This window comes from Aquila chrysaetos, chromosome Z, assembly GCF_900496995.4.
Source record: "Aquila chrysaetos chrysaetos chromosome Z, bAquChr1.4, whole genome shotgun sequence".
Taxonomy (NCBI): Eukaryota; Metazoa; Chordata; class Aves; order Accipitriformes; family Accipitridae; genus Aquila; species Aquila chrysaetos.
The window spans coordinates 40,962,548-41,024,651 of NC_044030.1; the positions used below are offsets into that span (position 1 = coordinate 40,962,548).

Here is a 62,104-nt window from a genome sequence, read left to right on the forward strand (position 1 = left end):
CGGGGGGAGGGGGAAGTTTTAGATTGTTCTGATGGAAGTAAAAAAAGGAACGATATCTAAAGCTCTCAAGAAATTTCTGGGTTACCTTGTAAGACACCAATGCAAGAGTCTTAACTAACAAGGCTTAATTTGGCATGAACACCCCATGAGATCACCTCCGCTCTTCTTCACATTCTTCATCTCTTAATCCTCTGATCTAGTTTACACTATAATTTAAACACTAAAGATAATTAGCTTACTTTCTAAGAGCCTTACTGCTAACAAGATACAAGACACGTCTGTTTGGCCAGTTTGGATTGTGGCGTACCTTTTATTTGCTTTTTGACTGTGTCTGATCTATTTAAGTAGTGATTTCTTCAGGTGAGACACTTGTTTCCTCTTAGTTCTTTAAAGAAAGATTCAAACCAGTGGCACTTAAGAGCATCTAAACCACATCTTCACATAATTTACTATTCTTGACATATAGATGGTCATGTCTGTTTCTCATTTGCAGCAGAGTAGGGAGCTGCAAAACAGAAATAGACCAAATACAGAAAGCTCTTACTAAATGCATTAAAGGCTTTCTTATGCTTTGAGGCTATATTAACCAAAGTGTGGGCATTTCACTTAATATTGTTACATTTTGGTGCGTAGTAAAGTTTGTAGTTACTGCTCTCTCTGTAGGGTTTGTATTACGAAACTAAATATGCCAAACATAACAGGAGAATTTTTTTCTCTTCATATGTCAATATAATCACTAAACTATTAGACTAGATTTTTAATTATATTGACCTTATTTGTGTTGTGAAACAACAGTTAATCAGTATGCAACACATACTGACACTGCAACCAGACTTACAAAGCCCTTAGTTTTGTAAATAATCTCGAAAAATTTTTAGGAGTGAAAAAGCAAAGTGTAAAACTTGCCAAAGTTTTGAAACTGTAATATTGCCTCCCTCAGCAAAAAAAAAGAAAGAGAAACCACTTCAGGAGATAAGAGCATACACCAGGTAGAAAAAATGGAGATGAAGCCAGCGTTTGCAACATGATTTTTAAGGCTGCAAATTATTCCCCTTGCTGATCGGAACAATCAGTCCCATGACCCTATGCCAATGACTCTGGTGTACCCCTGGTATATCATGACACTAAGGAAACAATGAAAGGCAGCCATAAAGGAAAAAGCCTCTTACCTACAGGACAGTGCACACAGTTTAAAAAAATCCTCATTCTTAGCTAGCACTTAGCATGATGTTTTTACTCTGGAATTGTAAACACTGATTAATATAACAACCATGTTATCTCTAGCTAAATAATATTTAGATAAACAAGAACAAATACACTTGTGCTAAATAAACAATACATCTTGCAGTAAATGGATAATAACATGTTGCTTTACAAATATACACCACATACTCTAGACAGGGTTTATGCTATTGATATAGGCCACACCTCTCTTGTCAGATATTTTGTTCAGCTGTTGTAAATAAAGGAATTCAGGTTGCATAATTACAGCTGGTATTTCGTTTCACTAGTCATTTCAGAACAAATATATTATTCCACATCTGTGCGTAATTATTTTTCTTCCTCTTGAAATGGTAGGAGTCTGAATTTCCTATCCACAGCACAAAGTAACCCAACCCTTGGCTAATTAAATATTAGCTAAGTTTCTCTTTACAACTGTAAATTGCACTGCAGCAAAGAAAGTGAGTTGCATCTTGAATGTTACATCATGATTAATAATGCCAATGTACTAATTTAGTCTCCTTAAGACACTGAAAAAGACATCACTCTGATGACTATGTTTTTTTAAGTTATCAACATTTCTATATTTAAGAGCTATAAAGAAAAGAGACGAGGGGAAAAAAGGGGAAGTTTCCATAATCACAGCTCACATTGAAGGACTGTACGGTTTTAGTAGACTGCACTCTTAGACAGTACTGTCCATAAAGTCAGCAGATATGGTGTCTTTCTTCCCATCTAAGTCAGTGGAACTTAAATCTGTATTTTTGTTAAGCATATATAAATGAAAGGCTTGAAGCTTCAGCTTTCAAAAGTGACTGCTAATTTTGAGTGTTTCCTCTTTCAGAGGACGTGTCAGTGTTCAACTGCCTTCACCTCCGTTCTTTCTCCATAAAACTGGGGGTGACAGCAATTTATGTTTGTATTCTAGCAACACTTAAGAATCTCCATCAAAAATTAGAACCACACTGTTTGAGGGGCTTTAGAGAATGCTTTGGCGAATATCCTTGGAAGAAAGTTGCTATTCCTCAGCTGTATACTGCTGAAACCAGCTGTTAAGTATATGCTTCTTCAGCTAGTTTAAGGAGGCCAAATAGCATAAAAGGGTGAGGTCTGCAGGCAGTCTCGATTGGCCTAGTAGGAATGTTTACCAGCTCTCCCAGACAGGCTGGACTCCTCAAAGATTTCATCAAATCAAGTGAGAACAAGCTCTCTGGACTCCAGGCACAAGGTCAGCTATGCACAGGCTGAGCTGGGACAGCGTCCTTTGAGTTTGTGACACTACTCTGCCCAACTCTTTTCATCCGTAGGCTCATCCCTATCTGTGCTCCTGCTCAGAGGCTGTGGCAGCAGATCCCCTGTAGCGGTACGACTGCCTCTTCTGCAGGCTTTGATTTCCAGCTGCAGTGGCAAGGGCCTTGGTCCAACCTGTACTGACGACCAAGTGCTGAGCTGTGCCCCTGGGCCCTGCCCAACGCTGCCCTCAGGTTTTACTGCAGCCGTAACACAGCAAGGTTATGTGCCCAGCCTGCCCACTCCAGCCTCAAAATGAAGAGCAAAGCATGTCAAAAGTGGTCAGTTCTCCCTGCTTTGCTACAGCCTGCAGTAGTCAAGGGTAGGCGGGCCATTCCCGTCAGTACTGCTGAAGAGCCGCAGAGCAGTGCTGCACAGCCCATGTTTGGTTCATCAGCTGCCAGTTGAAGAAATCTGTCTGAGAGCATAATACATAGGTAACAGGTAAGTGAACAAAGAAGCCTGATGACAACAACAAAGGGGAATTAATACTGCCCAAATTCTTACTGAATCACAGAATAATTTAGGTGGGAAAAGACCTTTAAGATCATGCAGTCCAACTGTTATCTAGCAAAATGTAAGTTTCACAATTTTCAGAAATTCTTTAGCGATTTGAGCTCATTGCCTTTTAAATCAAAGTCATTGTGAGGGCACACTGGACTGCAAGATTAGTCCTTGAAGTACACAGCCATAGGCAAATACACAAGTGCTTTGCTAACATTCAAACACTGACATGCTAGATCAGCAAAGTATTATTATCATGATCACAGTTAACATGGCAAAGCCCCAAGCTGGATCCATATCATGACATAAACTTTCACTACTGAAACAATAGGGCTATACTAGTGGCTGGATAGTTTCACCTGTGTGTATATGCTGGAAACCTGTAAAGAGCTATCCATCAGGCATCACTTTCCCTTATGTTACTTATAGCGCAGAGCTGACTTGTCTCTGCTGTCAACATGGCACAAAGCAACTTACGTGCCCTGAAGGTCTTTTTGGCAAGAGTTTTAAAACAGAGTTGGGAGGTATCCCAACTAGAGGGCCAACTATGTTGTACCATCCTGTGTAAATGTCGTACATAGAGCTAATTTGACTTTTCAGACATTGTGACATTAGAGAGAATTTCTTTCACCAAGTATTGTAAAAGAAATGGTGGTAATGCCCTCCCTGCTAGGGAAGGTCTGGAGCAGAACAGCTGGGTGTGACAGCGGCTCTTAGGCTGAAAAGGAGTCAATAAAAACGTGCTGTTGCAAAAAGCACAACCACAATGCCAGGATGTGTAAGTGGACGTACAGATCCAAGATGTGAAGAAAACCTAATGCTTAGCTAAAATACTGTGTCTAGTTTTAGGCACTGAACTTCAGGAATGGCAGAAACCATCTAGAAAGTCCAGAGGAAACTACAAAACCTGTATTCTAGAAATTCTAGAAAACGTGACCTATGAGAAGAATCGTAAAAAAAGGGGGGGGGGGGCATTATTTAGTCTAGGAAACAGGAGTTCGAGGGCAACATAGCAATAGTCTGTGTATAGTTGAAAAGTCGATGCAGTAAGGGGATTAACCGGCTCTATGTGTTTATTCCCAGTAATATAAAAGCAATGGGCTTAACCCAAAGTACAGGGGATGTAAGTTTGAATAACATTCACATTATAGACACTGGGACAGCTTGCCAAGAGACACTTTGGAACTAACATTATCAGAGCTTCATAAAGGAGACTAACTTCTGGAGTTCCCCCAGTCCTATTCCCTCTGATACTTGTTTTTTTCTGTCCACTAAAGAAAGCGCTCTCCTCCTCATGAGCTTTCAGCTAACACAACAATCCAAGAGACTACAACACTCTTCAGCTGTCTAGCGTTCTTAAAGATCTGTTCACTCATTTCTATGTGCACTTTCTATGATACACCCACTCACATAAGCATTTGCACTGCTCAGCATCCTCTGCTATTCACCTGCCAAGGTCCCATGAAGTTCTGCTTTCACTTCAATAAGGAAACGGGGTCTGTTTTTTCTCACGCAGCAGCTTGACAGTTCCTCGAAAACAGAGCTCTCCAGCTCGCTCACACTCCCCCGAAACGCTGCGGCCCCCTGCAAAGCGAACCCTGACCTTGAGGACTGTACAGCAGCGTCACTGCTTCTGTTTGCCCCACCGCTTCTGGGAGGCCTGGCTTGATTTTGTTCCGTTTTCCCGGCACAAACTGCATCCTGGCCGCCACCGAGGCGCAGCGGTTTCGGCAGCGGACTTCCCTCTCCTCTTACCCGCAGGCCCTCAACTCACCGGCTGCCCCTCAAGCGAGCGCCGGGCCCGCCGGGCCCGCGTCCCTGCCAGGAACGGGAAGGAGCCGATGCCCTCCCGCCCAGCCCCGGCACTTCCTCGCAGCCACACAGCCCCCGAGCTTTCCTCCCCGGCTCCGCCTTTCTCTTCCTCCTCCTTCCCCGGCCGGGCAGGGCAGGCCAGGCCGGGCCGGGCCGCGCCAGGCAGAGGCGCACGGAGCCAGGGCCGGGGCCGGGGCCGGGGCCGGGGTCGGAGCCGGAGCCGGAGCCGGAACCGGGGCCGGGGCCGGGGCCGGGGCCGGAGCGGGGCCATGGCCGGGCCGCCGGCGCCCCCCATCACGCGGCAGGTCGGCCGGGCGCGGGGCTGCGGGCAGCGGCCGGAGCTGGGGGAGCTGCGGGAGGCCGCCCGCTGCCTGGTGGTGGACGCGGACGGGAGGAGCATCCCCTTCAAGGCCCTGTACGGGGAGCGAAAAGCCATCGTGGTGTTCGTGCGGGTGAGGAGGGAGCGGCTGCCCGGGAGGGGTCGGCTCGCCGGCCAGACGGCCGGCCCGGCTCCTTGCGGGCAGCCCCGGCTCGGCTGCGAGCGGGGCGGGGGAGGCGGCGCGGGGTGCTGACTCGAGCTAGGCTGGAGCCCTAGAGAGGAAAGAGAGCACGGAGCAGGTCGGGTCTGCTTCGAAGAACCCCCGTTCCTGGGTGGAATGATGCAGTAGTCACCTGGAAGGAAACAATTCTCTAACCGTGTGTTTAGGGAAACGAGTATTGTGTGCTCCCCGATTTCCTAGCTGGCAGGCCAGCCCCCACGTTGCTAAAATATCCGGAGATAAAAATACTAGCAAGGCCCCAAGCCCGGTGTCCTTGTTCAGGCTTGGATTAAACCGGGATCCTAATCCAAATTTGGTGACTGCAGAGAACTGTCACCTTCCCTCTCCCCAGCTCCCAATCACCTCCAAAACGATTTGTGCCCCAGGTCAGAGTCTGATGCTTCATTGCTATGCAATTATGTCTGTGTCTGACACGTCCAACTGGCTGTGTTGCAGAATTTTTTATGTTACACCTGTAAGGAGTATGTAGAAGACCTGGCAAAAGTCCCCGAGGCATTTTTACAAGTGAGTACTCTGCCCTCAATACGTACATGGGCTTGCTGTAGTCGGGCAGATTTGTTACGTCCCACTGCAGGCTCCCGTGAGGCTTAAACCTTCTAGGAATCAAAAAAGGGCTCAGAAGGAAGTTAGCGCTTTCATCGTTTGCTACAATAGCCTTAATGGATCTGCCTAGGAGACGCAGGAAAGGATTTATTACACTACATGCTCTGTTGCAGCAGCATTATTTCTCCCTGCCCCATTAGCTGGGTGCTGTTTTTTCTGCTGCATTCTGAACAGTTAGACAACACCTGACAGGCATTTCTTTTGGTATTAGTAGTAGCCTGGGCAGCTGTCTTCTCCCGACCACTAACTAACTACTGCCCTTTCTTCCATTATGCCTGTATGGCTGACTGATGGTTGTGCACGGAACAAGTTCAGGAAATTGATCTGGATTAAAAATAGTATCTTTTTCTACGGTTATTTGTAAGCTGCATCAGTTGTGTGACCTGTTCTCCAGGCAGCTGCACAAACAGGAGTGACATAGTGACAGAAAGGAGAAATGGAGTGGGCAGAGGTTGCTATGGATGGGTATTTGTTGGGTAGTAGGAGATACCAGAGAAAGACAATGATCCCCTGCTAAATACGGAAGGTCAATCTGTCTGTTCGAGGCTGCTGATTGAAATTCTGTCATATTTTATTCCCAACAGCAGCATAGCCGATGACAAAGACTCAGCTCCTTGCTGACAGCAAGCCTTAGATGGACTAGGAACTTGGGCAATTTCTTTGTCAGCTCCCCTTCTCAGGACAGATTTTTTCTGAGCTGCTTGATCAGTGTTACTCAGAATAACATTTTCTTAATTTGCCTGCTCAAATAAATCTATACAGAGAATCAAAACCATCCATGCTTTTCTTAGTGTGAGTATTCTGTTTTTAGGAGGGTTTCTTTTCATAACAAGCAAAATGATTCTATGTGGGAAAGGCAAGTATTTCACCTTAATATTAAAACAACCTTATATTTTATTAAGCATCTTACTGGCATCTAAAGGAACTTAATGTTTTGGTCTCTATTTTAGACTCAGGCCTAATGTTGCACCTGCAAAAGACAGCAGTACATGCGGATGCAGGTTAGATCTATTATTGAGCATCCATATATGTAAATCACAGACCTACTTGTATGTGCACCAATATTTGCATGCTGCTTCTTTAGATGCAGGTGCAACTGAGTGGAAATTTTGAATTTCCAAAATCATAGCAGGTTGCAATCAATTTAAAAGATTATGCTACAGAAAACTTAAAAGTTTACACATCTGTAACTTAAAAGGTATCTTTAAAAATAATTTTTCACTTAATAAATTAATGTAGCTGCTAACTGTGGGTGATAGACAAAGGTGCAGGCTCCAAATATGTAAGCGATGTTAATTTCAAATAATTTTAACTCAGGACAACAGACTCTGATAATGCTTTGCAGCCATGCAGAAACACCGAGCTCCTCTTTACAGTTTCAGTACCCATGTTCTGTTCTAGGAAGCAAATGTGAGGCTTATAGTTATTGGACAGTCATCTTATCATCACATCAAGGTAAGTAAAGTAGTCATTAAATGCATTGTATCCTCTGTTGTGTCTTAATGGTCTGCATTGAGGGATTTTGCTCTGAGTGAAAAGATGGTCATTTGCAACCACAAAGAGGACCATATTCTTTTTTCATGAAGCAATTCTAACAGTAGTACATGAATAAAGCAAATAACTAAAACTTTCAGTTTAAAAACCACTGGGGCTTGCTAAGGAAACATCTTTTCTTGATTTCACTGGTAGCTTTGTTTTAGTAAAAGCTTTGGAGTGAAAATTTTTTGGTCTTTAATTAACATGACAAATCTACAGGTTTCCACATCAGGGTGGGCGGGGGGGGGGGGGGGGGGCGAAGCAGGGGTAGGGGTGGTGGAGTGTCAGTATTTTTTCCACTGTCAGTAGATCCTAATTACCATCTTAACTTTAAAAATATTATTTTTCTTGTATGCATATGTTTTACAGCCCTTTTGCAGTTTAACTGGGTATACACACGAAATGTATGTAGATCCACAAAGGGAAATTTATAAAACGCTTGGCATGAAAAGAGGTGAAGGTAATAATGTATCAGGTAAGAATAATTTTCTCGTCTTGTTTGGACTTAACACAGAACAAAGCAAGAACGCTCTGATAAAATAGTGTGATCACAATGTAAATAGGAAGGGAGGTGCCCATCAGACCATCTCTCGTAGGCTATATTTTTTCAGAACACCGGCAATCAGGAAACTCTAACCTATTCATAGCAGCTGTTCAATTTTGTTGTTCTCCTTATATACTTTCGTATTTCTAGATAAAAAGTATTTTGCTGTTTTGTTTAGTGCGGAGCCCTCATGTGAAATCGAACACGCTCCTGGGAAGTATTAGGAGTATGTGGAGAGCAATGACTGGCCCAGCTTTTGATTTTCAAGGAGACCCCGCTCAGCAGGGAGGAGCTCTGATTTTAGGTCCAGGTGAGCTTCTTTGTTTTGTGTGAAAGTTACAGTCTTCTCCTTCAGCTGTTTGCTTTAATGCTACCCTCTCGGCTGCTGTCCCTGTGGATTCCAGTGAGACAGTCTTGTGTTGAAATGTGTGATTTTGCCAGCTGAAGGAACCTGTGGAAGTGTCATTGTGTAGTCTCACCTCCCACAGAGGTGGCACAAAGCTGATCACAGTCCTGCAGAAATCAATAGGAGTGCCGATGGAACAACAGCCACCAAGTTTGGAGGGGTTTTTTTTTGACATTGTGGTGTTCACCTACACTCTGCTTTCACATTTGACTCTAGGCATTTATTGCGGTTTTAGTACAGGAATAATGCATGAGGAGAAGACTTATCAGTTAGATGTTCCTTGCTTCTATAACTTAACTAAAAAAAAATCTTTGTTATTGTTTAAAATACAGCATATTGTGCATTCTATAGAGCTAGTACACATTTGTACAAGAACTAGTAGGAAATCAGAATGCTTCTTTGATTCATTTATGTCTTTGAATAAATAAATATTTTATTCAACTATTTACATGTTATTCTCATTCCATTCCAGGCAATGAAGTTCATTTTTTGCACCTTGATAAAAACAGGCTGGATCATGTTCCCATTAACACAGTTTTGCAGCTGGCAGGAGTTAAAACAGTAAATTTCACAAACAAACCCCAGATTATTGACATATGACACTGACACAATATATAATTTTTTTTATTTGTGCTCTACAAGAACAATTCTCCAGTGAATTGCCACCAGCATCAGTACTGTTGTGTCTTTATGGACATCTGAAACCTTATCGAGAAAATCAGAGCACAGAATAAACTACCTGGCAGTGAAGATGGACACGAAAGTGCTATTTCCATTGCGTATAACAAAAACAACTGAGGCTTATAGCAAAAAATCCTGTAGCTTAGTATTTCCTCATCAACCAATCTTGCTAATATATTTTAAAAATCTTTGTTCAAGACGCACTAAACTAAAAAATCTGGTTTTGCTCAGGAGGAACTTGGGATTTTTGCCTTCAGCAGATCACATTGTCTTTCAATCCAATACTTCTCAGTGATGTCTTAAAGCTTCCAGCACTGTGTGACAATCTTGTATTAAAATATACCTTGAAAAATCACAGTTTTGAACACTGGGACTTAATCTCATGCCTCCTTTTGCGTCTGCTACTGGCAGATACTATGAAATACATTTTATAGTTTTAAATAAATATTTAAAATACATCATCCATTGTCTGCAGTTCTTTTGTGTCATGCAAAAACTTGGGTCTGTAAGACCAAGGAGAGGTGTGTCTTAAACATATTTCTGATCAGATTGTCAGTTTTGGAGTAGGCCACGGTCAATTACTTGTTTTCCTATGAAGATTTGCAGCAGAATATTCTCCCTTGTGTGTATGTACTTCCTCTCAGAGCAAGAGGTCTCTGAAAAAATGTCTGTAGTTATTTCTGTCCTAGACAACTAAGGACAACAGCATTTTGGTTTGCAGTTCTGTCAGACTTCATATTACCCATTTTTCTAGCAATGTTTTTGTTCAGTATCTATTGCTTTCATTAAAGTAGATGTGCCCTCTTTCATCCATGAGCCTCTTCTTTTCAGCAATTTTAAAATAAGATTTTCTGAGATTTATGGAGGAGCATATCCTCCTCTGCAGTTTCTGATCTTTGGCCTTCACTGTAAAATGCTACTATTCATATATATCTCACCTGCAAATTCTCTCCCCTTTCAAGCTTTCGCACTAATGCAATTGTAGAACAGTATTCTGTGAAGAGGTTTGTCCCTGCATCCATTAAGGTCACTGGCAGGCCCAGAGCAAGCTCCAGAGAGCTCTACACCACTAAGAGCATGTGAAATTAAATGCAGTGTTCCCTGACAAAAAGGAAAAGGCTTGCTTAAGAAACGTAATGATACAGAGCAATGTAATTCCATTAAAGCTACTATGCCTTAGCACCTTATTAATTACATACACATTTTGATACGGTGTGTTTAGAAGGATATTATAAACGTAAAAACACCATGTTCAGTTCCCTGCTTTGACTAAACAGCAGTTGGCACAGGGCTAAAAGTAGTCATGTGCAGACTCTGAACCCGCGTGATTTCAGGGCTGGCCAGAGGCTTCCTCAGAACTTGGCATAACAGACGGGGACCAGCGGCTGAGGCTCACAGGGGAGTAAAGTCTGCTTTGCATGAACCACTGCCCCTACATTCGTAAACAGGGAGCTGCCCCCCCCCCTTCAGGGCTTCTCCAGCTCACTGGTATTTTTGAGTATGTCGGAAACTCTGGAATGCAGCTGCCTCTATGTTACTTAAACCACAGTAGAAAGCAAGCTAGAAAACTGGTCTGCTGTTTGTAAAACAAAGAGAAGACACGCAGAAAACTTAAATAACTTTCAAAGAGAAAGAATGATACCAGTTTATTTGTAGTGCTTCCACTCTGCTTCATTCACCTGATGGACACTGACTCTAGTTCCATTTTTGTTTCGCAATCACTTCACTTTCGTATTCTTGGTGCTTTTTATTTTAAAGGAAGTGTTTGGCTAGCTGTTTTTCTGCTTGTTGAGCTTTCAGTAGAATTAAAATAATACACAGTGGGACTAGTTCTATTGCCACTAATACATTAACTAAAACTAACTGTAGCTAAAAGAACCGTGGACTCTTAAAAGGGATTGGAATGAATGAAGTTGTAGTGTGGTTGTAGTTCTGTAGGTTGAAGTCATCCACCCTCACCATTTCAATACTGACAGGAACCATACCACGGCCTGTGTGTTATCCCAGCAACATCACTTCTTCAGAAAGATTCGCAACGAGCAGACATAAAGAGGGAAGAAGACAGAGGGGAGGATTCAGTAGAAGAGCAACTTTAATTAAGGCATCGGCCCTGCATTTTGCATGTGGCCACAGCTTCACTGAGTTCACTGCCACCCTGCGAGACGATGATTCCCACGTGCCTAACGAATTGGAACAATGATGGCCACACTCGTCCACGGTAGGAATGGGTTTCGAAGCGCCAGCAGAATTTTAGGTCTCTGGTGTTACTTAGAAAAAGTCTTTTAAAAAAGTTCTGCAGGCAAAGGCGGAAACCAGTGGGAGATAAACACTGCCCTCACACTCAGCAGATGGCAGAATACTTCAGCAAGGGCTTTTGTCGCGCCCAATTAGACAGAGGTGGGGAGGGAGCAGTTTTCAGAAGCTGCTTTAACTCCTAGCTTGATTTACTTCAACACCTACTTAAAATAATGGTGTGTTTTAAAGTATCCCTGTGTCTGAGAAGCAGACTCAAACCCAGCTATTTTCACTTTCCAGATAAATCCATCTAATGTTCAGACCAGAAGCCGACCGCGCGTCCCGGACCGGTTTCAGTTGGCCTTACGCAACGCCGCGTCCCCTTGGGACCCTCTTTCGGTACGCGTCGCGGGAGGCACCGGGAAGACCGCGACGCCTCCAGAAACCCAACCGAAAACACTCGCTTCCAAAGGCGGCGGCGGCGGCGGCTTTACGCCAGCGCAAGCGTTGCCGGCCCACCCGTGGGCGCGGACGCACCGCGCAGCCGGGGCCCCCGCAATCCCTCGAGCTGCGTTTCGGCCACGCCGCCACCGCCCCCACCGCCCCGGCAGCACTCCGCCAGCCGAGGCAGGGGCGAGGTGCCGAGGGCCCCGCCGGCCGCCAGCAGCCCCGAAGCGCCGCGCCCGTCCGCGCTCCCCCGGCCCACCTGTTACAGCGGCCGCTATGACATCACCGTCCCCACGGCTCCGCGCTGGTGACGCCACACCGCGCTGACCCAATCAGCGGCGGCGGGGGTGCCGGGAGGTGGCCGGGAGCCGCCGCCGGCTCGGGGCGGGCGGGGGGGGGGCCGTCGGTGCATGCCTCCCATGCGGTGGGAGGGGGCGGTGTCCGGGGAGACGCGTCAGCCGCCGCCGCCGCCGTCGTCGACGCGGGATCCCTCCCCTCGGGCGGCCCGAGCCCCGCGGGGAGCGGCGCGGCGCGGCGCGGCGGGGATGAGGCGGTCCGCCTCGCACCCACCGTAGCGGCGCGGCCGCCTCCGCCATGAAGCGGAAGAGCTGGGCCGAGGCCCGGCGCCGGGCAGCCCCGGCGCCGCCGGCTCTGAAGAGAACTCGGGGCGCGGCGTCGCGGGCGGCGGGGGGCGAGGCGGAGCGGCGGCAGCCGCCCCCCGCCGCGCCGGAGACCTGCCTGAGGATCGCCGGTGAGGGGGGCGTGCCGGGGGGGCGGGCAGGGTGGCAGCGCGGCGGGAGAGTTGAGGCGCGTGTCGGGGCCGGGCTGCCGGCGGCGAGACGGGGCGGGGGGCGGGGGGCGCGGGGGGGTCCCGTCCCCGGTCCCCGTTCCCGTCCCCGTCCCCGGTTTCCGTCCCGGTCCCGGTCCCGGCGCGTCGCGTCCCGTCCCGGCGGTGGGCGCCGCGCCGGCCCACGGGTGGGAGGTGCGGCCGCGGGGCGGGAAAACTTCCCCTCAGCGCTGGGTCCCGGCGGGACCCCGGGGCGCTCGGGCGGCGGCGGCCGCCTCTGCCGTCTGCGCGTGCCGGGGGTCAGCCCTTGCCGCGCCGGCGTCTCGCAGAGCGAAGTACTCTTTAAAACATGCATCGCTAGTCCGACCGTGCTTCCAGAAGGGTGAATACCGTGGGGGTTTTTTTAATGACTCTGGCTGCACCGAGCGATTGACTTGTGCTGTCGTCTTCTGCTTGCAAGAGGGAAAATGCACTTGAACCAGTAAAACGGGTTTCGGGGGGCGGGGGGGAAGTAAGGTATTTCTCTCTGTACTGGGGGTATATGTATCTTCCTCCTAATGTTGTGCTTGCTGGCCAGTGGGTAAAATAATGGACGCGCGTCGCACCTCTTGACACTCGAGCGCCGACGGCTTCTGCAGACAGGTTTGCTCAGTGTCCTCCGTCCTTTCGGCGGCCCTCTGGTTTGAGCCGTGCTTTGTTTTGGCACGGGAACCTGCCTCTGTGGAGAAGCGTGTTGGAACACAGCCGAAATAATTCTGGATAGGGGCTGGAGGTCCCCAGCTAAAAGACGTGCTTGAGTTTAGTTTGCCTGAAAGCAAAAAAACAAAACCAAAAAAAATTACTTTTTATGTCCTGTGTCAGAATCTCAGAATGGTAATATTTACAACTTCTCTTAAAAACCAAGAAATAAACCTCACTTACAGCTTCTCTGTGAAGGGCATGGGAAATCCTCTGTAGGCAGAGCAAGCAAAAACACAAGGAAACGTGGACGAAAGGCACCAGTCTTACCTGTGCCAAGAAACAGGGTTCCTTAAATTAACTAGTGTGTCTCCTAGGTAACAATATGTTTAGAAAACTACAAGATTTTGTTTTGAAAATTGGGTGTAGTGATGTAGGAAGAATGTAAACTCCCAAAGCATACCAGATTCCTCCGTTTAAAAAGCTCTGATACTGTCAGGAATAAAATCCTAAATACTCCAGCCTAAAATGCAGCATTTTAGGGCTCATCTACACAGAGAAACATAATAGCGTACTGATGTGCAGAACTTTAATGCTACAATAACTCCATATGTGTATTTTTCTGTAACTGCAACCATTTATATTGGAAATGATGATGGTACGGTTTTAAGGTTAAATGTAGAAACCTCTCATTTGGCAGGTGATGGCTTTTTGATATCAAAGTAATTTCACCACCTAGAATACCGTGCAGCCCTGTCCGGCTCAGATCTCTAGCAAACAGGTCTGTGTAACCATTCTCACGCAGCAGTTGCTTGGATCTGATAATTCACATCTGGCATCAGCAGGGCCCTTAAATTACTGTATTTGCTCCTCCAAAGAAATGTTCACCCATTTAAATAATACAGTAGAGCACTTAGGCTTTGACTTGTGTTTTTTCAGTGGGATTTCACTGTATGCAGCAGTACACAGTATAACAAACTTGATTAAAATGCAGTAGGTTATTTAATAATATTGCATTTTGTCTTCATCCTCTTTTCTCACTGTGCACCATGGCTGCTGGTTACAAGCTTCTAATAATGGAACAATAGTCTAATATTTATTACGCTGGTATGTCATACGTATTTTTTAAAAGAGAAACCTTAAAAGAATAAGCCCACAGGCTTACCTTTTTATTCAGCTGTTTTAGGAGTTACTTCAAGTTTTGAACTGTCAGTTCTGCCTTCTCATAATACAGTTCTGAGAAATGAATTAATAGTTCTTTACTGCAGATAGGTTAAAGCATAAGGCCTTATTCTTGCAAATGGACATACTGGTAAATATTTTAGCCTCTGTAAAGGCTGAGAGATCTGTGTTAGCTTATCTGCTTACAGAACAGTGCCAAACTCATTAAGAACATTGCAGGCTACCCTCATTTTCATCTTTGCCAAAAGACAGAGGCAGAAAACAAACCCAAATAGCTGTGAAGATTTATGGGTCTTTTCTTGTGTGATGTTACATTCATAAACAGCAAAGTTTGTGATCCATTGTTTGCATGGATTTTATGCTCAAAATACTTACAGTAATTACTGCATTTCTTTATTTCTTAATGAATTTCTTAATGTATGCATCAGCCATATGTCAGAATCATTTTAAATCAGAATAATCTAAATATTTTTGTTTACTATTAAGACTAGTTCAGAAGAGCTATTCCTGTAAAAAATTGTTTGTTTTGGTCTGTTAAGCTGCATGGTAAGACTTACCATTTTCTCTTTGTCAGCTAATGCGTGAGGCTTGCTGGTATGAATTCAATTTGCTGGAACTGAATGCATTTCTTCTGTCTATTAGAAGCATATTCCCATATCCTTGTGATCTCTGAAAGAAGTAATTTATATGATCTAAAGAAAATGTAACAATTCTGTGTAAAATGCTTGAAAGCTGTTGACTTCCTTTCTTTGGCTGCTTTTCTTTGTCATTGCTCTGATTTTATAAATCACATTTTAAAGATGTGGAATTATAATGCGTAAACCTCAGGCAAAAGGTGTGTGTTTCTCTCTCACTTCTTTTCGGTACTTAATTCTAAAATGAAGTAACTACAATAACTATACATGGAATTAAATTTTAAGTGATAGAACACTGTGGGGCATTTCTTGACATTTGTTTGTCCTCCTGCTAAGTGTATATCCAGTTTGTTTACAGTGAGGAATTAACATCTTAAAGGATGCTCTAAGCTGTACTATATATGCCTTTTTTTTCTTTATTGAGAATCGTTTTAACTTACACTGTCACTTGGAGTTTTTATCAAATAGCATTCGGTTTCATATGTTCATTGATAGGTGGGTTGTTTCTTTAGTTTTTTGTTGGTTTTTTTTTTTCAAACCATTGAGCTGTCTTTTGTTTTTCCAGTATTGCTAGCTTGTCATTATAAACTTTGTATATTATGTAGAAAACTACTTTTTTGAATGCTAAAGACACTTCTATGGAGTATCATTAAGCTTTCCAACATTTTGACTATCAACACTTCCAATTAGTACAAAAGCTGTATTTACTCTTCCATCAATATGATCTCACTTACTTGTAAGTCTTTCCTAAGTTAAGATTTTAAATACGAGTTTAAGGCTTTTAGTATCTAATCCAGCACTTGAAAGTGCATGACCATATGTAAAGTAGTCTTGTGTATCAGACAAGAGCAGCAGAGTGCAAGGACTGTATTTGAGTAAAGTAACACAGTGTTGTTGATCAGTCGAGACATGGCCCTGAAAATACTTTTTTCCACGGTTTTCTGTTAAATAAAAACTTCCTTTAGCTTTTTAGTGTGCTTTCATTTTCTTTTTCAGAGGCCAGGCTGTTGTTCAAATTGCCAACTCTATCGTCACTTAAATTTGAAATACTGTAGTAATGAGTGAATGAATCTTTTTCCAGGACAGAATAACTAAAAAGAAGATCTTGTGCAATTTTGCTTTTCGTCTTGACATTGCAACAGAATTTGTCTGTTAGGTTTTCTCATATGTCTTTGTGATATTTTGGATTCTTTTAAATCAAACACAATGAAATACCATGTACCAACTCTGAATTTAGAAATACACTCCTCTTACAGTAGTAAATAACTCTCTGGTTACATTCCTGGTAGTTCAAAATAGCTAATATTGGTTTTTGTTGTACTGTCAGTCTACTCTGAATTTCTCGTCTAAGGCGTCTTTTTAACAATAGAACTGTAGAGTTTCTCTTTTTATGAAATAATCTTCGCTGATCATATGCAGACTTGTCCTGCAGCGAGTGCCTGTTTTGTATTTAGTTGTCTGTTGAATTACTGAAATTTCTTTCTCCAAGGCCTGTGCAGCAGATCCTGAGAAGCATCAGGCTTATTGAGAGTAAAGGGAAGGAGATTATTTTGTCATCTCTATATTCACATTTAACATGATTTTGAAGTGGTAGCTCTCAGTTTTCTATATATCTATTTCCACAGAACACTGTGGATCTGAAAAAGAAGCAAAATGCTTTTCCTGCTGTATGCACACTGCAGTCAGATGTGTGATTATTATAGCTTGTGTAGACATGCTTGTGTTAGCTTTAATCTCGCTAGTTCATGTACCAGCAGTAGCAAAGCTGTGGTAACACAGTCCTCAGTTAGGGGTATGCAGGCTCATTTTGTTGTACGTTGGATGCTTACTCAAATTAATTGCCTACAGTGACGTCCATGTTTCTGTATTTTAACTGTTTGGTTACACGAGGCTAACAAAATCAAGTGTAATTTAAGTATATCTAACATACTGCAGTCATATCTCCTAATTGCAGTGCAGATGCAGCCTGTAAGGCAGTGAGCCCTACCCCCTCATTCTTCTGAGAGACGATTAGAGAGGTCTGCTCTAGTTTGATAGTTTTAGGATGGCCCTTGATCAGAAATTTGCAGGAATCTGGAAATGCTCAAGCACACTATATGTAAATGAAATACTAAAAAGCTAAAATTCACAAAGGAAGCATAAAAAGAAGCCTTGCTCCTGCAGTCCAAACCTTTGTGGAGTCCTACTGAAATCAATTCCTCAGTGCTCTGGTGTATTTTATGTATAAGCCCTCATCCTGCAATCAGATCCTTAATGAAGGAATTCTCCTTTCTCAGCATGTGTTAACTCCTATTAAAAAATCAACACCGTAATCCTTGGCTAAACAGAACTGGGAAAGTGTTTGCAAAAAAAGAGGTAAAACCAGACGTGGTCAGAATTACAGCATTTGTCTGATTATCAGACTGGTAAGCCAGCAGAAAGGTAAATACACTTATGGGAAAGGACTTCTCCATGCAGCTCATTTCTAAAATCTCCCTATAGGAAACATGTTAAAAAGGTGGAGCCTGCTGTTAGGAGCAATTGTTAGTGGTGTGCAGGAACGGACAGCTTGTCAGGATATTGGCATTTGGCACATACTGCTCATATTGTGAGGTACTTCTGTAAATTCATTAAACTAGAGTTTCTTCCAGGTGTTTTAAGAACAGCAATTCAAAAGGCCATTTACACACCTTTCACTCAGGATAGGAGTTCTTATTTTTGTTAGGCATTTTTGCAAAAGCTGCAGAAGATTTGTAGTAAAAGTAGGAGCGTTAGGAAGCAAGTGATTCTGTTACTCCAAATCCTGTTTAGGAGCAAGATGCTAAATTATTTTAGTTCTTTGACCTGTGCAAATATATTTCTTTTCATTTTGATCCTCCCTTTGTATTTGAGGATTTTGGATTACTCTTTGTGTAGTGCTTTTATACTTTCAAAAGTGATGTAAATTTATGTGAAGAAGCTGGTGTGCAAGAAGGTAGCGTGTCAGTTTGAGTATTACAGCCATTCTGCCCAGACTTTGATGCGGATGTTGTTTGTGTACACTGAGAGCTCAGTCTAAGTCAATAATTAGACCGGATCTAAAGGACAGATGCCATCGAGGGAAAAATTCTGGCTGTGTATTCCGACTGTTAACCCCCAGTGGACTGGTTCAGTGAGCTAACTCAGAAGAAAACTTTTCCTTGTAAGCAACCTGGTGGCAGCTAGCCATTAAATCAGTTTACAAGTAGTGTGAAATTATAGCTTGGAGCTGTAGTGTGACGTGTTTAATCTAGCAATGCCGGTTTCAACACATTCCCTAGATATCATATCCTCTCTGTTCTCTGTTCTGCTTCCTCCTTTGCGCTCAGTCCTCACCCCACAGACATTAGCACTCATTCTCAGGGCAGAGGGAAGTAAACCACCAAAGCAGCTTTTTTTTTCTTTTCTTTTTTTCTTTTTTAAAAGTTATTTAGTGTGCTAGGATACCTGTTACAGTTTATGATTCACACAAATCCACCTAGACACAGCACAGGGAGTAACACAGTGGTGAGGACAGATGCAGGGGAGTTGTGGGAAGCTGGGGCTCCCTCCATTCCCAAAGTGTTGGCCTGAACACTTTCCCAGGACTGCCTTTCTGTGAAGCAGTTTTCCCCATAGTGTATTTTGCATCCAGTTGGGGTGGCGTTGCACTTGCTTCTCCACACTATTTCCCTTTGTGGGCCAGTTTAGTCACTTCTTAAAAACGCACAGCATTACTCTGAATTTTATCCTTTGGCTTGTTTTCAGGAGATCCTTTGGTAAATGCTGGGAGGTACAGAATTTTCTAAGCAGGTAATGCACTTCCCAGCTAGTACTGCAGCTACTGTGCCTGCAAGATGGGACTGTTAGAAATTAAATAAGCAAGTTTGGTGCCTTGCTGCTGCTGAGAGAGTAAGGAAGTAGGTGCCTGACTTGCTTAGGAGTTACTCTACATGTCTCTGGTGGCACCTGACCTGTAAATGTTTAAGCCAAACCATTCACATCAGGCAGCTGTTCTACTGAAATGTGCATTTAGCAAATGTACACTTTTTGGTGTTGTCTGCCTCCACCCCCTGAGATATTGCTGTACATAGGTGAGCACTGAGAATGTGGGTGTTGAATAGATAGACGTGGGGACTCCTTTCATGGCATACTTTACCATGCATTTTCAAGATGCAAGTAATGATTTCTAAGTGCTAGTCATGGGGGATTTTTTTTTGAAGCATAAAGTGATCCCCCCCCCCTTGCTCTCTGGAAAAGGAGATACAATTTTTCTTTATCAGAAATTATGCCTTGAAATTACAGGTTTATATGCAGGTGATCTGTTTTGGTATTTAAGTGATATATCTGTTCCAGGCAACTAGTTTGCAAAAAATAAAATCTTTCCTTTTGAATTTTAATCCTTGTATTTTACAAGGATATTTTTTCAGCAGGAGGAAGAAAAGTATTGCTGTGGTGCTGCAAGGCCTCAATTTTTATTGACCAATTACCGCAAGCACAGCAATTTACAGCAGCCGCACAGTTGGTGTTTAAAGTTCACTGGGGCTACAGCTCCCCCGGCCATAAAAATAATTTATATCTATGTGAATACCCTTGGCATTTTTTTCCCTTCAGCTTAACAAAGAAAGCCAGGGCAAACATAAGGTGCCTCCTGCCTGCATGCACGCAGGTTTTGAGGGGGCAGCCGGGGTGGGGATGGACCTGCGGACAGGGATGTCAAGGTGGCGGCTGTGCTGGTGCTCCTGCGGACAGCAGTGGGCTGCCGCCTCGCCTCCTCACATCCCTCCAGCGTCTGTCGCCTGCAGGCTTTAATTGCACGCCACTACTGTGGAAATCATCGTTTTACGGAAAGATGGGAAGTGCCTGTGTTTCAGCGCGAGCGCGCTTCGCTGTTTGGTTTAACGTAGGTGCTATGAGGTGCTGAGGGATTTATGGCTTAGTTGCGGGGGGGAGGGTGTTGGTATTCAGAGTGCCACAGGTGGGGTCTGTTGCCAAAAGGAGGTGGGTCTCTCCTCTGTGCGTGGGTGCAAGTCAGGCTCCTGCTATATTGCAAAGTCATCAAACAGGTAGCTTTCCTGTGAACACTTTGCTTGAGAAAGAACACTAAAGAGCTGCGGATTACGGGAACACTGCTGAGCAAAAAGCCTCAATCTTTGTATGTCTTGTTGCTTAACACTGGAGAAATAATAATATCTAGTTCAGTAATACTTAAAAGAAGATTTGGTTCACTTTAAACCATTTAAAGTTGTTCTATTTACAGGTAATACTTCTGACTTTCAGCCGAAAAGTGTATGTTTATAAAAGCTTTAAATTTTCTTGCATTTCAGATCGCCTTTATTTTGCAATTCTCTGCCAAAAACCAAAGAGTGGAGCTGCAAATACCCATTATTTCTGCATAGATGATGAACTTGTATATGAGAAGTAAGTACAGACTTATTTTTTCCTGTTTTTTACAGAAATAAATTAGTCAGAACAACAGCAATGAGGAACCAGTCTAATTGACATTCTGTTTTCAAATGTAGCTGAGGGAAACATACTATTCCCATTATAGAGCTAATTACACGAGTTTGGTCCTCTCAGACTTATCTGCCATGATGATTTATATGTCTTAGAATGGTTTCCTGGCTTCCCATCAGGACTTCTTAAAAATATTTTCAAAGCAGATGCTTTCACTGTACCTATTCTTGTTAGAAGACAGTAACATGATGCAAAAATATATATTCAGAAGTGTGCACTGGACTGCTGAGCTGAAGGGGATGTCTTTGGTTGCTCACCTATTAAGTGGAATCTTAAGTCTAAACTTCCGAGAATAAGAGAAGAAGCTGGCAAAATCAATTAAAGCCTTTATGAGCTGACAATGGATATATTATTTCCGCTATAGTGAACAGTGTATGCCTTTGTATGTGATCTGGAATGCTACTAATTCTTTAAATATTTTTGACCAAGGGCGTGCTTACTGTTTTTGAAGGTACTAATCAATCTTTATTCTCTGTGTTCACTTTTCTCTGCAATATTAATTGCCTTCTTTTAAAGTAAAGCTTTTGGGTTGCTCTTAAAATAGAGTTTCTAAAATGGTGTCACAGAGTGATACAGTAGTGAGAATTTTTTGAAACCTTGAGTATTCCAGTTTGGTTTTGAATGGTGATGTGTGTGGAAAACAAAGAAAGGTTGAGTCCCTGTTTAAACGTGACAATACTGCTTCCTCCGACAAATTATGTATGTAAGAAGGCATTCTTGTTTTTAAAATGATGCACATATATCACATACATATTATTACTCCTTTCTTTGTGCATCTGATTAAAAAAAAAAAAAAGAGGCAGTTACAGAGGTCATGTACAATTTTTCCCCTTTTTCCTACCAGCTTCTATGCAGACTTTGGACCACTCAATCTGGCAATGGTCTACAGATACTGCTGCAAGCTAAATAAGAAATTAAAGGTAACACTTGGGTTTTTTATTCAATATTCTTGACTTTTTAAAGAACAAAAACAAATGTTTTTTTTTTGTTCAGGTGCTTTCCTGGGTTCCTAATCGAGCTAAGTTTTGAATATAAATGCTAAATTTTATCAAGGCAAATTTAGGGAGGAGGAGGATCAGGAGAGAAAAACCACTTACTTTTAAGATCCAGAAGATGCACCCCTGTGGCAGTAACTAATGTTAAGCTCCTAAAAGATAAGTTGCTAAATGGGTACAGACTTCTTTAAATGAAAAGCTCCCCTCCTGGAATTCAGTTTTCTTGGCAATCTGCCAGTATTGAGTGAGCTTGAGGTTGCAATGCAACACATTTTTATTTGAGATGGTTTTTGTTTGATTTGGGTTTCTCTTCTGGTCCTGACATATCTGGTAAGAAGCAACATTTGATCTTTTATAGTGTTTATGGCATTGTCCTGAAGGAGACTGCCATGCTCCTACTGCCAATTAGCTTCTCTGAGGGGTGCTTAGTAATTTGGGGGATTGGGGTCTTGATAGAGCATAGTGTCTTTAGAACAGAGAGTTCCTATATTAATTAACATGAATGACTTCAAGTTAGTGGACCTCTAACAGATGTTGGAGTATAAAACCTGTTAGGCAGATAAAAAAGCTTATTAGCATTAATGTGAATCACAGTTTGCCTCTTCAAAACTGCTTAGATCTTGAAACTGCCACTGAACTGTGAAAATTGGGAAGTATGCAGAACATTATAGTTTAACAGAGATTGGGGTTTTTTTTTCATTCCTTGATGTCTGTCACTGGTATTAGTTTGCATAATTCAGACTTCCTTTGTCCCTGTGGCACTAGAAACAGGTTCGCTGGAGACAAGATTCTCCGATTTTTGTTTACAGGATGCTCTGAAGCAACACAAGTCTATATTACAATCCCTTTGAATATCTTGGGTTTGGTATTGGAGAGGTGTGTTAGGATTGCTGAGAACATACTACTGCTAGTGATCTGGGGTTTATTTGTCTTGAGTGCATTGAATAGTATCTGAGCAAGTAACATTGCTATTTAAATAGTGACATTTTATGATAGCTTAGCAGTTGATCAAAGTATACAGTTTCAAGCACATTCAAAATTTGTTTCAAGGGCCAGTTCGGAGATAGTGTTTGGTGCCACCACAGATGTAAGTGTCCTTTCGCTTGGCAATGCCATTCCACCCCCTTTCTAAGGTAACTGGAGAAACTATATGCCAAGCCAAGGTGAAATTTTAAAGTTATTTATGATAAAGTTTAGAAATACTTTAAAAATATTTTAATCTAAGCATGTATTTTCCAGTGGTTCTGGACCTTAGAAACAACTACTAGTTGATTTATCTAGAGTCAGGTTTTCTTTAAGAATAAAAAAAGTCTAAATTCTGTTTTCAAAACTATTGTGACTTTAACATGCCTGTGATGTTTTTGAGAATGCCACTTTATATTTACTTCTGATAAATGCCTATCTGCTACATAGGGCCTGAAGTTAGAAATACTAAATGCATTTAAGGAGAAAAAGAAATATTACTGTAATTTGTATCAAAAATTATTTAGGCTGGATACTGGGAAAAATACTGGAACAATCTAGGTAGGAATGCAATAGAGTATTCCAAAGCTTTTGAGGGACTAGTCTACAGTATACTTGGTCCTCTGAATACAGGTGGCTGAAAGTAGGTGAACAGACCCTTGCATTCCTCTAATTTTATAAAAGAAAGCATGAAAAGTCTAAAATGCAAAATCATAATCTTGTTCATTTCTTGATACAGTCATTTTCATTGATAAGGAAGAAAATAATTCATTATACTGGCTTTGATCAGAAAAAACAAGCAAATGCTGCATTCCTCATAGGCTCCTACGCAGTAAGTATTTAAATTTTTACATTGCATCAGCTTGGTAAATGTGTTCATTTTTTCATACTCAATTTTTAAAACAGCAAGATAAAAACAATTCTTTTCTCTTGAATAATCTTTCTACTAATGTATTTTATAGTAAGGTACCACATACTAAGACAGTTTTTAAAATCTAGCAGGTATGTGAATGGAGCTGAATGGTTTTGGTTTTTTCCTCTCTACTGCAATCTGTGCTCCTAAGAAGTAAGAGCACCACTGAAAAAAAAAAATCTTTATGAATATTTTAATTTAGAAAAAATGACTGCTTCTTGATGTTTTTCCTTTCCCCCACCCACACATACTCTCTTTTTTCTTTCTTAAAATAGAGAAATATTATCTTGCACTAAGTACAGTATATCATTTCCCATTGCATGCACATTTAAATATACCTTTTCTTCCCCAGCTGCTTCCTTTCTAATGTAAGGTGATCTCTTCAGTTAACCTAGGAGAAGGAGTGAGATCATGTGGTAGGCTTAGAGCTAGTATAAAGCCTGGGAATATACAAGGTGGCTGGAAATGTACTGAGCCAGGTGCCTGACTGCAGAGGGAAAGATGACATCACAGCTGCATGTGTTTGGTACACAAAAGTGTAGTCAAGGAATAAAATGCTGAATGCTTCAGAATGGAAGATGTGATGTACCATATTCAGGTTCTGCTTTGACTTGTAACACACCTTGATTGTAACCATCTCTCTTGTTTACTGAGTAATAAAATGAAGTGAGAACTTATGCATTTTTTGATGTTGGAGATTTGAGGGGTCAAAGTTCATACAGCCTTAGGTCATTCCTATTTATTAGCTGCAAGGCTATACAGTACTTGCTGTGATGCTGGTAGTCTCCTTGCTACCTCTCTACGTCATGCAGGAAGTCCATTTCCTGCTCCTCAGGGTTTCTCAGTTGTCTATTTTCTACAGTACTTATTACAAATTAGAACTAGATTTCAAAATACGTCACTCTTGATATTTGAAACACAGGCGCTTAGGAATGTTGCTGTAGACCTTGCATTCTTAAACCACTTGGAAACTGGCAATATGAGTTACTAAACCTGTTTGCAGTTAAGTCATCGTGTTGACAAAACAGCTGCAGCTTTTAGGAAAACTTCTTCCTAGTGACTTGATCATAATGGAGGCCCAGAAAGTGAGAGGGGACTGGTTTCAGTTATCAGCCGTTATTTGGAAGGAACTGGGTTTTGTTTTTCCCTAAACTTTTGTTCTGAATATATGTAGTAGTGTTATGCAGCACTGCAGCTGACATTTTGAGCAGAATCCACAGTACAGAAAATTAACTAAGGGCAAAACAATCTAATATGAAAATACTGTGGTTGGCTATGTAAAAGTATACAAAAAACCTAACACAAATCTTATTTCTGATCATTCAGTAGCCTTGCCATGTTGCAATAACAACATGCAGTTGAAGAAGAATGCTTGGACAGACTTGAATAAAGCTCTAAGATTAATATGGATGGATCATGACAGTCCAAAGCGTGATAATTAAAAATGGAGGCTGTTGGACAGAGGAGTAGGCAGTTTTTGCTTCAGAGAACTGCACTGAAGGAGGTAGGAATTACAGAGTACAGAAAGAATGCTAACACAGATCCATCTGAAGTATGACATGAGATCATGACTGACTAGCCATGCATGTGGGAGGGCTAGTTGCAGACAGCTGGCATATAGCAGAAAAAGGCTAGTCCAAACCACTGCTAATTTTCAGAGTTCAGAGACTTGTGCTTAGGTTATTGCATTGTATAGATTGAATATTTCAGCAGTTTCCCTTAAGACCCATGGCAAAGTGAAGGACTATGTGAATATCAGTCCCCTCCTTGAATGGGAGCATGTCTGTCTTGCCGAATCACAAGTCGTAGGTGGTGAGGTAGCTGTAGCAAGATGCTGATTTTCTTTGCAGTGCAACAGACTTCTGCTTTGGTACTGCTTTTTCTATAAAGTAGGGTACGGTTTCTTCCCAGATTGATGTGGGAGGGATTCCAGTGAAGGAAGATCACAGAAGAAAGACTGTGCCCCTGAGGCTTACTTTTTTTCTTTGGCGCCCTTTGATGATCTTTGATGAAGAGGCAGGCTTAATTACAGCACTCACTGCTGAAGTGTTCAAACATATACATCCCACATTTCCGCTTTCTGCAGGGAGAATTGGATTGTTCTCTATGGGGTGAGCCATAGTATAAGATCTGTACAGAATGCATGATAAATATATGTCTGTAAGCATATTTCCTGATTGGAAGGAAATATATTGAGGCCTTTTTTATTTAAAACTTAAATAAAGTGGGCTTAAGCATCCACCTGCTTCTTCAGTTCAGAGTGCTTTGCTTTTTGATGAAGAAGGATCCATCCAGCTATTCGTCAAAACTTTAAGAAGCTTCTCTGTAATTTTAGTTAATCAGACCATGTCTGGTTGGTAATGCTCTTTGTTGCTTGAACTGAGTATCATCGTTTAATTTCTGATCCCATACAGTCTCAGTGGTAGATTGCCACTGTATTTCGTTTTCTGTGGGTTGAATGTGTTTTCTTGTTTGATTTTGGTTTTTTAGGTTCATGGTGGGTTCCCATTTCAACAGTTTACCTTAGGTTGAAGATGGCAGTGCGTCAGGTTGGAGGAGTTCAGGTGGGAAGAGCAAGGAAGGAGAAAGGGAAGGTAGCCTTCACAGAGTTAGTCATGAAAATAGTGCTTGTCTGCATGTGTTGTAAGGCCTCTGTTAACTTAAGCATAGTTTTGGGTGCAAGGTGCTCTGTAGATGCGGGTGTTTTAAGTTACTTCTTAGAAATAACAGTCTGCCAGGTTTTGAGGAGTAGCACAGACACAGTTAAGTGTGTGCTTTCTGCTTTTGGGTTTTTTTTTAAATGCAGTCACATTTGAACTATAAAACTATAATGAACTGTATGCAACTAGTTCTTCTCTGGAACTTGTGTGTCCTCATAAACATTCAATATTTTTATGCTTAAGCCTTTCATTTTAAGGGCTTGTTGACCTTAAATTTGTATTCTTCAACAGAGTATTACTTAACTTCTGCTTAAAGCAATTGGGATATATTAGCATGGTTTATCATTCAGCACCTTTTGTTTATATGTATGTGTGTGTGTATATATCGTGTGGGGATGTGCTCATTTTGACTAGTAAGGGAATTAGGAAAGCCTTCATTAACTGAGGTGAAGTGTAAGGGCAGCTGTTAGTGTTCTGGTTTACAAGCAAAGTCTGCTCCCAGTCTTTTCTTCACAGTTGGTGTGTTTCAGTATTTTCCCCTCTCACCTGCATCTAACTTGTCTTTCTTTCCTCTTCAGTGGAGATAGTTTCTGAACTCTCCAGGCTACACACTTCTTTCTCCCCTCTCCTGCATCTGCTGCTTCCTTCCAGGTGTACTTTGACGTGACAGCACAGCCTAACTCAAGCTACAGGGCTCTTCAGTATAAGATGGTCTTAACAGTGAAGAACAAAGTTTTCAAATACATTTATATATACGTAGCTTTAGAATAAAATATGATTTTTTAGAGTAAATTGTAACAATTTAGATCTTAATCCCTTTATTGTTCATCTTCCATCTATTTTAATTCTGTATTTTGTTTCATTTTTACAGATGATATACTGTATAATGGGAATAATACTCTTCTGTGTAGATTAGCATAGATTTGGCAAGTTCAGCCACACAAAGGGTAGCCAGAATTCCGTGTGTTGGGGTTGAATGTTTATACTTAATTTGGGTGGAGGGGGTGAGGGGAAAGAAGGGGGGGCGGGGGGGAAACTCCACCTTTGTTCTTCACTTTTTAAAGAAAAATTGCTTTTCCTTGGAAGCTATCTTCACTGTTCAGGCCTTACCACTCTACCAAAGCAGCAGTGATCTGAGTTGATATCTACAGTGGCTTCTCTTGATTTTCACCAGGACTTGGCTGTGGGTGAGGAAAGTCTGCTTCTTCCATCATTGCTCCTTCTATGTTAAGAAAGAAAATGTACCCTCTGTGCCCTATCGACCCGATTCCCAAGCTCCCCCCTCTCCCCTTGGCTGCATTAACTTAGTAACAGTGTTTTTTTTCTCAGGCCTGGCACTAATTATGTACTTGGAGGGTGACCCTCCGAGGGTACCACCCCATGAACTGCTGTAATTCAGGTCACCTTCTCCAGGACTCATCTCTGTACTTTGTCTATTTTCTCATCTTCTTTCTTCAGGGTAAGCAGCGTTTCCTTCATCTGTTCTGATCTGTAGTACTGTTTTTTTGCCTTTTCAATTTGTTAGTGTCCTTCCTACCTGTGGGCCTAATGCTGGGTAGAAGCTGGAGGTTACAAAAGCAATTAGCACCAGTCTGTGTGATGTTGAACTGCTCTGTTCTTACCATGGCATTTGTAGAATTATCTCTGGCTAAGCCGCTGAAAAGCAGGCGAACCTGTTTGTTTAGTGGTCCCGGCTGAGTGGTGGTAAATGGGTAACTGCTGCAGTGCTCAAATTACGGGTGGGTAAACTGTCTTTGCCCTCAGCTATGTTTCGGTGAGAGGTGCTTGTGCTTGACAAGCGGGTGGCAGAGGCGAGATGGTCAAAGTACTGGCCCTTCATTTAAGCAAAAGTTGCCTGGAGTCTTTTTGGCTTTCTCTGTGTTCGTGTCTCTAAAAGGCTACCTTCTCTGAACTTTATTTGGGAAATCATGATTAGTCTTCATGATGGCAGCTTTTCCAGCTGTTTGTTACTAGGTTCTTCCTCACGATGTTCTTACCAGACTGCTTGTCTCCATAGGAGAAAAGTTGCTCTTTGGGGGTCCCTCACTATAGTACTAGCTTGCTTTCTTAGCTGTCATGAAGTACTGATGTGCCCAGCCCAGCCAGTTCCCAGCTAATAGGGTTTTCTATATCTCTCCTCCGCTGTTTAAAAGCTAATTGGAGGTTTCTTGCTTTTGTTTATGATGAACAGAGTTGCCAGAGACAGGCAGTTATTTCCTCTCTGCCACTTTTATCCACGTAATGACTGTGTTTCTGCTAATGAAGGGACTGTTGGCCACATGTGCATTTCTTCAGTACACCACAAATCCATACAGGAAGCTTTTCATTCTAATATATTTCTATTTTAATTTTGCTGTATTTAACCTTTTCTTCTAAGGAATATTGCTACAAAATTTAATGTATTAACTGACTAGTATATCCAATGGAGGTTTTAATGAAATTAGGTATTTAATGCTTTTAAGCTCTAGTAAAATTCCACATGTGTGTGAGCTTGTGTTTGAGTCTGGTCACACACAGTAGTTATTTGTATTTGTTCAGAATGGGTGGGTTGTGATTATTTGCAATTTACAGCAGTTCAGGGTATTTTAGGTTAGTGACATTTTTGGAACACAGTTGTATCACATGAAATTTGCTTGTAAGCAGTTTAAAATCAATCATGTCATTATTTTCTGCTTTTAAGTCAGCATGGTGGGTAAAAAGTGTGATTTAGGTAGCAACCTTAAGTAGATTTTGCAGTTAAGGGTGAGCAGGTGGATAAAGTTGATTACACTAAGTACATCATAGATGTGAATTTAAAGTGCTATTTACAGACTTGAGTTGATAGAGTTTCTAACAGTACAGCTTATTTAAATTCCCTATTTAATTTTCCTGAAAAAGCAACAAGTTATGTCATAGATGATTATTATCAAACATGTTTTGTCTTGCAGCATTACTATTTCACTTGGCAATCCCATATATTGAAGATTAAGATGCCTTTTTAAACCAGAGCCTCCTTTCCTTTTCTACCAGGAATACTTTTAATCCTGTTGTGAATACCGTTTTCATGATCGTAACACTAATCTAGGAAACCTTTGTTTAAAAAAAAATAGGGCTGCTTTGAAAACACTAATATGAATTGGCAATAACATAGCTTGCTAATAGAACTCTCATTCTATGGTTGATTTTAAATGCTCATAAATAAACACTGGGTCACCTAGTCCTGCAAGCCCTTCTGTTTTATTCAGTGAAAGTTGTAGCAGCTGTTTGACTACACAGGGATGTTGGCAGGAGCGGTGCTTGAGTGCACCTTTCCCAGTACTCAACGCTTGGATGGTTCTTGACCATTCACGGAGCTGCCTACAGTCCCTTAATTAGAAACAGATGTCCTAAATGAAAAGGATGATTAGAGCAATGTTAATGGTTCAACTGCTAATTGCATATTTCTGGCTGTATTTTGAAATTCAGTAGGATATTTTTTTCTATGCATAAAGAAAGCAAATTTCTAAACTGTGGGTGTATAAGTGATTACATAGTATGATAAAATGGTATGTTATTTTGGCTTGAAAGATGTCAGTTCCGTATAGTAACAATTTTCCTGGAAGTAAAGTACTGAAGTAACAGATTTGTAAAGGATTTTAAGAGTTTTTCCGTGTGTGTGTGTGTGTATGTAGATGTGTATGTACACCCACCTCCACTTGTGTATGATTGTAGGAAAATTCTAAAACCAATGCAACTGTATTTGTGGATGATTTATTTCAAGTCTGCTGTAGTTTCTAAGTTTTTTTAAAAAGCTGCTTTTTTTTTTTCTTTTTTTTAATATTTTCCTGACCTGCAGGAAAGGAGACCCTTGGGAAATCAAAATTCTAATAGACTTCTCTCCATTTGCATATACAAGAATGGACAAAAACTATGCCAGAAAATGCCTGCCTCTGCTAAATAACAGTTAATATAATTGCTTGCAATTTATTTTGATATTTTTCAACTTTTTATTTGTACTTCTTGTTGGTTGCTTTATTGACATTAACTTAAGAAAACAACTTTATTTGTGAAAGTTTCTGTCATCTTAGAAAGCACAGCAGAAACATAACTTACAATTAGCATCTGGATGAACTGGTTTCAGCTGTTGTATATTTTAATTTCTGGATGTTATGTGTTTTCCTATTTTCCCTCCTTCCCCCAGTACATACCTCATGAATTTACAAATACATCTTTGTTTTGCTATTCGTCAGATCAACATTTTCATTCTCTTCTTTTCTGAAACTTCAGTTCTGCTTACTGCCTCAGAAAGTCCTTCTGTCTTTCAACACTTCTGTCTGCTACAGGTCTCTCTGATCACTTTTCCTTTCTCATTTACTGGCTTTCTTTTGCAGTTTGTTCACCCACATCATTCCAAAGAAATTGTTCATCTTTAAGGCTTTAGTGGCCTCCTCCTGGTCAGAAACAGTATTATATACAGTTATATATGTAGTTTTCTATATATAGTTGTAACAGTTTCAGTTTCTGTCAGGAGTATGTTTTTGAAGTGAATCTTTCCTTATACCCAGCTCACTGCTTTTTGGTTCACTTCACAGGGCAGTCTAGGAGCAGTCCCAACAGGTGATGGGTGTTTGGTCCACAGGACCAGATTAGGACTAGCTGTTAAGGTTAAGAGCTGCTGAAAGTGTATAGTGCAGGTGTCAGGCCTTCAGTGCTGGCTGTCAGTGTAGAGATGCATTTCTGCTGGTGCACACTACTTCCTCATGCATATGTGGCCTCTGCTGCCTTGATGTCTGTTGCTCCCCTGGGCTTTGCTGCTCCTTCCCTCACTCCTTCAGTCTTACCTGTTTCCATATCTGGAATTTGGTTCACCCATAACCTGAACCCAGGCTAACCCATGTTCAGCCTCCATCCAGCCTTGGTTGCATCCAAGATTTCCAGCTCTCTCATGGTCTTAAGCTGTGACAGAAACTGACCCTGTCTCTACTTTGACTGTCACAGCTTCTTGTGTTGTGTTACTGCCAGGATACTTTCCTTGTGAAGTAAGTATCTTTTTATGGTCTTTCCCATTCTGTGTAGAGACTGAATGCCATTCTTCCCTTTTGAAGTACTCCACACCATTGCACCTGTCCAGATATCCTCACATTAACCTAATTTTTTTTGTAAGGCACTTTTCACTGAGAACACCATCTGACCATTTCATCAACTGCTGCTCTGCAACTGTTCACATATTTTATCTTGTGTGTGTAGTAGTGTCACAACTGAAGTGTAGCAGGATCTCTCTTTGTTTCAGAAAATTCTGAGAATCCAACTTGAAGAGCTTCCTTCTTCAGTCAATATACTGTATATTGCTTCAGTTGTACAGGAAGTACTGCATATTTTTGCTTAGTAGCTTGTGCATATTGAAAAATGCCATCTTCTTGCAGTGTGCTTTTTGTATATCGTGAACAATGGTAGATATTGGATTTTTGTGTCAAAATCAGGTTGGCTTTTTCAAGTGTCCTTGTATGTAGCAAGTGTTCATATAACTATGTTAAGGAAAGTCCATATGCATGTGCATGTATGTTAAAATGGTGTTTCTAGCAACTTCACTGGTAATGTAATTTCAGAAGTTTGGTAGGTGCTTAAGAACTAACATGTTTCAGTATACTGTAACATTATGTAGACTTACTTCAGTACAACACTTAAGGTTATGGAAAAAACTTGCATCTTGCAGCTGTTACACTTGCAAACAAATGCTTCTGCCTTAAGAAGCTGGTAGAAGCTCAGCTGAGATATGGGAGAAATCCTTGGCCTTTCTGAGCTACATGCACTTACAGGATTAGCTAGTATTAGCTGCATTTCTACTTGTCTGTTACAGAAGTAGTACTCTCTGTATATTACCCAGCCTTACAGCACTGAATCCCAAGTTTTTTCTGGGTGATTAATTTCTGGCTACAAACTCTGTTTCTGCTGTTTAATTACCTTCTATTTGCTAATGCCATTTCATATCTGTGGTTTATAAGTTTTTCTGGGGCAGGGCTCTTTTTCTGATAAGCAGTGCTAGATTTACAAGGTTGCTAGCAATATGTGTTCACTGTGCTGCAAGATGCAAAGTGTGACTATATCAAAGCACACAGCTTGAAATTTCTTGGCATATAACCTTTATATCCAATTCAGGCAATGAATATGCCTGCAGAATAGAAAGTGAACTCTGGCATCTGAGGAGCAGCTATACAGTGATATTTTGGGGGCTTTTTAAGTCTCTCTTCTATTCCGGGTGCATGCTTGCAAATATTAATGCAAAAGTCACTGACCCCTCCCCAGTGAAAGCAGAGACACACACACAAAACATGCAGTTTTCATTACTTAACTAAACTACTTAAGACAGACAGTTTTTTCTTTGGTTTTGCTAATTGCACAGGAAGAATGCTCAGAAAATACTTAACACAGTAATTGAATCAGAGCTAAAATGAAAGGGGTCACCTGTTACCATGTATGTTTTAGCTGTCTGTTCAGGATATGTTTCAGGCTGGGTTTGGTTGCTTGTTTTTTTTTTTTTTTTTCAGCAAGGTCTGTTCCACCTCTGATTCTCTACCTCACAAGCATGTGTGTATGTGTAGAGAGGATGTTGAAGGTATGTTAAGCCATTTGTTCAAACTGGCTTTGCAGCAGCATCAAAGAAATTTGAAAGGCAATGCCACCTTTTAAAAGAAAAAAATGTCAAAAGCAGCAGAAAGCAAAAATGCTACACTTAGATTTTTGGGGGATGTTTAATTAATACTCATTAGGATTCTAACTTACAAAAAACCTCTAAGGAAGAAGGTCATTAATATAAGAGATGTGAATAATTTTACTGAATGTTAATGACAAAAAATAACTTTTTGTAGTGTGTTAAAGCTTAGTTATTTTAAAGAAAAAATATTCACTTGAAATTACCTGTTAATGTAGTGACAGCTTGTTATTAACAGTTGTTACCTCCTGGCCATGCTGGGGATGGTGTTTGATTGGAAAACCTGATTTGCATAAAAGAGGAGTTTTAACAGTATTCTTTAAGGAGACCTTACTGTTAGAGGCTATCCAAGAGAGATCAGGCATGTCGTGATGGAAGACCATATGGATATTTGTTGTGAGTTGGTCCTTTGTGAATTCTTTTCTGAGTGTTTTTGACAGTAGAAAGTTTGATACAGTGCTTCAAGTATGTTACTTCATTCTGTTCTTAGGTTTTTGCTTCTGAAGCTACAGATTTCTTTTTTTTTTTTTCTTTATGGCATCTGGATTTAGTTATTGGATACTGGTTCACAAGTACAAAGGAGGAAGTACAGGATTTGGAATAAAGCAAATGTACTGCTGTAGGAAAATCAAAACATACACGAATTACTGTTTTAATCTTGTTTGCTAAGGGTACACACTGTTTTGTAGACCAGATGATTCATAGCTTTGTTGATATCTCTGTGAGGTTTTGTGTTTTGATTTACATCTTGAAAGCTTAATTAAAAAAAAAAAATCTATAAACTGGTCCAGCAGAGTTGCAGTAGAAACATGGAAGAATCCAGACAGACAGAAGCTTTTTCACTTTAGCCTATAGTTGAACAACTCCTGCACGAGTCTATAAATTTTGTTTAAAAATATATATTCCTCTAGGTTGACCAGTATTTTATATCGCTTATGTTAGTTTTATTGTTGCACACTTGCATACATTTGTTCTTGATGCCACTCTTTCCCTTCACATTTGAGCTCTGTGATAATTAATTATGCCTTCTGTAGTAAACAAGTGACTTGAAGTTATTAATATCAATCTTAAAATAATTTTTTTATTTTGTTTTCTGTGTTTTTCCACAAAAATAGATAATATACCTGAGAGAATCCCCAGAAGACGTGTACAGGCTTATATTGGCTGGAAGCGTTTCATATCTTCCTTTCAGGTAAATAACAAGTTGTTAGAACTTTTTGTGCCTTGATATTTTGAAGAAGAATGTAGCATTTATCAGTACTGATTTGGGGCAGTGGGGGTGGTGCTGGTTTTAACACATGACACATTCACTGCCTGAGCTTTAAGTGCAGACTGCTAAACAGGGGTGTTAGCAGGTGGTACTGAAGTGCACTGACAGAAGGTGAAGGAGCCACACTGCTTTGTATGCACTCTTGTTGAGCTTTTTGATCTCCATTGCTTCTCACGTGGCAGTCTGATTTTGTGCCAGTAGTTGATAGTTAAACATATCAAAATGTCTGTCATTCATCACAAATGGCTTGTAATGTAATACTTTTAGCACTCCATTTTTCCCATTTGTTGAATGTATGCAGCAACCCACGATGACTGTTCTGTGCATAAAGAATGCTAGCTAACCTCATATGACTTAGCATAACTTTAAAGTATTTCTTTTTACCAGTGAGGAAGTGTGTAAAACCATTGGTTCATGGTTGCTTGACCCTGAGGGAATGTAATCCTAGCTGTTTGAGACCACAGACTTCTCTTTGTGGTATATGCTCTGCTGCTTAAGGTAGCAAATAAAGGTGATCTGTCATGCAGAGGAACAACTTCTTAGTTTCTTCCAAACAAGTTTCTAAAAGTTGGACTAAACTAGTGTTCTATTGGCTGCCACAGTATGCAGAAAAGAATGGCCAGAAAACTTTTTAGGAGGCAAGTTTACTGTCCACATATATTGTTATGGGGTGATTAATTCAGTCCTTGCTTGTTTGTGTTTTCTAGCTCTCTTGCCAAGAGATGGGCTTTTGATGATTTGAATTTCTCTTACTTCCCCCCTGCCATTACCATAGTATAATGGTGTAGTAGCACCTCTCTTTATTTGTGTATTTCCATCATCCCATTTCTCACTTTTAAATTCCATTTTTATATTCCCAGAAGAACAAAAGTCCTCATTAGGAAGACTGTAAGGTTTGTTTCTAAATATCATAAAAGGTGTATGTGGGTGATGGAGATAGCAGCTTTTTACTCAGGTCACATACCCTGCCCAAATTCCCAGACCATCAGTTCAACAGCACTACTGAAAGAAATGCAAAGATGTGTTACATAGCAAGACTTACTGAGAGCTGACTTCTGAAGACATGTCCAGCCTTTGGAATAAAGAATACAGTCTGCTGAAGTGTCTGCAAACTTTACCATTTCTCAAGTTTACTAGTGCAACTAAACCTGGTGCAGATAGAGGAATTCAGATTACGTTAATGATCAACGGAGATGTTGGTCTGGGCTCCGCTCCTTTAAGATCATCTTCATCTCTGCAAAAAACAGTACCTTCCCATAGAATAATAAAAAGTCAGTCAGGTAGTTGCTACTTGGGGTCATTATCAACATGAAAACTTCTGTTAGCAGGATGCAAAGAATTTCTTTTTTCACTTACAGAATCACAGTGAGGTTGGAAGGGACCTCTGGAGGTCATCTAGTCCAACTTCCATGCCCAGGACCATGTCCGGATGGGTTCTGAATGTCTCCAAGGATGGAGACTCCACAGCTTCTCAGGGCAACCTGTTCCAGTGCTCAGTGACGCTCAGAGAGAAAAAATGGTTCCTGATGTTCAGAGCAAACCTCCTGTGTTTCAGTTTGTACCCATTGTCTCTGGTCCTGTCACTGAGCAACACTGAAGAGAGCCTGGCTCTGTCTTCTTTGCACCTTCCCTTCAGGTGTTTATATACATTGATAAGGTCCCCCCTGAGCCTTCTTTTCTCCAGGCTGATTAGTCGCAGCTTCCTCAGCCTTTGCTTCTATATGAGATGCCTCAGTCCCTTAATCATACTTGCGGCCCTGTGCTGGACTCTCTGCAGTATGTCCATACCTCTCTTGTACTAAGGAGACCAGAACTGGGCACAGTGCTCCCAAGGGTGGCCTCATTAGTGCTGAGGAGAGGGAAGGATCACTGCCCTCGACCTGCTGGTGATACTTTGTCTAATGTGGTCTACGATATCGTAGACCTTTGTCACAGGGCAGGCACGTTGCTGAGTCCTGTTCAACTTGGTGTCCACCAGGACCCCCAGGTCCTTTTCTGCAAAGCTGTTTTCCAGCTGTGCAGCCCCCAGCGTGTACTGGTGCCTGGGATTGTTCCTCCCCAGGTGTAGGACTTTACACTTCTTGAACTTCACGAGGCTTCTGTCAGCCCAGTTCTCCAGCCTGTCAGGGTTCCTCTGGGTGGCAGCACGACCCTCTGGCATGTCAGCCACTCCTCCCAGTTTTGTGTCATCAGTGTGAGAGTGGCCTTGCAGTGATATCAGCCAGCTCCCTCAGCACGCAGGGGTACATCCCATCAGGGCCCGTGGACTTAAGTATGTCCCATTTGCAGAAGTGTTTCCTGACCTGATCCTTTTCCACCAAGAGTACATCTTCCTCGCTCCAGCCTTTCCCCCTGGTCTCTGGGACCTGGGATACCTGAAGGCTGATCTTGCTAGTAAAGACTGAAGCAAAGAAGGCATTCACTACCTCAGCCTTTTCCATGTCCTGTGTAACCAGGTCCCCTGTCTCATTGAGCAATGGGCCCACATTTTCCCTAGTCTTCCTTTGGTCGCCTGTGAGCTTATAGAAGCCCTTCACGTTTTCTTTGACGTCCCTGGCCAGATTCAGTTCCACTTGGGCTTTATCGTGCCTAACTTCATCCCTGGATGGTCAGACGATGTCTCTATATTTCTCCCAGGTTACCTGTCTTGCTTCCACTCTCTGTAGGCTGCCTTTTTGTCTTTGACTTCAGCCAGGAGTTCCTAGTTCATCCATGCAGGCCTCCTGGCATTTTTGCCTGCTTCATATTCATTGGGATGAACTGCTCTTAAGCTTGAAGGCAGTGATCCTTGAATATTAACCAGCTTTCTTGGGCCTGTCATCCCTCCAGGGCCTTATCCCATGAGACTCTTCCAAGCAGATCTTTGAAGAGGCCAAAGTCTGCTCTCCTGAAGTTCAGGGCTGTCACCTTGCTTTTTACCATCCTCCCTGCCCTCAGGATCCTGAACTTTACCATCTCATAGTCGCTGCATCCGAGGCTGCCTTTGACTTTCATATGCCCAACAAGCACCTCCGTGGTGAGTATGAGGTCCAGCAGAGCATTGTTCCTCATTGGCTTCCATATCGCCTGGAGGAGGAAGCTGTCACCAGTTCATTGCAGGAACCTCCTAGATTGTTTATGTCCTGCTGTGTTGCCCCCCCAACAGATATGAGAGTGGTTGAAGTTCCCTGTAAGGACCATGGCCTGTGAAGGTGAGGCTGCTCCTATCTCTCTGTAGAGGGCCTGATCCACTTGTTCTTCCTGGTCAGGTGGCCTAAGAGACAATGTGACTTTCACCTGCCCTTTCTTTCACTTGAATGGGATTCTGTTATTTCCTTTTCCCGCTTTTTTTTCCCCAGCTTTCACACCGATTCATTAGAGAGGAAAAGGATACAAAAAAGTTGTAGAGTCAGCCATCCAGGTTCTTCAGAAGTTCTTCCTCCTCTCAGTTGAAATTTGAACATGATATATTTTTTTACTTTTTTGAAACATTAATGATTCTTTGCTGCTGGGGGCTGCATGGTCTCAAAAGAAGGTGTTCTGCCAAGACATAATATTCTTTGATGTAGATTCAATTTAAATTTATTTTTTGAATTGACTATAGTATTCCTGTAGAATGCCTACTCTGCAGTGCTTATGGAATCTTATAATGGTCACATACTAAGCACATGCCATTCTTGGATCAACAGAATTTAAAAAATCGTAGCTGAAAGAAAGGGTTTTAATGAAAACCAGCTTCTCCTTGTGTTTAAGCATAAACTATTTTGTGCATCTTAAGGGAAGTCTTTTAATATATCTACATAAATGTGTATTTTGACAGTTTTAGTAAGAAGATGCTGTTCACATATACATAGAATGCATGTGTGCAGCATCTTTTCTTTTAAATGGAGTTTGAAGAAAAAATTTGCATTATATTAAAATTTGACTTCTTTGAAAGTGTACTTCAGAAGAAAATGTTCTAAGATTGTATGTTAGAATATGATACTAATTTAGGCATTAGCTTCTGCCATAAGGAGTTTGTGTTGTCCTTTGTTGACATGAACACTGAAATACGCCACTTTCAATGTTCACGTCAGAAATTGAACAGGTCAGCTTTACCAAAACTATACCTGGAGTAATCTTACTCCTGGATCATCTGTTAAAATAACTTATCTTATGTTCTGTTATTATTATAAGATGCAAGGTGGGGGACATGAAGTAATCACTTGGCATAATTATTTCACTGTAATACTAATTATCTTGAAGCAATTTTTTAGAGGTGTTTTAGAGAAGTATCTTCGGTTGCTTTCACTTGGATTAAAATGGGATAATTTTACCGGTTTGGTCATCATATCTTATAGGGATGCTTCCTTTGGTACTTGCAGTTTTCATCTGACATTGCTGGACTGTTTTCATGCAATAAACAAGGTCAGTAAAACAATATTTTTTGTATTGCAAGAGGTCAACTGAATATTGCCCAGCAGAAAAAGGCGGCTTAGTAAGCTAGGATCCAATTAGAGCTGTGCAGTAGCAGATTTTCTGATTGTTGCCTAGTTTCTTACGTATTATGCATTGTAACAAAACTTCTAGATACAGCATCTGTAGAAGTCAGCCAATACCTTATATAATCAACTAGTGAAGATTTTTAAAGCGGGAGTTCTGAGTTTTATTCTGAGTAATCTTTCAGGACAGTAATTCACACATCTAATCCCTAAGATCTGTGTGATCGGTTTACTATATGCCCCCTGGTGTTATATTTTAGGCTGAATATAGCCTTTGAAAGTGGCTTTGAATTGGTTAGTGATACTTTTTAGGCATTTGCAGCATGCGTTAATGACTTCAAGTTTTGCTTTAGTAATACAAATAGAAAAAATGTTATGAGGCAGGTGCTTTTTTTTTTAACTACAAATTATCATAATCTAGTGTTTTATAGCAGTACAGAGGTGAAGTAATATGGCATTGAAGGACAGGGGAATTTATATGCATTCTTTTTAGTCTGTATGAGTAGTGAAATGGGGAATTCTGCAGCTCTCCACCCTACTACTCTCTTTTGTATTATGGGTATCTCTGCCAAATACTGGTATTTTTACTGGTTAAGTCAGCTTCTTGCAGATTTGTGATTTTCAGCTTTTTTGGATGTCTTGATATTGGCTGCTTGTATGCCAAGAGTGTTGAATTACTATTCTTCTTAGTACTGGTGAACAGCAAGGAAAACTACAGAAGATTATGCAGTGAAAGAGGAGATTAGAATGTAGTATTTTAAATATCTGGAGATATGAGATTATCTGTGTTTGTGCTTCCTGACTTAACAAGTGGGTAAACTGCCAGTTACCCAAATGTTTACATTTTTTATACCATATTAATGTAATGATCGTGGATAATTACGGGACATCAGGGACCACATTAGTGTCTGCTTAGGACTGTGTCTGTAAACAATTTAAAGTCAGTGAAGATATTAGCATCGTAAAGAGACTGAATAGCATTCATGCACAAAAATATTTGCAATCCTTGAATGCAGACTTCAGAATGTACTCATAATTTCAGTAGATATTTTTTGCCAGTTATTTTTCTCTTTTTTTATTTTGTACACTTAGCAGTAATAAAAAGACTGAATGCTTCTGTAGTCTGGAATTTTGTACTGATTCGATGAAAACATAAAAGAGTGGATTTGCTTGTCTAACTTCATTTATATTAAAAGTTATAAATTGTTTTTGAACCAAGGCTGAATTATCTATATTTTTCAAATATATGAAGAAATCTCTCTGAAAGTGTAGAATAGGTATTAAGGCACTTTCAGTAACCTAAAAGAGTGATAAACTGTCTCCATTGAAAAGGTGTTGTCTTTGTTAAAAGCTGTATTCTGAATTTTAGGCTTTGCAATATGGTTTCCTGGATTTCAATAAGTTTGATGTAAATGAATATGAGCATTATGAAGTAAGTGTTCAGTATCAATCTTCTGATTTGTTTGCTGTTACTAATGCTAAGCTGATTGTTTATAATATGTGCTTTTTTTTTTTTTTTTTAGTATTAGGTTCCATTTCTGTTTTGTCTCTTTAAACTTTGATTGTTAAATAAAGGTGTGTGATCAGAGAGAGAATATTAAAATTCAGATTTAAGCACAGTAAGCCTCAAACATGTGGGGGAAAGCAGAAACCAAAATGGAAATAAATACTTTTTTCCATTATTATTAAAGCCCTGGAAGATGATTGGGCAGTGGGAATTTGGCCACCTTTTAGAGGTCATGCGTATTCTTGAGCAGTCTTGATGAGAAACTCAAGGGCATACAAGTCCAAGTCTAACTGAATTCTGGAGAGCAATTAAAGTATGTATCTGTGAACACATGGCAAAGTATAATAACACTCCTTGAGGTAAAGAAGGAAACAGGGCTGGGAAGCTCCAACCCTATAAAATTAACTCTGGGGCATGGGAAACAAATGAGACAATGAAGGACTGCAACTCTTGACTATATGCAGTCTCAGAAATGCAAAGCTGCCAGTTATCTGTAAAGAGAAAATTAAGTGTTCTTAGAATCTAAAAGGTCACGATTTAAAGTGTCAACAGAGATAAGGCCAAGGTCATAATTTAGAAACCTATAAAAAATTTAAAATTGGAAGTTTCCCTTCATCTGAAGGGCATAATTTGTGTTGTTCTAAAACTCTAATTTAGAAGGAGGAGAACACAGGCAAGAAAAGTGAGGTTGGGAGCACCTGGCATCCTCCCAATGGAACGGAAAGCAGGCGACTAACATAACTTCCTTTGGCAAATATTGTACATCACTTCTATCTAGCATGTATTTTGAAACAATAAGGAAAAGCCTGAAAATACAGGGATAATGATAAACCAAGCATTTTCTCTTGACAGAGAGCAGAAAATGGAGATTTTAACTGGATAATACCAAACAAATTCATTGCCTTCAGTGGACCTCATTCAAGAAGTAAAATTGAAAATGGTATGCTTAAAAAAGGAGGTGGGGGTCACAAGCCCACTGCTTTCTTAGTTGATTGTTATCAGTAAGAACAAGCTTTAAGAATTGTTCCTCAAACAGTGTGTTTTTTCCTTGGCTCTTTTTCTTTTATAAGAACCCTGGCGGTAAAATTTTAATGCTTGGTTTAATTGTATCTGACCTAGGTGATTATGTTAAAATTCCATTTTCAGTTAGTCTATTTCTTTATGTTGAACATGAGTCCTATTTTGAAAGTGTTTTCATCTCTTGTTTTTGAGTCTTTGCTTATTTCTGCAGTTGAGCGTTACTCTCTTCTTTTTTTTTTTTTTTGCTTCTTTTTTCAAATAGGCTATCCCCACCATGCTCCAGAGGCTTATTTCCCATACTTCAGGAAGCATAAGGTCACCACTATAATACGCCTCAACAAAAAACTGTATGATGCCAAACGATTTACAGATGCTGGATTTGAGCATTTTGACCTCTTCTTTGCTGATGGAAGCACACCTACTGATACTATAGTTAAAACATTTCTAAATATTTGTGAAAACGCTGAAGGTGTTATAGCTGTTCATTGCAAAGGTATAGTGTAAAAACAATTTATATTACACGTGATGTTTATAGTTACATTTCCTAAGGTATTTTGCGCTATAATTCCGTTATATCTAGTTATTAACATCTCTGCCAAACTGCAACTTTTCTGTAGAAGTTCTTTCTGTGCTTCTGTTCTGCACTTCATCTTCTAATTTTTTTAAGTTCCAGAAAAATCTTCCCAGCTGTTTCCAAGAATGAGGCTGGGGAAACTGAATTTGCCAATATTAACAGCTCTTTCTGCTAGAAAGTGTTAGCACTTTCAAAGGATGCTTTTGAGCAGGAATTTGAAGTCCTGACAGGGTTTATAGATCTTTCTGTAAATATACAGTTACATATACCAAGTTATAAACTTTTGAAAATATCATTGCAGCTTTTGGAGGGGATTCTTCATAAAGTATGAGTGTTTTTCCAGAACCACGGAAATCTTCATCCCTCAGAAACCCCTTATACTAGCTACACTGGGCATGCTCTGAGACTGCCAAGGAAAAGATATTCAGAGCACACCCAGTGCAGCTAGTATAAAGATACAGTTTTCTGTGGTTCTAGAGGAACTACATTTCCCTTCCCACACCATCTTCAGTAGTCTATGAGACATTAGTTCTCCACAAACTTTGCCTCACTACTGTACCTGATAATGCTGTGATTGAAGGAGAAAGGCCTTTTAACCCATTTGCCTGGGACCTGCAAAGACTGCATTTTTGTTCCCGGATCTGCCACCCATTTGCTGCATGTTTAACAGGATTATACCATGAAGTGGAAGAATTTGTAAAAACAGCGTCTTGACTGTTGGGAAGCAAGTGCATACCCTTACTCTGCACTGAGGTGATAAATTCGGGGCGTATTGTTTAATTGATTACGACTGAATATTGAGTATCAGTGTTACAAGTGCTTTGTTTTCATTCAAATTAAGATCTTTGATATTTATCATACTAATGGTGTCTAGACTACCTTGTTCCTCAGCCTGCTCTTACTATTGAGAAAGAGTAGAATGCTGTAGCCTATTCTTAAAGCTGGGCGAGGCATGGAAAATGCTGTGTGATTGTCTTGGCTATTGGGTTATACTGAAGATCTTACATTGGGGTTGATCAGTCGATTGTTAAATGAGAGAAGGTGATGTGTAATTTGACATTCACAGCAAATGATCGAGGAGAGGAACCACTTAGCTGGAGCTGTCCTCCTTTCCTTCTTATTTTTCCCAAGGTAAATAGAACTGTTTTGAGGGCCATTGCAAAAAAGGTTCCTCATTCTGGAGTACTTTTTGCCTGTGTTGGTTAGTACCCCGACTTGCTGATTGCAAAATTTGCCTTTTCCTTGGGAACTAAAGTAAGAAATAAGTAAGAGGAGGGATTGGAAGAGCAACTGGTTTCAGTGTAGTGTATGATCAATTTGCAAGAAGGTGCTTTGAGAACTTTGGAAGAAAGCCAGCTGTTTGGTTTTATGCATGGGATAATTCTCATACCTATAAACATATTCATAGATAGATAGGTAAATAAAGATACATAGACTTACAGATATTTGTAAGGTCACTGGCTCTGGAAGGTTACCTCACTCAAAAAACCTGTGAAAAATATGTTAATAACCTTGTATATGGAAACAAAAATTCAAAAGACTTACCAAGTTGATCAGTAACAGGTTTGTTTAATAAACTAGGCAAGTAACTATTTGTCCAAGTAACAATGTCTGTAGCTACTGCAGATTCCAGATGAAGATGGGTATATAAAAGAAGCTATTCTTTTATCTTACACAGCTGGTCTTGGACGAACTGGCACACTTATTGCCTGTTATATTATGAAGCATTATCGGATGACAGCTGCTGAAACTATTGCCTGGATTAGAATAAATAGACCTGGTTCAGTGATTGGACCGCAGCAACACTTCCTGATGGAGTAAGTAGATTGACTATAAATGATTTAAAAAATAGAGCTAGATGTCTTTTTCTTCTTCTTTTATTGTACACTTAATAATCGTTGGTGTTAATTTGTTGTGTTTGGGGCTTTTTTTTTCCATGTTATGATAGCAAACAGGCAGAACTTTGGACAGAAGGGGATATTTTCCGTGCAAAATTGAAAGGAAACCATAAAATTGCTGTAACAAGAATTTTGTCAGGAGTAGTTGATATTTCAATTAATGACACAAGAAGCAGGAGAACCATCCAAAAGGACACTGAACTGGTAACCATCTGATTATTATGCTCTTGTAAAAGTTGTAACTGCTTTTGAGAATCTCTCAGGTTCTGAACAAACCTGTGTGTACACTAAAACTGTGTTAATCAGATTCTTTTTCTGTTTGCCCTTTTTGTATCGAGGGATATGGGGGAAAAAAGGTATGGAGAGCAAGTATGAAAAACGAAGTGCAGTACACAGGTGAAGTAGGAGCACCCTTATCATACTTTAGTCTTTAGGTAAATACTAGAACAAAAAAAGTACAATTTGCAATCAAAAACACTGTGATTTTGTTTTGGATTTTCTGTTACTTCATTGTGTGTGTTTAAAGGGAAGGGATGAAAGGTTTTTTGCTCCTTTTAGTTTCTAAGTAACTGCAACTTCTCTAATACCATTTGATGATGCCTTTTAAAAAAACAATACTGCTGTTTTAAAAAGGCAAGTGAAGGAGGGAAATACTGTACTTGAGTGAAGATCGTACTGTACCTAAGCAAAGATTCGATAATACATGTCCACTGTTCTAAACGTGGACAACATTCTGATGAATGTAATTCATGACACCACTTAATGGTTCACAGCTTTAAAAGCAGCAAACAGGAAACTGGAAAGAACAGAATTGTATTTATGCAAGTGAATTTTCTTTGATTTTATGCTGGCAAACTTTCTTATTGGGATAATTCTAACTTTAAGGTTTAAGATAAGGTTAATTCTTAAATGTCTAAGTGTCTATATTTTAATCTTGTTTTATCCCTTCCCCCTCTCCACTTATCCAGTACAGTGATGAAGACGAAACAAACTGTGTAACACAAGGTGATAAGCTTCGTGCTCTGAAAAGTAGAAGGCAGGCAAAAGCTCCAACTGCATCTCCTCTAACGTAAGTCAGTTTCTGAATGTATAAATGCCAGAAATCCTTTTATCCTCTTCTTTATACATACTTCCCTTTGGCCCCAAAAGTTTGTTGCCAAGGCTGCTTTTACTCATTTAAAACAAGCATGAGATTCATGATGTTCATTTCTCAGAAGACTTGGTGAGCGCTAAGGAGGCAGAAGAACTTGGTTAAAGAACTGCATTACTCAATTTCTAGTTTTCTGCATTGTTTTTGATTCCGGTAGTCTGCGCTTTACAAGCTCCCGTAGTGTTTCTGAATGCTTTACTTCTAGTTTATGCACAAACATTATCTTGTCTTTACCGTGGTAGTATAAAAATGGAAGAATATGACTCGATGTGGTGGTGTTTGGCTGAAATAAGGTGCGCACTGCTTTTTGACGTAAAGTCAGCTACCTAAGAAGAAGAATTGAAAGAGTAATCTTTAGCTTCCTTTCATTTCTTCTTCCTTGGAGGGGAACTTTCCCTAAATCCTGTGGGCCTTAGGATAATGGCTGGTAGATCTGGAAGGCAGAGATTAGCACTATTTCAGTAAATAAATTCAAAAGGAGTGCCTTTTCTGTCAGGGAACCTGGTATACTAGTCTCTTGATTTTAGACAAGTACTGAAACACCACCTGTAAAAGAAAGTTTGTAGTCACCTTTGCATCTTTTGTAGCTTGTAGCAACTGTAGGTAGAAAAACTTTCTGTCTGCCCTTAAATAAACTACAAGAGAATGCAAGACTTGCAAGACATATCTGGATGTCATTTGATTGCTAGGAAAGGAATGGTGACCCCTGGCTGTCAGATTTTTGCAAATAACACAGCACCAGTCACAGACCAAAGGCAACTTGGCTTTCGTTGTGCTGTCTTTCTGTAGGGCATGATGCTGCTAGCTGCTGGCCTTTTTTCTTTATCTTTTTCTTTTTTTTTTTTTTAAGACCAAACAGTGTCATCAGACTTTTAGAGAAAGTGAGAGGTACGTAGTAAGAATGTGCTGAATGTAAAGGAATATGTCTTTGGAAACCATCACACATTGCTATGTATGAATTCTACTTTTGTTTTAAAAGATTCTCTTTTGTTCATGCTCATAATTTACACAGGCAATCAGATAAGAAACAACAGATTCAGAACAAAGCCTGTACCCAACTGACATTAAAAAAAACCCAAAACACATCACGTCAGTTACCTCAAATAGCACAGTAAAAAAAAATACCTTGCACATTAGTTTTTAAGGCACATAGTGCCTTAGTTTCCACTTCATAATATTTTTTCATAAAAGTACTTTAAGTCATATAATAAAGCTTGTGAAAGATCTCATTTATTGTATGTTCCATAGAGTAAATGTAGACTGTATGATAATCTATTCAGAGCCTTTGTCTTAATATGCAGAAAGCCTATCAACTATTAAAATATTATTGCATTCATGAAACATTCTGCAACATGACTGCTCTAATTAACACTAGTTAGCATGTACTTCTGTAGAATTAAAATAATTGATCTAGAGCTTATAGTTGTCTTCTATAGTGTGCATTGTGGCACGAGGAGTTAGAATTTCCCTCCTCCTGTTCCCCCAAGTTATTTGTATGGTTTGCAGCTTGTACTGAAATAATTTGGTGAAAAATGGATGTATAACTTCTTACATTCTTTGTGTTACTATTATTAAACCAAAATGTCACTAGGAATATTTAGCTGCCCTATATGAGTCAGAAGTCTTCCCTACTAGAAGAGGTATCAGTCTTCTTCCGTTTTAGCTCGGACTGTTAGAAATTTTTAACCTTGCAGTGAAATTGATTAATTTTATCTAAGCAAACAAAAAGAAGCTTCTAAATCCTCTATGTAGTTTTATTTCACAGAAAATAAAAAAAAAAGGCAAAATAAGAGCACCAGAAGCTGTGACAATTACAGTCTTTGAGAACTAGAGGCATTGCTTATGTTTAAGTCGCAAAGGATTTGTGTATAACGTTTGTTAATGTTTATTGAAGTTGGTTGTATAAACTATATGCCTTCATGAATGGATATTTTGTCTATGTTCTAACGAGCAATATTCTGCACCTTTGGCAAAGGATTATGAATTAGGTTTTGCTACTTTGAACACAGGAAGGTAATATACCCCATCATCGGGGTGTTTACATAAATTGTTTGTTCCGTCAAGCTGATCTGGCTCTGATCTAATGTTTTAGTATTAAAATATATGATTGTGAAGTAGGATGTATGAGTACAGGCTGATCAAACTCCGTAAGAGATGGCAGCAAGTGTTAAGAGATGTACTACTGCTCCAGCATGCACTTATTTTCAAAAGAGCGATACAGGCTTTCTTTGGAATAGACAACTTTATCGAGGATTTCAGAACATTTGCTTTGATTCCAGCAACATGTGGATACTACATTTGGCAATTTATGGTTGCATGGATTGTTACAGTCATAGAAAGTAAGAAAATGCTTGGCAAAGGTTATAGAGCAATATGCTTTTGAAGAACTTGAAACAAGCTAAAATGCACCAATAGCTTTTGCTTTTGAATTTTTGTTCATCTTTTCCTCCCCCTCCAACCCCTTTTTTAGATGGCTCCTAGCTATGCTGGTGTCTACACTGTGTAGCATTGTCATCTGGTGGATTGTATGTGGCTCCCTTCTGCCCAGCCTGCTATTCTGTCTAGATGGTTTAAGAACATAGTAACCATCAGGACCCCCTGAGAGAGAGCCACTGTGTAAGTGTCCCATTCCATTTCTCTACAATAGCTCACACTTTCTGTCTAGTATGTCTCATAAATGCATGTTTTCATATCATGTTTCTTACTGGCTTTGTTGCAAGAGTAAATTTCACTGCTCTGGCTTTGTTGTATATATTTTTGTATATATTATTTGGAATAACTGAGTGATTTTTATGGCTGGCTTGCAATACAAAAAGGTGCAGAGCTTTTTAAATTAGGATAATTTATAATTTTGAAGCCTTTCTTCTCTGCATGCTCCTGCAAAAAAGCAAAACTATATAAGCACAACTGTATTTGTAAAAAGGAAAAAGTACTGCTTTAAAATATGATCCTATCCTTTGTGTATTGCAAATGAAGATGTTAGCTCCAGTTTTACTTCAAAATTCATGAACTTGCAGAGGAGCTTAGTTTCCCAAAGCATGGTTTTACTCACATGAAACGCTAGGAATTAGAATTTGTTAGAAATGTCAGTAGGTCTTTGTTTTTACTAAGAGATCATAGTATTACATGCCATAAGAGACAGTAATTTTTTCCTTTTTAACATAACAGAAGATGAGGCAGGTTGCAGTATTAGGTCAAGGCTCACTTGTTTACCCAGCCAATCATGTTTAATCTTCTTTTGTTCTCAATTATATTTTTATAGAGCTTTATGAGACTAGTTAAATCCCTCCTTTCTGTTACTTGGATTCAGGAGGCTGAGTAAAGCATTAAAAACATACTAGTTCCTTGAGCACAGTTTTCACTCTTTCTCCACTCTGCTTTTGTCAGAGTGGCTGCAGTGATTGCTGTGCCTCACTTCCACTTAAAAGGTGCAATGTTTTTATCAAATGACAACTTCCACCTTTTAGCCAAGCAAAACTTCAGAAGCATGCAGAACTTCCAGGAAACCCAAACAGGAACTCTTTTTTTTGCTACCCTGTCTCCCTTGAGCTGCTCCACCACCACCACCCTCAAAGCGAAATGGTTACTTTGGATGAATGCTTGAAACTTTGGTGCTCTCAGAGAAAAAATAGGTCAGGAAAAGTGTTTTACACCAGAGTACTAAGTAAGAAAAGGCATTCTCTCCTGGCAGAACATTAAGATTAAGAGTTTCTGTCCTTACCTTCGGCCTTGCAACTTTTTTTCGGCACTTTTAAAAAGCATGGGACTCTTTCTGCTGAAGTAAATGACCTAATAACTAAAGAATGAGAACTGAGGGACTTGTGGACAAATTAGTTATCCTATTAGCCTTAGCTGAGGTTATCTTAATCAGTTCTTTTGGAGGAAAAAAAAAAACGAACTAAAGATCACTTTAGCTATTTTTTTTTTTCCCCACTGGTACCTAACTTTGTCAAAGAACATACTTAAATGAGAGGCTTGTTTTCAAAGTTCTACATCAAATGTAGCAGTATTTCTTGTCTCAGTGTTTTCCAGAAGTCAGACCTCAGATTTCTAAACACAGACTAAAAAGCTAAACTTAAAACACGGGTTAAAAAACTGAAACAATCTGTCCTTTGTTTTCCTGTACTATAAGATCAATTTCACTCAACTATCATCCTTTCTTTCTCTTATGGTTTCTGTGTTCTGTCTAAAAACTCCCTTGCTAGAGGGAAAGAGAAAAGACTGTTTGATGTTGGTAAATGTGTCACAATGCAAGCAATAGGGTTACTGGTGCTGCTGCCTCATATCCAGGACTGACAATCATACAGTGTTGGTTTATGTCTGGAAAGAGAAAACACTCCAGCTGTTCTTAAAAGCTAGACTAACGTTCTCTCAATTATGCAGCTAGTGTCCCTTGTGTTTTAAGAGATCGAATTATCGATCAGGATTGCAAATCTCTCTGGGCTAGCCTGGCAGTCCTGTTGGCTGGAGCCCTGTAGACTGAAGAGTATCAGTCACTTGCTGCCTATCAATGACTTGGAACAGTGGTAGAGGTCTCAGGCCTAGTTTCCTAAAAATCATAAGGTGATGAAGGAGAAAGCAATATTGCATTTGACAGACCTTGTAAAACAGGTAACCTTGGCAAGAATAAAATGCCCATTGCAAGTCAGAGAAGACATGCTCCTCTGTAATCTCTGTTCCCCTCATCCCTTCCTAGGATACTGTAATCATTTTTCTTTTAAGAAGGCTTGTTGTGTGGATTGATTTCTCTCCAAGATGTATTACCTTGCTGGCATTTCAAGTTTTGTGGATTTTGTCTTGGGTTATGGGGTTTGGGCTTTTGTGTCCTGGTGGTGCACCTGTCGCCCCACCCCACTCTGAGTTAAATGGTGATAAAAAGTTGTGAACTATTTAAAAGATGGTGCTACAGACCCAAAAACTTTCCATTTAAGCAGGTTTTGATTTGTTTAAAGGCCAATTGTGGTGGGTTGACCCTGGCTGAATGCCAGGTGCCCACCAAAGCCTTTCTCTCACTCCCCCCTCCTCAGCTGGACAGGGGAGAGAAAAGTATAACAAAGGGCTTGTGGGTCGAGATAAGGACAGGAGAGATCACTCACCAATTACCGTCACGGGCAAAACAGACTCAACTTGGGGAAAATTAACTCAATTTATTAACAGTCAACCAGAGCAGAGTAATGAGAAATAAAACCAAATCTCAAAACACCTTCCCTCCACTCCTCCCTTCTTCCCGGGCACAACTTCACTGCCAGATTCTCTGCCTACCCCCACCAGCGGCGCAGGGGGACGGGGAATGGGGTTTACGGTCAGTTCATCACACGTTATTTCTGCTGCTTCATCCTCCTCAGGGGCAGGACTCATCACACTCTTCCCCTGCTCCAGCATGGGGTCCCTCCCACAGGAGACAGTCTTCCACGAACTTCTGCAACGTGGGTCCTTCCCACGGGCTGCAGTTCTTCACGAACTGCTCCAGCACGGGTCCCTTCCACGGCATGCAGTCCTTCAGGCACAGACTGCTCCAGCGTGGGTCCCCCACGGGGTCACAAGTCCTGCCAGAAAACCTGCTCCAGCGTGGGCTCCTCTCTCCACAGGTCCTGCCAGGAGCCTGCTCCAGCGCGGGCTTCCCACAGGGTCACAGCCTCCTTCAGGCACCCACCTGCTCTGGTGTGGGGTCCTCCACGGGCTGCAGGTGGATATCTGCTCCACTGTGGACCTCCATGGGCTGCAGGGGGACAGCCTGCCTCACCATGGTCTTCACCACAGGCTGCAGGAGAATCTCTGCTCTGGCACCTGGAGCACCTCCTCCCCCTCCTTCTTCACTGACCTTGGTGGCTGCAGGGTTGTTTCTCTTACATGTTCTCACTCTTCTCTCTGGCTGCCGTTTCTGTCTGTCCCAGCAACTTTTTTTTCCGTCTTAAATACGTTATTACAGAGGCACTACCACTATCACTGATGGGCTCAGCCCTGGCCGGTGGCAAGTCTGTCTTAGAGGTGGTTGGTATTGGCTCTGTCAGACACAGGGGAGGCTTCCAGCAGCTTCTCACAGAAGCCACCCCTGTAACCCCCACCCCCCGCTACCAAAACCTTGCCACACAAAGCCAATACACCAATATATTATCTTGAATAAGAAAGTGGTGTATAAACTAGTCTGGTGTTTGGGGAGTATATTAGGTCCAGAACTACCAAGTGATGCTTTGATTATAGATAGAACTGGAGATGAAAAATTCTTAATGATACATGGATTACCTATTTTAGTAGTGTGGCTATTACTGCATCCTGTAGCCTATGTTCAGGATATGTTCTGCTTTTTCTTTAAAAAAAAAAACAAACAAATCGTATTTCAATGATATAGAAAACTTCTGCGTACATCAGATGCACTTTCTGCTGGTGTTTCTGGAAGTTTGTCCTTGTCATGTACAGCATGACATGATATTTTACATTAACAGTTACAAAGCAGTAAGGTAGGTGTCCTGAGGACCTTACCCTTCTCTAATATAGTTTGGGATTTTTTTTTGTGCTGAGATTTTGGGAGGATTTCATCTACTGTGGCCTCATCTCATGTCCATTATAAAAACTATCTAATGAACCTGCTGTCAAGTGAGGCTGCTAGTCGAATAGTGTTAAATCAAAATTCCATACAGTAAAGATAGTTTCTTCTCTTACCTTAAACATGTATGCAGTAGCATTCTAACAAAAACTCTGTTAGCACTGTTACTGCTCCTAAGGTGACAGTTAAGGGCCCGAAGACAGCTCAGGGTGTTTAGTTGTAACACCATGTCAGATGATGGTGTAAATTGGACCTCATCTGTTTTCCCTGAGGTGCTATCAGCCTTGGAAGTCTAGAATTTTAGCCTGATTTAAACATGGCTGTTCGATCATTCAGCGAATGTTTTGTTCACAGGGATTTCAGTTAATCTTTACTTTTGGGTAGCTGTATGAATTTGTGTGAATTTGCTGAGATGTAAAAATGGTATATCAACTGAAAAGCAGATCATGTTAAAGGTTCTACCATGCTCACAGCTGGCTCTGAGCTGATCCCGTAAAGCAGCTCCTTCTCTCCCTACCCTTTGGTAAATACAGCAATCTTAAGAGGATGATGTTGTGATTGGTTTGGTTTTAAGGTGTAATTATATATGGTGACTGTTGTTGTAAGTCATGTTCCCATTTAGAACCTCTCTCTTTTCTTTCTTTATTTTGAACAGATAATATAAAAATCTGTGGGAAGTAAGGACTTACCTATGATATGTTGAAAAGATGAATATTTTAGTGTTTATGCAAGGTGGTATCTTAACACTTCATAGTATTTCAGTTCATATTAGATAAGTATATGGGCTTAAGCCACTGTATACGGACCTGTTTTCTGAACTTCTGGTGTCTGGAAAGAATGGACGGACACCTGTAAGAGAAAGATTATACCCATTAGATCATGTTCCAATAACGTTGCTCTTTTATATATGTACATTACATGCATTTTATGCAGAGAGACAATTTAGGTATATATTTAAGGAGAAAACATGATTTTTCCACATTTCTGTCTGCATGAGCACTACTAAACCAGCATGTGCCATGATCTGGTCATGCTTATATTTCAGTGACTAAATGTTATAGTGTTAAGCCAGCTTTGTACCTTTCCGTTCAGTCCTGGAAGTTGCTAGTGGCACAGATAAAAGGTACAGTGCAAGTCTTTTTTCATCACTGCTGTAATTTTTAAAGCGTAGTTGAAAGTGCAGTAGCTCAAATTTGTTCATGTTGTATGACAACTGTGGCACTGAGAAGAGAATTTTAAGTTTTAATATTAGAACTTGTTAGGACTGGTTTACAAGCACAATAGAAATTATAAAGTGAACTTCCAGGTTTTGAACTTTTTCACCTTGGGCATGCAAGGAAAACAGATTTTTGTTAGAATTTGTGTTGTCTACAGAAGCATGATATGATGTTGAAGGTGTATGGTTTTTGTTTTCAGCCTCTCAAATGATTCCTCCGACTTTGAATGTGTTGTGTTTACAGTAGAATTTTCTTTGCATTCTGATAGTCCTTGCCATTACAACCTTGTATCTTATTTTGGAGGAATAGAAGACTGTTTGGTTTGGACTTTTGCAAATGAAGTAACAAGATTTTGCGAGTCTGAAATATTAAGAGAGACTTGTTCAAGTAGAAATTTAAAATACTTGAACTTTGTGGTCATCTGTTTGCTAAATAGTCTAAAAGTATGTGGTAAATAAGGTTGCTGATCAGTTTTACTGCTGTAAAGAGTTTATTTTAGATGAAATTGTGTTATCTCCAATGCATATTCTAAATCTGGTATCAAACTCATATAAAACAATGACAGCATAGGGGTTTTTTTCCATTTCCGGTTTTGGTGAATATGTTACATGAGTATGAAAATACTCATATTTTCCTCCAGGTATGCCTGACCATTTTTCCTGCAAAAGTTACATTTTATGTTCGTATCTTGAAAAGTTTCTTAGGAGTATTAAACAACCAGACTGCTGTTTGTATAACTTAATGAAGGTTTTGATATCCAATCTAATATAATCTGCTGGCAGAGATGGACTCAGTGAAGCCACTGAAAATTAGAGTCTAACAACAGCAGGGGAAAAAAAACAGTAACAGTTATGTTACTCGTAGCTCTAAACCTCTAAAATGATGCATAGTTTTATAGTTGGAATCTTGCACAGACAAATTACTGGGGAACAGGCATATAAAATGATGCACTAAATAGATATCTGTGGACTCCATTGACCAGTTGTCACTTTTTGTCTCCATAGTATCGTAATTTCACTGCAAGTATTTAGGAATACAGAAGACATGGTTTCCATATGAACCAGTTGGCTGGTGGCTAAAAATAGTTGTTTGCATTTCACAATCTGGAATTACTTTCTTATTGATGTAAGCAACACTAGGATTTATCTGCCTGTTTAAGAAGTAGTCAATATATTGCTCTAGAGTCTTCCAGAGAACGGGTTGAGCACAACCAGCATGTAGAGCTCAGTTTTGACTATGGTGCAGTAATTCCCTGTAAGAGCAAAATGCCAGCATGTGCAATGATTTTCCTAGCCTACTGTATTTGAAGGGAATATCTCATGGTTAATTGCAGGAGATTTAGACTTTGATCTTCACAAATTGAATTACTTGGGTTTTTTTCTGAATTCCTTTGTGTGTTAGTCTGGAAAATAATGTTTAGTTTGGTTCCATACTTCAGATTTTATCTTCTTTTTTGTTTTGTTGCAGTAATTTAAAATACAGTTTCTTAGCTTTTTGTCTTCCAAAAACCTAACAGGAAATTCAAAACCATTAATTTAATCCATTCCTTGAAAGCAAAAAAAAATAATCAACAAAACAAACTGCTGTGCTCCTAATAAAACAACTTGCATTACTGTAATTGTAACAAGGATGTTACGAAGAGAAGGATGTGTTTCAGGCAGAACAGTTTGCTTTTCAGAATGATTTGTGAAAAGCCAGCTGATACTTGCTAGCTCTGCTGCAACTGTAATACCCTCTTTTCAGTGTTTTCCTAGAAACTTTCAGGTTATATAATCTTTCTTTTTTCCCACTCTTTCCAGAGTAATTCTGCAGTCCAGTGTTCAGAAAAATAAAACCTCTGAACCTAGCATTTCTGACAGTACAGACATTACTAAAAGAACTACCAGGTCTGCTGCAAGAAAAAACACTTAAAGAAGGTGAGAGTTACCCTCTTTACAGATCCAGTAACTGTTCTCTAGGCAAATACTTTGAGCTGGCGTATCCATCGCTGACAGGAGCTTTTGCCACAATTGAACTCCTTCTCCTAGCAATAGGAAATGAGAAACAATTTTATGGTTTATGTCATGTACTGAGAATATCTGGAACCTTAAATCTTATGTCATTTGTTTACGTTGCTCAGTCTTTCAGCTTTGAGAATTTTATATTGTAATTCCTAGTGTGAGTCAGAATTACTGAAGGTGAGGGATTTTGGTAACAAAAAAGCGCCTTTCTCTGCCACAGCTCAGCCTGGATTAAGAGGTAGAAAAGTTGTTCACAGCATTAAGTCAATTATTAGTCAGTACATGAAGTCAAAACTAAGGGGAATTTGATGGACAACTGAAATGCAGTAGTAGTGGAGAGGGTGAAGTGTGTAAAATGCATGTGTATACTGCTATGAGATTTTGTACTGAGAGTATGGCTGATAATCTGAACTTAACCTGTTCAGTAAAGCTTAGCGAAATTTTAAATTTGGATGGATTTATGCAAGACTGAAAGTGACTTTTGGCCCAGAAGCATGTGGCCACACTACTACTATGTTTCTTTGTGTGTGCATGTGTTCATGCCCCTCTATGGCAGCTCTCCAGGTCATTATCAAAGATGAGCCTGAGAGTGTAGCTTAAAACAATTTCCAAGCAACTTCCAGTGGTTACAATTGACCAGAATTTGTCTTGTGCTTATAGTGAAAAACTTTTGAACGGGTCTGTCAGGTGTTGAAGAGACTTCCTTTTGTTGGGAAAAGTAAAAGGTGGCAAATAATGTAAGAAATAGTTAAGTAGCTTGGTTTATAAATACTGCTGAAAATTCCAAGTTCTTCTGCAGCTTTTTTCCCACAGAGTTCTTCTTTCCCCTTCCTCATCTGTTACCTTCAAGGTAACAGGAAGTTGTGAAAAATTCACTCTATCAAGCAACAGAAATAGTCATTAATAGTAGACTGCAGTAAATACTAGTCAGAGAATTTTTAGCAGTGGCTATACGAATTACATTTTGATTTGTATAATAATATGTTAAAAAAAAAATCTCTTTTTCCTGAAATGCATGTTTTACTAAAAATCTGAAGTATTTCTCAGGGTTTTCCTGTTTGGTTGGTTAGTTTTTATCTCCATTTTGCAACATTTTCACCATGTCTGTTTTGGTCCAAACAGAATTGATGGGATTCTGCCTGCTATTTTTATTCTTCATGCCTCTCCCAGTTTTAAGCTCTTTGCAACACTTGGTAGCTGTATACATGCACATGTGTAATTGAACAGAGATTTTCAGTTCCTGGAAAACACATCTCCAAGTTGACCTTTGTGTTGTGTGAGATGAGAATACCTATCCTTAGGAGGAAACAACTTCCCTAAAATAGAGTTCATAGAAGATTTCAGTTATTTTGAAATAAATCCTTTAGGTGTATTGCCAGATTTATGACTCTGAGGAACAAGGATCAGGTTGATCTTAAACTTCATAAACTACTTCATATTTTAATGGATTTTCTAAAACCCAAATTCTTCTACCCCAAATATTTCATTACATATACTGTTTCTTTTCTTCTAACTTTTGAGGTCAAAGATTTTCAGTCACTTTATGCTTGGATCCAATGATCAAATTTGTCCTAAATAGTTATATCACAGGTCTGGAGTTCTTAACTATCTTGTCATCTGAGAGGGCTAAATTGGGTGCTGGTCCCTCTAAAGGGTATTTTGGTATGACCGTACAATTTCATGGACTTAGAATGCAGGACCTTGTTAATCTTGTAGGTATCCTTTTATTTTTCCTGTAGCATTTGGCAAAATGTCACTCTTTTTTTTTTTTTTTTTTTTTTTAAGCATGCCTTTGTTTTTTCATCTAAGTTTATTGTAATTTGTTGAAGTCTGTGTAGTTTGCATTACCTCATAGTGCTCAAATTCATTGACCTATTCCAGATCAAGTGGATTGTAGGGTAGGGGAGAGTAATTATTATTACAAAATTGAGATCATGCCCTAACCAACTTCTGTCTTTGCCAAGACCTTGTTGGCTTCTCTGAACTTCCAACATTACTGTGTACCCTTACTCTTTCATTTTTTTGTCTGATGTCTGATATGTTCCATGGAAACATCTTGCAGTATTTTTACATTAATGTTATTTGTTGATGCATTAGGTCATTTTAGTCAATTCTTACTGTAGATGAATCACATTTGCGACCCATCCTAACACAGCATAATCCACAGAGCTGGGTAATTCATTTGCCATTTCATCCTTCAGACTGTTGGAGACACTATCATAGAATGCCTCCAGAATGATTTTTCAGACAGAACAGCCATTTACAGCTAAAACACTCTGTCCTGGCTTTGCAAAGAGAATTTAGGGAATTTAAATCCTATTCATAACATTCACTGCATTTCCTTTGCAGAACATCTCTAGATGTCAGCTGCCATCTATGAAAGACAGTACTGGCAGACATAACACACTGTATCTTGTGATTGAAATAACACTGTTGTTGAACTGCAAGAAATCACATTACTAGAGCATTATCCATAGTCTTTCAGTGGATGCCCTTGTTTCTCCAGTTAAGACGTCTTCCATGTAGATTTGCCAATTACTGAGAAGTTCGTGTTTGTATTTTAACAAGGTGCATCTACCAGATCCAAACCAACTGAATCATAGTAAGACACAAATTAAACAGTCTTTTCTATGTTACTACACATAACAGGATTAGGATTATGTATATAGTAAGCAGTTGATTAGAAATGAAATCTTGAGTGGTGAAGGAATTTTGGTAGGTAGAGGTGCTTAAGGGAATGCAGGTCAACTTACGGCAAAAAAAAATATTTGGGAGTGTGGGGGAAGATGTATGAAAACTGTATTGTATAGGTTCCTTTACTTCTTTTAACCAGAGAGCTATAGCACAAAAACTAACAAAGAGGAATACGCTTTAAAAATCTCATGCTTTTGCTTTGCTGGGAATTGTAAAGCAGCCTTCTGCACCCTTGTTCAAAGACTGAAAACTACCTGCAGCATTTCAGAGCTTGTCTATATGTAATCTAAATCGAGCTTTAAAAAAATTAATGTTTCTTTACTATTCTTTCTACTTTTCCTACAGTCTGATACCTCAGAGGGAGAGAAAGAAAAGGAATGCTTTACAGCAAATGCGCTTAATGAAATTATGGTACTTTGAATCCTCTGTTGCTTTTCTGTATGGAACGGAACCTTTCTTCATGTTGTCTGTGATCAGACCAGTCCATGCCTTCTTTACAACCAGTATTGCTGTGTTCTTAAATGCAGTGACTTTTATCTTCTGTTTCTTTCTTTGAAGTATCGTTTGCTCATTTTATCTTGCCAGAAATGTTACCTTGAAATACATATTGAGTACATATTTAACTTTTTTCCTCAAATATGTTTTATTTCAGCAGCCAATCCGTCCCAAGGACTAAAACAGTATTGCGTTAAGTTTCAAATAAGCAACCAGTGTTGAAGAGGATATTCAGGAATGAGGGGATGTGACTAGAGGGGACTTGATGCAATTCAAGGAAGATTACTTTGGCTCCATTTTTCAGCAAAAGTGAAACTGAAGAATCTCTTCCGTACTTGTAGAATAAAATGAACCGTCAACATGCTTGGCAGACACTTTCTTAATGTGCTAACATTTCCTCAAAGAAAACCAACAAAATCTGTGTACATTCAGACTCAGGTGTAAATACTTAAGCTCTCTATTATAAAGAGGGCTTGCTAGTATGTATGATGCATGTGTATAAATTGTGATGGCAATCACTTAGCTGCTGACCACCAGAAATTAAAAGATGGTGGGAGCTTTTAAATATATAAATCTGTGTTGTCCGTTCAGACTGGGCTCAAGTCTCCAGTTGAGACTGAAAATCAACCACAAAAGCTTTTTTGTTCTAGTACTGGTACTCTCCTGTGTTAATTGGCTATTCTTTCTTATTTTGTATGAAGTTTTTTATGAAGCCACAGTACTGAGTACACAAAGTAACTATTGTCCACCAAAGAGTGCTTTATTTTCAAAGGTTGTGTAGTTTATTTTGAAAAAACTAACTATAAGTGATATAACTTGTTTTTAATAGTAATAGATTTTTAGTTGTTCACAACCAATGGCTCTTTTAACCAGTAATTGCTTCAAATCTGGTATGATTTTAAGGGGGAGCAAAAACAGCTTACCATTTAAAGCAGTGCTGTCATATTGAAATGTCATTAGTGTTTATTTTCCTATCTTCAAGTCTTTTAGGTGAAACTTTAGATTACTATATCTAAAAGGTAAGAATTTTTCCCAGGTTTTATTGGTACACTTGGTAACATGTGGATGTCACTGTTTTTTAGCTTTGAGACACTTAATGAGTGCAGCACACAAAAAAGGGAAAATAAGCTTGCTGTATAGCTGAGATTGGTAGTGGAACTCAGGGGCAGTTATAGTTTTTAACATCTAATTAACACTTTTAAAACTACAGCTTACCTCTGTTAAAAAGCAGTGTTAAGTTTTAGAGGGATCTGAGACTGAAATTTTCATCCACTACAAGATTGTCTTCAAACACTGGCAGTGTTTTTTCCCTACCACTTTTCACATTATGAAATCTCAAAGCTGGCTTTGCAGTGATGTACCCTTGTCTGCCAACTGAAGTTTATAGCTGCATATCCCTCAGATGAGGACTGTTACCACATAGCCTTAAATATGATACAGTTATCTGTTGATTTAGTGACTCTTACAGTAGAAAGTAAAAGAAATGGAGAGATCTGAAGTGTTAGCAATGGAATAACTGACATTTTTAAAGATACAGATTACCTCTGCAAGGGGGAGATTTTTCTTTTTGTGAATATAAATGGGCAGGTTCAGTGACTAGTTTCAGTCTAAATCCTTCTCAATTAAAATTAAGCTTTCTGTTAGGCTGGTGATTTTTGAATGCCATTACGAATAGCCCCACATTGGCTTGAAAACATTTTGTGGCAAGAGCATCACAAGTTGAAGGGGAAGCAGGATGTGAAGTGTAAGTAAGCTTACAGGTAGCATCTGTGAGTTTGGATAGTCAAAATTTGCAAATACAGAAAGAAAACCAAAGAGGCTTGTATGGTGCAAAATAAAGGACCATTGAGGCTCAGACCCCAAATACTTTTTTGTTTTCCTCTTAATCTTCACCCTCACTACCATTTTCTTCTAGGTGAAAAGCACCTAAAAGTGAGGGACTGAATTCATCCTGATACAGCAATTAAAATTTCTTGACTTTTTTTTGTTTGTTTGTTTCCTTTAACTAAGCCACTTGCCCAAAAGCTGAAGTACAAGTAACCACAATAGTAGGTATATTGTGCAAATATGTATTTGTTTTTATTTTTGAAGAAAATTCTTATCCTGGAAGGCAGAAGGGATGAAACTAGCGAGGTGAGAGGGCGAGAGTCAAGACAAGAGAGATTTAGTAATAGTTATTGTGTTTGGCTTTGCCCTTCTCTCGGCTGAGCTTCCTCTTTTAGCATCCTTGTTTTTAATCTGAAAATAATCAGCCTATTTCACATCCTTTCCAAATTCCAAATGGGAATTTGGCTTTTTTAAAGTAACCAGCAGAGCCATTAGCACTTTCAGGTTCATCAGAAATAAATTTGCATAAAAAAGTGCACACACGCACACACAATAGCAACTTTAGCTAAACCAAAATCGCATGTTTGGCATGAATGTGTTTCAGGATACCCCTTCCACCACCTAGTATCTTAGTGAGAAACACATAAATGTCAAAGGGATTTTACATTTGAACTCTCCAAACAGCCTTATATGGAAAATTAACTCATTACCTCATTGTGTCCCATCTAATTTTATTGCTTAGTTTGTTCTTCTGAATTTTTAGTATTTTGTCTAGCATTTTTATTATACCATACCAAAGCTGTCTTAAGTACAGGAATGAAGAGTGGGCATGGGTGAGGAAGTCCTTGGTTTCTAAATCTTTTTTGAATTGTGAAGTATTATGTGCCAAAATGGAATGTGTGGTGGCAGCTGTATCACCATTGTACCACAGAGCAGCCACAGGAAGTTATTTCTGCTGTCATCAATTAGCAGTTTTTTCTTAGAAATTCTTTCCTCTCTTTCAAATACATGACAGATGGATTCTCCCTTGGTCTCTTACTCAAAAGTATGCAACATACTCAAAATCTGTAATATCTTGGCTTAAATTGCTAGTTTCCATTACAGCATCAATAACTTAACTCAGATTTTAACCCAGACCTTGTCTTTTTGCCCCAGTATGACAATATAGAAAATGCTGCTGATTTAAAACAAAACAATAAGATCTGTAGAGACTCATGCATTAAAATGGAAAAAGAAGAAAAATGTGATGTTCACCAGTTTGTTGCACTGCAGTTTTTATATTAATGGTTTGCAGACTGTTTGTCTTGAGTAAACTCATGTACAGACTATCAAGATCTAAAATTTCTTGACTAATCAGTACTGTTCATCCTGATTATTTTTAAATTGTATATTTCTAATCATATTTTTTTAACTTGGATTGACAGAATGGGAGTTTATTTTGCTGAAGGTATTTTTAAGATAGAGCTTCATATTATCTTGTAATAAGTAGTTCAATATGCATTTGTGTCTCATTTGAAAATACTGCATATTGTATTTGATTTTATACAAAATATTGAATAGTGAGAATTGTAAACATGAACTGTGTAAAATTAAAAATAATAATCAGAAGTTTGTTTTCTCACTTTTATTTCCAGCATTCTAAAAAAATTCAGCACAATCCCATCATATCTGTACCACACTCACTCTTACGTACTCTGAAAAATAATGCAAGAATCTCAGCTGCCTGAAAACCTTTTAATAAAAGCACAAATCCTTAAAAACCATACTTTTCTAATTTCAAAAATAGAGAACTTCTGGCTCTACATTTCAGGGGACTCAATCTGGAAAACAATAGTAATTGTATTTGAATTGTTGGGATGCTGTTATCCAGTAAAAAACATGGCTAAGACAGAACAATGGGGTTCTAGTTAATTTGTTTCCTTCCTCTATGATCATATAGTACTAATTTTTGGAAACGGGCATCCTATTAAATACTATATATTTTGATACTTACCATGAAAGTGAAGGTTTCGCAGAAGTAAAAACTAAATTGTCAGGAACACTTCTTTTTGCTTAAGAGTTCATGGTGGTCTAGTTTAGTCTTGGAAGAAAAAAAAAAAATCCAAACACCACCAAAAATACTGACTAACTCAAATACTTCTCATCACCCTTACCTTACCTACACTAGAAAATGCAGACTATGTGCACCCCAAGGAGAGCCTGTTTGACAAGCAAGTAAACTTTCACTTGCTCCCACGATACATTTTTATGGTTGGAAAATTTGTGTTCTCTGTTGTGATTCTTTCTAAACTTACATGAATGTTTAAACCACCTTTTCCTAACAAACTAGTTGCCTGCTGAAGAGTGAATGATGGGTTTTGCCTGGGAAAACATCAGTTTATGCATGTGCTGTCCAGAGTAAAGCACAGTTAAGCCCTATCATATCATTAGTGATTTAAGGAGTACTGGCACAGGGCAGGGGAGGGCAGAGGACTAAAAAAATCCTACAGAGATCAACTGAACAGTGGCCCGGGTCAAATCAATTGACAGGTGCGTGCACTGCAACTTTAGAGTTTTTCTGTTTACAGTATTTCTGAGTAACTTTGATTTGGCTCTGTTTAGCCTCCTTTGTATTACAGTTTCTACATAACATATGT

At 39.8% G+C, this 62,104-nt stretch overlaps 2 protein-coding genes and 1 long non-coding RNA gene across 13 annotated transcripts; 2 read left to right on the forward strand and 1 right to left on the reverse strand.

The window, feature by feature from the left end:
- Positions 1 to 5,039: 5,039 nt before the first annotated feature.
- PRXL2C (peroxiredoxin like 2C) lies at positions 5,040 to 9,618 on the forward strand. The gene is made up of 6 exons (XM_030003296.2): positions 5,040 to 5,279; positions 5,823 to 5,891; positions 7,392 to 7,445; positions 7,896 to 8,001; positions 8,249 to 8,380; positions 8,949 to 9,618. The coding sequence occupies exons 1-6, from the start codon at positions 5,097 to 5,099 to the stop codon at positions 9,074 to 9,076; spliced, it is 672 nt and encodes a 223-aa protein (XP_029859156.1). The 5' UTR covers positions 5,040 to 5,096; the 3' UTR covers positions 9,077 to 9,618.
- Positions 9,619 to 10,777: 1,159 nt separating this feature from the next.
- Positions 10,778 to 12,125, reverse strand: LOC121232655. Its single transcript, XR_005931513.1, has 2 exons — positions 12,099 to 12,125; positions 10,778 to 11,175 (listed from the first exon to the last, which is right to left on the reverse strand). It is a non-coding gene; the product is annotated as an uncharacterized LOC121232655 (long non-coding RNA).
- A 136-nt stretch (positions 12,126 to 12,261) lies between these two features.
- CDC14B (cell division cycle 14B) lies at positions 12,262 to 60,695 on the forward strand. Of its 11 annotated transcripts, none has more exons than XR_003921767.2 (15): positions 12,262 to 12,590; positions 20,425 to 20,518; positions 21,459 to 21,534; positions 23,312 to 23,404; positions 33,928 to 34,004; positions 38,402 to 38,468; positions 39,912 to 39,974; positions 40,902 to 40,989; positions 41,332 to 41,562; positions 43,322 to 43,460; positions 43,592 to 43,745; positions 44,510 to 44,610; positions 47,162 to 47,307; positions 54,252 to 54,368; positions 57,799 to 60,695. XR_003921767.2 is itself a non-coding variant. In XM_030003286.2 (14 exons), the coding sequence occupies exons 1-13, from the start codon at positions 12,434 to 12,436 to the stop codon at positions 47,271 to 47,273; spliced, it is 1,452 nt and encodes a 483-aa protein (XP_029859146.1). In that variant the 5' UTR covers positions 12,262 to 12,433; the 3' UTR covers positions 47,274 to 47,307; positions 57,799 to 60,695. The 11 variants fall into 11 exon arrangements, 9 of the variants coding, with proteins under 9 accessions (XP_029859146.1, XP_029859148.1, XP_029859145.1 ...); XR_005931511.1 differs by lacking the exons at positions 12,262 to 12,590; positions 20,425 to 20,518; positions 21,459 to 21,534 and adding exons at positions 27,232 to 27,332; positions 27,475 to 27,604; positions 32,649 to 32,716 and having other exon boundaries at positions 23,307 to 23,404; XM_030003286.2 differs by lacking the exon at positions 54,252 to 54,368.
- The last annotated feature ends 1,409 nt before the right edge of the window (positions 60,696 to 62,104 follow it).

Coding starts and splice junctions, on each gene's coding strand:
- PRXL2C (XM_030003296.2), top strand. CDS start 5,097: ATGGCCGGGCCGCCGGCGCCCCCCATCACGCGGCAGGTCGGCCGGGCG. Junction 5,892..7,391: donor TCCCCGAGGCATTTTTACAA/GTGAGTACTCTG, acceptor GTTCTGTTCTAG/GAAGCAAATGTGAGGCTTAT. Junction 8,381..8,948: donor AGCTCTGATTTTAGGTCCAG/GTGAGCTTCTTT, acceptor ATTCCATTCCAG/GCAATGAAGTTCATTTTTTG.
- CDC14B (XM_030003286.2), top strand. CDS start 12,434: ATGAAGCGGAAGAGCTGGGCCGAGGCCCGGCGCCGGGCAGCCCCGGCG. Junction 20,519..21,458: donor GATGAACTTGTATATGAGAA/GTAAGTACAGAC, acceptor TTTTCCTACCAG/CTTCTATGCAGACTTTGGAC. Junction 39,975..40,901: donor ATGAATATGAGCATTATGAA/GTAAGTGTTCAG, acceptor TTCTCTTGACAG/AGAGCAGAAAATGGAGATTT.